Here is a 71,142-nt window from a genome sequence, read left to right as displayed (position 1 = left end):
CCACCCTGCTTTCTTTGTAATTTGTGATGTGTGCACTTGTACCTCCTCTCCTCCTCGGGGATCTGGCTTCAGGGAAGGTACGAAACAGACTCTGGAAACTGCCTGGGTCCAAATCCCCATTTCACTACTTCCTGTGTGACCTTGGACAAGTTACTTCACCTCTCTGTGCTAGAGTTTCCTCATTTTTAAAATGGGATCATAATAATATGAACTGAATAGGCCTGTTATGAAGCTTAAACGAGCTAATATCTATAAAGCTCTAGGAGCAGTGCCCGGCACTAGTGAGTACCAGATCAGCGAAGGTTAGATAAATTAGTAAATGCCAAGGCTACTGTCAATGCCATGAGGAAATCCTGAATCCAGCCCTCGCCTAGAGTCTGGAGAAGGATGACGGATGGGTTCATGGAAAGTTGTAGGCGTTGGAATTAGACACATGGATTCAAGTCCCAGCTCTGCCACTTCCTTGCTGTGTGACTGTGCGCAGGTCGCTTGCCCTCACTGGACCTCAGCTTCCACATCTGTAGAATGAGCTAAGTGCTCACTTTGCAGGCCAGTTTAAGGAGTACTTTCTTAGAGAATGCAGCGTAATAAATGGCCTCTAGCTGTTTTAGGAGTGGGTCCCTGAGTCTCTGATTTCTGCCTAAAATCCAGCCTGCTCAGCTGTAAGGAGTAGATGGGAAGGGGCCTCCCCTGGCCTGCCCCTTGCCTAGAACCCCAGACATTTCTAGGCCTTCTCTCCCAGAGAAGGAAATAGGCTTTTTCTTCCTTTCTGGTCTTTCATAAGAACAGTGTAAAACACCCAACAGTGGCTTCATGGATCAGGAATTTGAGATCACTAGCAGCTCTCATTTGGTCTCTGCCAGCCCCTCAGGGGCCACAGAAGTGGAGTGGCTGTTGGCTAACCCAGTATTTCTGTTGTAATTGTCCTCTCAAAATCAGAATGTTTTATAGAATTCTGAATGTGGGTTGGTTTATCTACCTATCAGCTATCTACCTACCTATCTATCTATCTATCTATCTATCTATCTATCTATCTATCTATCATCTATCATCTATCTATCTATATCTATCTATCTATCTATCTATCTATCTATCTATCTATCTATCTATCTATCATCTATCTGTCTATCTATCTAATCTATCATTATCTATCATCTATCATCTATCTATATCATCTTCAACTGAAGTCAGCTGACTGATCATGAAAATATCAGGATTCTGGGAGGAAATGACAAGTTTTCAGTCCCTCATCCACTCATTCAGTGAAATTTATATAACAAAAGGATTCAAGGCTGCCTGAGCCAGCAGAACAACTAAGAATGGTAAGATAGAGTCCAGGATTTGGGAGAGAAAGTCTGGACTTTTTTTGGTACAGTATTGTATTTTGGGAATTTCAACTGTTTATGTTTGAAAAAAAATTTTTTTAAGATTTTTTAAATTGATTTTTAGAGGGAGAGAAAGGGAGAGGGAGAGAAAGAGAGAAACATCAATGTTTGAGCCAAACATTAACCAGCTGACTCCTGCACGCCCCCTACTGGGGATCAAGCCTGAAACTCAGTGCACAGGGCAACGCCCAACCAGCTAGGCCACAGGGGCCAGGGCTTTGAAAATTTTTAAAATCAAAATAAAAAGTATGTGTGTGTTTTTTTTAATTTGTTTTGTTTTTGTTTTGATGAAGGCGAAGCTCTGAAAAGGGGAAGGACAAAGGAAGAAAATGGAGCTAATAGCAGGGTGACTTAGGCCACGGGGAGTGGTCTTAGGCCACCCACCAAATCAAAAGAAGGAAAATCAACTTTGAGAGGGTGAGTAGACTGAGCCTGAGAAAGCTAGTGCGTAGTTTCCTTTCCTAGGCCATCCAGGTTTTCCTTTGCTGAGAGTGAAAAGGGGACTTCTGCATTTGGATCCAAAATAAAGATGAATCTAGGGTGCTGCGTGGCTGGATTTTCCAGCCTTAGAAATCCCACTTTGCTTGAAAAAGGCCGTAAGTAGGTCTAGGGGCCCTAACTTGCTCGACCTGTATAGCCAGTGTTCCTTTTTTAGAGGGTGATCTTACGGAATTAAAATTCAATTAATCTGACTTTAAGGGCAAGAAAAACTATTTGTGAAAAATCATTAAACAGCACATAAAACCCTTTGAGGAACAGCAAATACTGGGAGAAGTGCAGCCTGGCTTTTGTTAAGGTACTTTGAGCCCAACGAGTTAACTTTTTTAAGGAATTTTAACAAGATAGTGGTCAAAGTGGAATTTGTTCATGTAGTTTATTTAAGGTTTTACAAGGCCCTGCAAAGAGTCCCTCCCCTGAGTCTGCACCAGAAGAGAGTTTGGTAACAACATGGTGAGAGGTACAATCTTAGGGGCATTTTGAAACCCGTGAGGAAACAAAACAACTGGCCTGGACGCTTCAAAAATGTCAGGGTCCTGAAAGACAAAGCAGGGCTGGGGACTGTCCGGGATTAAAGGGGACCGCAGAGACATGACCCCTGAAAGCATGGACTGGGTCCTGGGAAGAGAAAAACAAATGTGCTCAGAAAGGACATTATTGGGACAACTGGTGAAATGTGAATACAGTCTGGGGATTAGATAATAGTATTGTATCAATGCTAAATTTCCTGATTCAGATAATTGTGCTTTGGTTATATAAGATAATGTTTGTATTCTTAGGAAATGCACAAGGAAGTGATTAGGAATAGAGGGGTATTGTTATCCTTCCCAAATGGAGCAGAAAAACAATTTTATATATATGTTCACATACATAACACACACACATATACATACACACACATATAATACATATTATGTACATGTAATACAAACATATATATGGAGAGGGGGAGAGGAGTGATAATGGAAATGGGGGAAATGTTAATTTTTAGGAATCTGGGTAAAGGAAATATGGGAGTTTTTTGTATTATTGTAATTTTTGTCTACATTTAAAATTATTTCACCCTGGCCAGGTAGCTCAGTTGGTTAGAGGGTCATCCTGATACACCAAGGTTGCAGGTTCGGTCCCTGGTCAGGGCACATACAAGAATCAAGCAATGAATGCATAAATAAGGAACAGCAAGTCGATGTTTCTCTCTCTCTCTCAAAATCAATAAATAATAAAAGTTTTAAATTATTTCAAAATACAAAGTAAACAAATAAAAGGTAAAATGAAATAAACTTTAAGAAGAGATAAAAGATAAAAAATAATAAAAGGGGCAGGACATAGGGAAAAAAACAAAATATTCACGTTGGATGACGTTTATTATTTTCTCCTGCCAGATAATGCCCTGTGATAGGCCAACAGGCTGCAGGAGAATTAGGACTCCCCCTAAGAGAGGTTTATTCCCTGACAGGGCAGACTAAGGCACTTGCTGCCATCGTTGAAAACCCGCTATCGTCCATGCATCCAGCAGCCAGCCTTCATCGAAGAGTCACCGAGGGCCGCTGGTGCCCAGGCTAGAGCTTGTGCCTCAGCCCCTGCCCCCAAGGAGCTGGCCATTTTATACAGGAGACAGACGCGTGTAAATTGACCGCAGTGCGGTTTACCAGAACCGTGAAGGCAGCCTGAATGGGGGAGTGTGTGTCTTGGTCTGGGGAGGGAGCCTACCAGAAATGACTTACTTTCCAGATGGGACACTTGAAGTAGATTTGAAGGCCGAGAAGAGTGTTCCAGTAAAAGGGAGCTGTGAGCAATAGTAGAGGGGCCAGTCTGCCAACGCACAGAGGCAGACAGTGCAACTACTGAGCAATATTTGAGCAAGTGCAGGTTGAGCGCAGGCTGGAGGCTGGGCAGATGAGTCACTGCTGGAAGGCTTAGAGAAAACCAGGGTTTCTAAGCTGGGATTTGAAGAGGGAGATTGCCACGGACGCAGGAAAACCATGCATTACACACAGATGGAAGGAATGTCTGGTACAAAAGCACAGAGGTCAGCAATAAGCAAATCCCAAGGTGAGGGCTGGTAAACACCCTGGAGCCTGGGAGTCTGCGCGAGGGGGAGTTGTGCAAGGTGTTTGCTTCTCACCTGAGCCTGCATGCTTTCATGTAGGTCCTCAGCCTATGGTCCCATGGTCAGGGTCAGCTCAGAAAAACAGAAACGACTTTACATATTTATACAGAGAGGATTTAATGGAGGGATTTAATTGGACAGGTGATGGAACCCAGAGGTCAGCTAGAGCAGGAAACTGCTGACGCTCCTTGGCTGGAAGGTCAAACCAGAGCCCAGGGGTTGAGGTCACCTGCTGGAAGATGAAGCCACAAAAGGCAGGAGAGATGTGTCCATGGCTGGAGACTGGAGTTGCTACTCAAGCCAGAAAAAGAAGGGGAAAAATACCATGGTTTTTCCCTTCTTCCCACTCTCCAGTCAACTGCCAGCCTCCTGTTGGCCAAACCCAGCCAGAAGCCAAGTGACTCGGGAACCTGGAGAGAACCCTGCAGAAGTCAGCTTCTCTGTGGTACAGGACAGAGCAGGGAGGGCAGGGACCAGATCTGAGGGCACACAGGCTGGAGGCAGCCCAGTTAGGACTTCTCCACAAATCGTTTTCTGTACTATATGTAAATGGCACAGTCCTCTCAGGACCAGTATCAGTATAAACTCATTCAACCCCCCAGGATTCTGTGCAGCTCAGGAAATGGTTCCACCATTTAACCAGCTGCTCAGGCCAAAACTTGGAATCACCCCTTTTGACTTTCTCTTCTTAAACCCATCAGCAAATCTTACTGGTTCCTTCCTTCCTTCCCTCCTTCCTTTCTTCCTTCTTTCCTTTCAAAATATACTGTAGCCCAACAACCTTAGAAAGAACAGAGCTGGAGGCATCACACTCCGTGATTTTAAGCTCTATTACAAAGCTACAGTAATTAAAACAGTATAGTATTGGCATTAAAAACAGACACGTAGATCAATGGAGCAGAATAGAGTCCTGAAAGAAATCCACACATATATATGGTCAGTAAAGTTATGACCAAAGAGCTGAGAATATACAATGGGGAAAGGATAGTCTCTCCAATAAATGGTGCTGAGAAAATTGGACAACCACATGCGAAATAATGAAACTGGATCACTAACTTACACCATAAACCAAAGTTAACTCAAAATGGATTAGACTTAAATATAAGAGTTAAAACCATGAAACTCCTAGAATACAACATAGGCAGTAAGCTCCTTGGCATAGGTCTCAGAGATGACTTTTTAAAATCTGATACCACAAGCACAATTAAGAAACGCAAAAATAAACAAATGGGAGTACATCCAACTAAAAAAGCTTCTGTACAGAGAAGGAAACCATCAAGAAAATGAAAAGGCAACATACTGAATGGGACAAAATATTTGCAAATCATATATCTCATAAGGGGCTAATATCCAAATATATAAAGAGCTCATACAACTCAATAGCAAAAAAAATAATAATCTGATTTTTAAATGGGCAAAAGGTCTGAATAAAAATTTTTCTAAAGACGACAGACATACAGATGGCCAACAGGTACATGAAAAGATGCTCAACATCACTCAACACCACTAACCATGAGGGAAATGCAAAGCAAACAGCAAGGAGGTGTCACCTCACACCTGTCAAAATGCCCGTTACAGAAGAGACAAGAGCCCCTGGTGTGGCTCAGCTGGCTGGGCTTCGTCCTGTGCTGTACACTGAAAGGCGGCTCGTTGGATTCGTCAGGGCACATGCCCAGGTTGCTTGCAGGAGGCAGCCGATGTTTCTCTCGATCTCCCTCTCCCTTCTTCTCTCTAAAAATATATAAAAATATATATTAAAAAAACATTTGCAACAACATGGACAAACCTTAAGGGCTTTATGTTAAGTGAAAAAAGTCAGACAGAGAAAGACAAATACCATATGTTCTCTCTTATAATGTGGAATCTAAAAACAAAACATAAGTTCATAGATACAGAAAGCAGATTGGTGGCTGCAAGAAGCAAGGGGGTAGGGAGAAATGGGCGAACTGGTTTTGTTTGTTTAAATAAATTAAATAAAAATTTTAAAACCCCCAAATAGAGTGTATTTCATCAATTTGAAGAGGCACATTTTTTCACATGATAATGTTATTGAAATTGGAATTAATGGTGCAGAATATTAAACTGGTAGTGTTATTTTAGTGACGGGTAATAATGGTATACACTCCAGTTATCCATTGCTGCTTAACAAACCACTCCAAAATTTAGTTGCATAAAACACCCACCATTTTACTATGCTCACAGATTATGTATGTCTGGAATTCAGACAAGGCACAGCAGGGGTGGCTTGTGTCAGCTTCACAATGCCCGAAACTCAGCTGGGAAGACTTGAATGGCTAAGGGTTTGAGACTAGAATCATTTGGAGACAATTTCACTCACAAGTCTGGCTCCTTGGTTGGGATGATAGGAATAACTGGGGCTCTCTATCTGTCATCTATCTATCATCTATCTGTCTATCTATCTATCTATCTATCTATCTATCTATCTATCTATCTATCTATCTATCTATCTATCATCTATCTATTTATCTATCATCTATCTATAATCTATATCTATCATCTATCTGTCATCTATCTATCTATCTATCTATCTATCTATCTATCTATCTATCTATCTATCATCTATCATCTATTTATCTATCATCTATCTATAATCTATATCTATCATCTATCTGTCATCTATCTGTCGTCTATCTATATCTATCTATCATCTATCTATCATCTATCTATCTATCATCATCTATCATCTATCTATCTATAATCTATCTATCTATCATCTATCTAATCTTCATATATTCTCAGGACTTCTCCATGTGGACTCTCCACATAGCCTCTCTATTATGGTAGCTCAAGGTTCCCAGAGCAAGTGTCCCAGTGAGTAAGACAGAAGTTACATGGTCTTTTATGACTAAGCCTCTGAAGTCAGCCACATCACTTCCACTGTACACAAATCTGTCCAGCTTCTCAGGGAAGACACATAGACCACCAACCTGTTCATAAGAAGAGTGTCAAAGAATTTGGGGCTCTGTTTTAGAACTGCCATAGTATATCTTACAATCAATGGGGTCTTAGAATTCATAAAATACAGTATCTTGAGCCCTAGCCAGTTTAGGTCAGTGGTTAGAGCTTCAGTTCACAGACTAAAGGGTCCCAGGTTTGACTCCTGCCAAGGGCATGTACTTCAGTTGCAGGTTCAATCCCTCGCCTGGGTCGAGGCCTATGCAGGGGGCCACCAATCAGTGTGTCTCTCTCACATCGATGTTTCTCTCTCTCACTTCCACTCTTTCTGAAAAGCAATGGAAAAAATATCCTTGAGTGAGGATGAATAAATAAATAATAAATGAAACATTATGAAAAAAACAACAACACAGTATATTGAACTTGACCACCCCTTATTGCCTCCACAGCTACCACCCTGGTCCAAGTCATATCAGCACCCATCTGCCTCTGTGATTCCACTCTTTCCCCTCAGCCAACCCTTAGCAACTATTCTCTACACAGTAGCCAAGGAGATCCTTCTAAAACATAATTCAGATCGTGTGACTCCCTTGATCTTAGCCCTCTATTGGCTTCTCATCACTCAGAATGAAATCCCAAGTTCTAACTTTGATTTTGAGGATCTACATAATCAGGTTCCTGCCTTCATTTCTGCCCTGTTTTCCAGCCAGTTTCCTCCTTGCTCGTTGCAATCTGCCTTCACTGACCTCATCGCTGTTTCTCAAACAAGGCTGTCATAGCCCCATCCAGGGTCTTTTCATTCGCACTTCCCTCTGTCCCTTGCTCTCCTCCCCTGGATATCTACATGGCTAGTTCCCTCTCCTCACTCTGGTCTCTGCTCAGATGTCACCTCCTCCATCTAAAACAGCACCCCAGCTCCATCACGCTTGGCCCCCTGACCCAGCTTTGCTTTACGATACTGATCGCAAGAAGCCAGTACATCCCATATTCATTTCTGTGTGCATTGTCTGTGTCCCGCTTCAAGGCAGGGCCTCTTTGGTTCACTGCTACATTCCCAAAGCCTGGCACATAGTAAATAGGTGCTTAACAAATATTTGTTCATTGAGTGAATTAACCTATTGCCTCATTCCCTTACTGTATTACCTTGGGTAAACCACTCCTCTGCTCATTTGGCAGGTAAGCTGGAGGCTGGCCTCACTCACGTGTTCATTAGTTGGCCATCTGTCAGTGGGGTAAAGGGGTTAACTGGGCTGCATGTCTCTCACTCTCCAGCACGTTGGCCCCGGTTGTCACAGGGGTTCAAGGGTAGCAAGAGGGCAGACTCCACAAGCTCCAATGCTTTCAGGTTGCTGCTTATGTCACATTTGCTCCTGTCTTTAAAAATATATATATATATATTTAAATATGTCTTTATTGATTTCAAAGAGAGGAAGGGAGAGGGAGAGACAGAAACATCAATGATGAGAGAGTCATGGATCGGCTGCCTCCTGCACGCCCCCGACTGGGGATCGAGCCTGCAACCCGGGCATGTGCCCTGACCGGGAATCGAACCTTGATCTCCTGGATCATAGGTTGATGCTCAACCGCTGAGCTACACTGGCTGGGCAAAAAATGATTTATAGTGGAGATCTATCTGTGGAGAGAGCTGTAATTTACATGAAGGTGCTTTGAAGGAGCTAGAAAAATTCGTTTTAATAATACAGGTGCACATAACTGTGTAAATATCCTGGAAGATGTTTTAGCTCCAACTTTTCCTGCAAGTTGCTGTGAAATGGGTAAAATTTCTTTGTCATGAAATTAAAGATGCTGCTTATCTTTGTCAATTATTTCCTGGTGGATGGCCAAGCCATATTTGATGCCGCAAAATAATTTGGGCAGTTCCTCATTGCTGATTGATAGGATTTGATGAATTAAGATTTGTCATCAGAATATTTGAATGTCTGTTTGCTGCCAAGAATTGTGCTCTAGCCCAGCCGGTGTGGCTCAGTGGTTGAGCATCAACCTATGATCCAGGAGATCGAGGTTCGATTCCCAGTCAGCTCACATGCCCGCATTGCGGGCTCGATCCCCCATAGGGTGCAGGAGGCAGCCAATCAATGACTCTCTCATCATTGGTGTTTCTCTCTCTTTCCCTCTCCCTTCCATGCTCTAAAATCAATAAAGACATATTAAAAAAATAAAGAATTGTGCTCTATGCTACAGACGTATAAGGGCAGCCTGTGACCTGTCCCCCACCCTGAGCTTGTGGTCTGTTTGGGGGAGACAGAACTGAGAGGGAGAACATGAATGGAGAGGGGGGTTCTCACCACTTTTGAGTCTGCATGTGCAGGGTTCCATCTCCGGTCAGGGCACATAGAAGAAGCAATCGATGAATGCATAAGTAAGTGGAACAACAAATCAATGTTTTTTCCTCTCTCTCTCTCTCAAAATCAATCAAGAAAAAATATTTTAAAAATACCCCAGAAAGCTAATATTTAGATGTGAGCTTGACATGTGATTGGTACTATACTAAGGCTGTACAGTTAGTAGCTCATTTAACCCTGATGGGGTAGGTACTCGTATCAGTCCTGTTATATGTATGAAAAATCTGAGGCACAGAGAAGTTAAGTAACTTGCCCAAGGTCACACAGTTAAGAGTGATGAAACTGGAATGTAAGCCTAGCTGAGCTCTGAACTACTTTTAACTACTAAAGCTGGATATTGACTTCTGGCTTTCATATGTGCAATTCAAATTTCCCTACTGTCGTTTCTAAAGATCTAGGTGACTAGAGCTTATACTGTATCACCTGACTTGCTGCTATTCTGAACTCTGGGATGTGGAAAGCACCTGACACACTTCTGTTAATGATTCCAAGGCCAGAGACAGAGTAGAGTCAAAAGTTGGCCCAGAGTGTAGAACTTTCTCTCCCCTCAACTGGCAGGTTGCAAGCAATGATTCAAGGGTTGTCTATTAGGCTGGTACCCACCTATCCTCTTGGTTCAAAATAGTAATTGTGATGTAATATTTGTTAAATTAAAAAAAATACTCTGGTAAGTTATGTCTTAAGAAATTTATTAATACATTCTGAGGATGATGGGGAAGGTTCAATTTTGACATCAAAACAAGTGTGTGGATCAGATATTTAATTAAAAGATCAGGTGAGAAAAGATGCAAAGTCACTCTGATGGAAATGTGGTCTAATCCCTGACCCCAGGTCTGAGAGGAGCAGGGCCTAGTGTCATCTTTGGAAACAAAGTATGGTTACAGATGAATTTGAGAGAGAATTCAAATTTACAGCCTACATAACTTCAGGGCTGTTTCTTTTAAAAGCTGGTTATTACTAAAATATAAAACGATGTATTTTCAGGGTTTGGGGAGCTATAAGGACTCCCTTTGTAATGTTAAGAGAAAACTGGAAGGCTATGTGCTCCTCCCTTGCTAAGAAAGGGTGTTTATTAGCTAGGATGCAATGAAAATTTTAATACTAGTTTATAGCAAGGGACTCTCTTTGGCCTTTCATCTGGCTATATGGCTTTTGTTCTTCTCATGGATAAGCCTAATTAGAATCTAATGCTAATGTGTTCTTTATCACTATACCATATTTTTAAAAATCATAACTGTATTTCTGTACAATTAGGATTAAATTAGTTGCTTTAAAGAGTTCACTCTTTCCTACCTATGGTAAATTAAGTCAATGGAAATTAGGAATGTGCTAATTTAACAATTTACACCACAGCCCGGTTTCCTGGCAGTGTTCTATCCATCAAGAAAGGAAAGCTATTTCATGAAGAGAAATCAAAACCTTTCTCCCCACAAGCCTCTTCTTCTTTTTTCTTTTTTGGCTTATTCTGAGCAATTGTCCCCAGGAAACTAACCCACCAACCGCTGTCAAGTCTGATTCCTCTTTCTGAAGTTACAGCCTTCCTGCTCCTCTACGATGTCTCAGCTGTCTTCTCATCTCATCTCTGCTACCCACTTGCAAGGTTTGTTAGAGTCAGGATCAGGAGGACAGTTCAACCCCACCCCCGCCCACCCCAGCTCCACCCATCTCTGAATTTTTTAAATAAACCTTTTAGATGCCGGTGGGTGGGGCCAACTAAGAGGGAGACAGCAGGCCTGGCCCATCCCCTTTCTGACCCTCTGGGGCCATCTTCCTTCTGGCAATCCTCTTCTCCCATCTGTTTTCCTCTCTTTTTTTTCCTTTTAAGGGGGGATTAAAAACAATCCAAGAAAGGAAAAGAAACCAACCGCCTAAATACGTACAACACCTTTGAAGCTAGGCGAGTGTGGTAGAAAATTCTATAGCCGTGTGTAAAGTCATGTGTGAACATGTGTATGTTTACACACAGGCCTCAAACTATGGAAGAAACTGAAAAACTCATGAAGGCAATAGATGGAAGCATGAGAAGCTTACTTATATTTCATTGGCAAATAAGGAGCTCTGTTTTGGTCTTCCAGTTTTATTGAGATATAATTGACGTTTTGCTTTTATTTGATAATAATTGTAGCACTCCCTACATATTTCAGTCAATGTTCACTGAGCTTGGATTGACTCCAGGTGTTGAGAGTGCTCCTGAGGGCAGCTGAGGACTTGGGCCTTCCTAGTGGGGCTGCCAGGCTCAGGACAGCACTTGGGCCCCACAAGGGCTTTGTCCCTTTAGGGAGATGTTTCTGCAACCTGGGACTTTCAGCGCATTTGTCCAGCTGGGTTGATTTAAGGGCTCTTTCCAGGTTGATCTTTTCCCTGGAAAACTCCCTGAATTCTGGTGAGCAAATTCAGAGGAGAAGCTGGGGATCTTTATATGGTTGTGTGTTTTTTTCATCTTTTATAATCCAGGCATGGTTGTTCAGGTTGGACACTAAATTATTTTTTTCTTTCACTTTATTGAAATATAATTTACAGACAGTGAAATTCTGCACCGATCTTAAATGCCAGATTTACAAGTTTTGACAAATGTAGACACCAATGTATTTCTATATGATTACCCTAGAAGGTTCCCTCATCCCCTCCCTCCCAGTCAATACACCCACACCCCCCAGGGTAATTTTCTTATCTCCATAGCTTCATTGTGCCTGTTCTAGCATTTCCTGTAAACGGAATCACACAGCTTGGCTTCTTTTTCCTAAGACGTTTTTGAGATTCATCCAGGTGGTTGTCGCCTGTACAAGTAGGCCCCAACATGTCACTAACCGCTTGACAGTGTTTACATGGGGACAATTGTTCAGCCCATTGCCTCCAGACCAGATACCCTCAAATCCTGGTATGTGGTCCTGTCTGCCCTTCCAAGGCAGTCTCTTTCCAGGGCCAAGCAAGTTCCTCTCCAGAACCGCCCAGGCCGCCTGGAGCACCACCCAGATGGCCGAAGGGCCATCACCCGGGTAGCCTCCCCTGAACAGCTGCCCTCTGCCCCCCCCCTCATTAAAACTCAAAGGAAACTGGCCTCTCCGGAGATCAGAATTCAGATCCGTTTCATTCCACCCATCCAACTGCACACAACGGCGTGGTTTTCGTGTTGATCACAGATATGCCGAGTCCTTAAGAAAACGTTAAAAAAATAAAAGAATACATCAATAAAAGGTGTGTGGGGGAGAAACCCATCTCTCGCGGGCGGTGGGTATCAGCTTCTGCTGAACCAGGAATCAGAATTAAATCTTTTCCTCTCCATTCTTTTTTAAATAAACGGAAGAGTCCCTCCACGCTCCGCGCTCGGGAGGTTTCAAAGGTCGTCGCACCGAGGCCTGGGGGCGTTCATCTCCCCGGCGGCCGCGGGGAGGGCGGAGGGAGCCGGGAGGGAGCACACAAAAGCGGCCGTGCCGAGAGGGCTAATGTTTCCTGTTTGCCTGGAGCCCCCTCCCCTGCGTCCCCTCCCCCAGCCCCCTCCCCGCACTCGGGCGGAAGTGAGTTTGCTCCTTTGGAGATTAAAAGGATTCCGAATTCCGATCAGTCCCAATAACCAGCGAACTAAGAGGAGGAGGAAGGGGCGGCAAGGCAAAGAAAGAGGGGGCTCGCGCGCGCGCGCCCGCGGCCCGAATTGGGGGTGCTGTGCAAAGCCCCAGGCGGTCGGGGCGCACGGCGCGAGCGCAGCCCGGCAGGCGCAGGGCTGCGGGGCCACCCCGCTCTCGCAGCGCGACTCGTTTCAGAAAGAAGATGACGCTGGCCGGCGGCGTGGGCCACGCGGCTCCCGAGCTCAGCGCGCAGGGCCGTTGCCGGTTCCACTGATTCCTGCGCGCCCCGGAGGAGGCTGCGTCCCCGCGGCTCGGGATCGGAGGGGGGACTAAGGCGAGGGCGAAATGGCCCGATGACAAAGGAAATGTGATCCCCCTTCGCTGCCAAGGTTTCAGAGAGGACGGACGTGAGGAGGAGGAGGAGGGGCGCGGGGCGCGCGCGGAGCTCGGATAGCATTGCACGACGGCTCGCGCGGAGCGGGCAGCGGGTACATCTAATATCTTCCTGCCGATGAATAATTCAGGACGGCCCGCGGGGACCTGCGGCCCCGCGCTGCAGCGCGGCTAGACCGGAGGGGAAGGAGCGCGCGGGAGGCGCCCAGGCCGGGCGAGGCGGGGCGCGAGGGCCGGGGCCGCGTGGGGCGCGCGTGCGTGTTAAGCGCCGGCAGCCGCGACCGGGCCAGGCAGGCGCGCGGGAGACTCGAGGCGCGTGGGACGCGCGTGCGTACTGCTCCACGCGTGCGGCCGCGGCCGGGCCCCTACGACCTGCAGCTGCTGCGGGGCCGACCGTCCTGCAGGGGAGCCCGCGCCCGGCCGTGCGCAAGCCCGAGCGCGGCACGCCGGGCCACCCAGGAGTCCCTGGCCGCCGCGTCATGCGGTGGGGCGGCCGGCGTCGCGCGGGGGGACACGGGCTTGGCGTCGCGCCGCTCCCGCCTTTACTAGTTTGGGGAGTCTTTCTCTCCCAAGAAGAGACTACACTCGTTTAAAGGAAAGCAACGCACCAAATACTCGTCGAACCAAATTTTGCTTATCCCTCCGGGACTGGGATTGCACAGCGGACTCTCCTTGAGAGGACTCCCTCCGCGAGCGAGACGCCAAGCTCCAGCTGCTCCCGGGAGTCCTCTGACCTCCCTGCCCCTGCTCTCCCCTCGCGAGTCGGGACTTGCTCCGGCGCTCCCGCTTCGTGAGGCACGCGGCCCCCACGTCCTCCGGGGAGAATCTGTGTCGCCTCTGGAGAGTGGCATTTAATGCCCGCAGCGTCGGGGGTGGCAGCGCGCGGGCCGGGCGCGGCGAGGCCGAGCGAGCCGCCCCGCTCTGGTGCGGGTCCCGGATTGCAGGCCTAATCGATGCCTTTTTCTGACTGAGTCGGCGGCTCCCCACCCACCTCGTCGGCGCTCTCCTCTCCTCCTCTTCCTCTCTGGTCTCCTCCCTCCTCCGGGCCTGGTTGCAAATGGCTTCGTTCCCTGAGACCGACTTCCAGATCTGCCTGCTGTGCAAGGAGATGTGCGGCTCGCCCGCGCCGCTCTCCTCCAACTCGTCTGCGTCATCGTCCTCCTCGCAGACGTCCACGTCGTCGGGGGGCGGCGGCGGGGGCCCCGGGGCCGCGCCGCGCCGCCTGCATGTCCTGCCCTGCCTGCACGCCTTCTGCCGCCCGTGCCTCGAGGCGCACCGGCTGCCGGCGGCCGGCGGCGGCGCGCCAGGAGAGTCGCTCAAACTGCTCTGCCCCGTGTGCGACCAGAAAGTAGTGCTGGCCGAGGCGGCGGGCATGGACGCGCTACCCTCGTCCGCCTTCCTGCTCAGCAACCTGCTCGACGCCGTGGTGGCCACGGCCGACGAGCCGCCGCCCAAGAACGGGCGTGCGGGCACCCCGGCGGGCGCGGGCGGCCACAGCAACCACCGGCACCACGGGCACCACGCGCATCCGCGCGCGCCCGCCTCGGCGCCGGCGCTCCCGCAGGCGCCGCCGCCGCCGCCCGCGCCTTCCCGCTCCGCGCCCGGAGGACCCGCCGCCTCCCCGTCGGCGCTGTTGCTGCGCCGGCCCCACGGCTGCAGCTCCTGCGACGAGGGCAACGCCGCCTCGTCGCGCTGCCTGGACTGCCAGGAGCACCTGTGCGACAACTGCGTCCGCGCGCACCAGCGCGTGCGCCTCACCAAGGACCACTACATCGAGCGCGGCCCGCCGGGTCCCGCCGCCGCCGCCGCCGCGCAGCAGCTCGGGCTCGGGGCGCCCTTCCCCGGCCCGCCCTTCTCCATCCTCTCGGTCTTCCCCGAGCGCCTCGGCTTCTGCCAGCACCACGACGACGAGGTGGGTGTGCGGCGACTTCCCGGGGCGCGGGTGGGGCGCGCGGGTGTCTCCACCCGGGAACCGCGGGAGGGCTCGCGAAGGGCCGGGGGACCCGACCCACAGCGGTGGGTGGGTGGGTGGGTGTCTTCTTTCGGGATTTCTGGTTTTCCCGTTGCCTGCATGGCGCTCGTCGCCACGTAGTAGTAGTAGTAGGGGCGTGTGTGTGTGTGTGTGTGTGTGTGTGTATGGGAAGACCTGTTTTCTGTGTGCTTTGCTGCGAAGGACCCTCGAGGGGGACCCAAAACGTGGGGTTACCCCTTTTCCTCACCTAATTCTGTGAGAAAACGTGGCATCCGTGTTCTCCAATTAGATATGAGCTGGGAAGAGTTAGGGGTGTGTAGACCTGGTTTCCATGTGCGAGGGTTCCCGCCGCCCCCTTTCCCGAGGTTGGAGGACACCCCCTTTTATTTGTGGGCTTGGTTTTCTCATTTCATTTCTGTTTGACAAGGCGTGCACGCTATTGTTTTAAGTAAGACCCGAGATGGGAGAGCATGTGCTGTGTATCTGTGCAGATGTGGTCTTGTGCGGGCACGCTAGAGGCCTCCCGTCGTGCTGAGGGCTCTATTTTAGCTTCTTTTCTCTCTCTCTTTTTATTTATTTTTTTGTAAAACTCGTAGCTGGTTGCTTTTAAGGACGGCATGAGCGAGGAAGAGATGGCTGTGTGGGTGAGTGGTGGGTGAGGAGTGCGTGAGCCTGTGTGGACCTGGTTTCCACGTGCGCACTTCTGAGGGAAGAGTGTATTTTTTGTTGGGACACGGTGGCAGTCGTCTCCTTGTGCGGGGTCTGAGCGCATGTGGATCTCTGAGGGCCGAGGGGCCCTCGGCCCAGAGCGCTTCTCTTCTCCGCGGTTGTTTTCCGCACTGTGGAAAAAAGGTCCCGGCCCCTGAACCTGCCCTTACGCCCTTCGGCCTCGTGGGCCCAGGGCTGCGCCTAGAGAAGCAGAATTGGGGGGGCCCTACCTACCCATTGCCCTCTCCCAGCTGGGAGTCCCTTGCTGCCCCAACTTCGATCTCTACTGGAACCGGGTTCCCTGGTTGGGGGGAATGTCCTCACCCAGCTCAACCAGGAGCGCCACTTCTCTTGAAAAAAACAAACCAAAAAAGCCCACACCGGACCCAGCTGCCCGCGGCTTGAACCCAAGGGTTCACAATGTCCGAGGGCCGCGCTGCAGTCTTTGGGCTTCATTTCTCTGTTTCGGCTGTTGAATTACCCTTACTGCTTATTTTCCACACCGTTCAGCGCCTTCTACTCCCCTGAACCATGAGTGGAAGGAAGGGCCGAACATTTCGAGCAGCAGGCTCTGTGGAGAGGGTCGGTAACTCACACGGTCCGGCTGCAGGCCGGGGGCGGGGTGCGCGCGTTTGCTTAGGGTCTGGTCTCGCAGGCAGAGCGGGAGACCGCGGAGGCTTTACCATCCGGGGGGAGGTGCTGCCTGCGAGTCGGAGTGGGCGTGCTGGCACCGAGCTGGGCAGGGGCTCCGCGGCAGCCGGTCCGCTCCTGACCTGTTATCTGGGGAGGAAGGCGGAGCTATTGCCTGGTGGCCTTAAGCCGGCTTCTCCTATTGGAAAAAAGTTGAAATTGTAATCTATTTATTGGAGGTGTCTCACTTTTAAAAGTTTTCTTCTAGGTATGAAGCTAGGGAGCAGTTATTCTTATACTTGGTTTTTAAGCTTCGAATGGACTCATCTTTAAGGCTTTCCATATGCATGGGTGAATGTTCCCAGTATGTTTTCATGACTTTTAGAAAAATGATTGAGCTAAATATTAACCTGAATCTCTCAGGAAGAGGAATGGAAAGGTGGAGATTAGGGTGAAATGGGCGTGGGGAGTGTAGTGCAGGGAAGGCAGCTTGGATCCACCACAGTTTCCCTCCTGGGAGGGGTGTTGATTGAACCCTCCCTTCCCAGCAGTTGATTTTAAATGTCAGGTTTTATTTATATTCCCAGTTAAAGATCCACATACGTTTTATTTGGGCTAAAACAGTGGATGCTCGGTGTTGCCAGACTTGTAAAAGGTTTATACACTTTTTAAATTATAAAACCATTCAAATGGGATGGGAGAGTGTAAAATGGGAAGTGAAGCTCCCCTCAACCTGGGAGGTACCTGGATGCCCTGAAAACTCCCCTTTTATTAATATGTGCCTACACTAGGTTAAAGTTGTTCGGCAAAAGCACTAAGATATTACATTATTAAACCAAAGGTCCTTTAAAAATGTGAAACTTTTCAGTTTTGAGCAAAATCTGCCTTCCACGTTTCATTTTTTCATTTAAAAAAAACTTGGAAGTTAATTTTAAGACCTCTTTCCTGGATTTAGAAATGCTAAAAAATTTGAGTTTAAAGATGACAAACCCTTGCTGTGAATAAAGGGACACCATGTTCACCTAGGGGTCCCACCCATGGCCTAAAGCCTTCCTTTCCTTCCAAGGAGGCGATGGGTAGCAGTTTTAATATTGTTCCATTGAAAAGCCATGCTTTTGACTGGAAAAGAGCATGCGGGCACTCCTGGAGGATGGCTGTGCTGTTTGATGGTGATGGGACTGAACACCTAAGCCCAGGTGTTTGGCTGTGTGTTCAGTCCACTTCAGTTTCTAAAATGTGCAACTTTGTTGAGTTTTCCGAGTTGCCTTCTGTGACAACAGGCTCCATTAAATAATTCAGGGTGCTCTCTTGCCTTATGGTGACTGATGCCACCTGACCTTGGGAAGGGGGTGTGACGCCTGGCTTTTCTCTAGCTTTAGGGAGGGTACCTCCAAGAGTTGGTCACTCAGGGGTGCGGGAGACTCTCCTTAAGCACCCCCTCCCTCCCCATCGAAACGGCTCCTCAGGATTGGCAAGGTGGTGTTTTGAGCGCTTGATTTAAAAATCACGTTAAAACCTACCAGGGGAGGGAGTTGGGGCTTCCAACGAAATGATAAGAATTGCTCATTTTTTGGCTCATAAAAAATAATAGTTTGGGTGTTTCGCTAGTTGGTTGTCTCGATGGCCCGTCCGCGAGGCGATGGTCAGTCCGAAAGGCGGAAGGCCTGCAGGCACCGCGGCCTGGCGGACCCCGGGCCAGGCCCCGAACCCCCGAACCCCCGAACCCCGAACGCGGGTCCCCAGGGAGCGCCCCGCGGCGGTCGGCTGCGCCCTGCGCCTCCGCCCGGCCCCCCTGGAGCCCCCAGCCCGCTTCAGCTCCGGCGACGCTGCTGGACCCGTGGCCGCCCCTCGCCCCGCGGGCACCCGCGGAAAGGTCTCCAGGGGCCCCGCGCGTTTTGGGGGGTGAGGAGAGAGAGGTGGGGAGTTACGTGGGCCTTGAGCGCCTTGAGCGTGCAGCTCCAGCCACTCCGGAGTGGCCCTTTAATGTGTTATTGGCACATAGGATGTGAGCCCTTCGCTGCCTTGGAGGCGACACTTGGAGCAAAAATCTAGGGGCGCCCGGGGTGTGTGTTAAAGGGCTGGGCGGCAGGACTCTGTAAATGGCGGAAAGCGAATGGGGTCTGAGCATGATCCGGCTTCCAGGAAAGGCCCTGTCACTAGCAGTGTGTGTGGCAGGGGTGACACACTTGCCCTCTTAGCCAAGGGAAACATTGTAGCCCATCTCATCGATTATTGTTTCCAGTTAGGCAGGCCAGGGGCGGGATTTTCCTGAGTCCCCCGGATGGAAAACGGGGTGCAGGTGTTTATACAATTAATATACAGCCCCCTCCTTGGACTTAAGAAAAAACCAACTTCTTTGTAAAAGATAAGTTTTAGAATTCCAACCAGATAAGACCCTGGATATTGATTGAACCATCCTAGGGTTGGGGACTGTCTTTTCCTGGGAAATCACTCCAAAAACCAGCCTCAAACCACTTTGAAGGAGGCAAGTTTGCTGCTTAAAGTAATTGGTTTTTTGTCTTGTGTCTTATTTTGAATAAGTCACCTTAAGTGGGGATTATACCAGTGTTGGCACCAATATGCGGATTTTATTGTACATTCACAGTGTCTAAGCTTTTTTAGGCATGCGTACCCAGTGTGTGCATGTATGTTTTTAAATTATTCATGTACTGTGTCAGTTATAAAACTGACACCGAAAGACTTTCTTTTCTTCAAGGACAAGAGAAGAAAATGAATGTAAGTGTGCATTCCAGTATTTTTGCACCCCATTTTCTACCCGCTGTATAGAAATTAGGTGGATGTGTCTGCTTAAGGCATACATCGCACCTATTCGCCAGAAAACTGAACTTTTCATGACTGGGGAATAATTGGAGGTTGCTGCCTTGAATAGCGTTCAGCAGGTTTGTAGGTGGAAGTCTGTTGAATGAGGAAAATGCTTGATGAAAATATATGGGAGACAAATGTTCGCTATTGATTTCTTATCCTTGAAGGTAGTCTGTTTGTGGGCTTTTAAAAAGTCACATTTGAGCTGAGGAATGTGCCCCGTCTTACTTTTAGGGATGGATTTTATCAACATGGATCCCGGGGAAGTGGGCCTTGGCTAGTTTGGCAAACCTTGGCTGGTGAGGTTGCCTTGCAGGCATAACCCCGAGCCATGAAGTGTGCCAGTAATATCTGAGACTGCTGGTGGCATCTGCACTGCCTTGGGGGGGTGTCTTTTGTGACTTTTCCTTAAAAAGAGTAAACTACACTGGTTTTCAGGGAGCATAGATTTCCTTTGGGTCCACAGGACTCTTGTTTCCAATGCTGGGAATATATATTTTGGAAACAATGAAGATACTTTAGGACTTTAGTTCTTCATTTGATATTACTGAATGTTCTTTATGATTCAGATGCGTTCAAGTTCAGTAGTTGTAGTTGTAACGTGGAATAAAGTCTTGAAAGTGTTTGAAGGTTGAGTAAAGTTTCCTTTTTCCACCAGAGTTCTTCCTCCCATTTTAGTTTACAGATTTCAGAACACTGAAACCAACAGTAAAATGTGTAGCCTCTTAAAGCACTAGTTAAAATGGAAGCAACTTTCTCTTCACGTGTAAAGTTTTGAGCATACCTGTTCCACGTTTTTTTCGTTTTTAAAACTCTGCATATCTAGGAAGGGAGTTGGCTTTGGGGGAAGTTATAAATGAGGTGACTTGGTTAAAATGCTTTTGTTGTTGAAGTAGTAGTCAGGAGGAAAAAGAGTTCGTAAGTTTCCCTGATTCAAGAGACATTTTAACGTAATGGATAATTTTATAGGTCTAAAGTTTATCCCCTCCAATTTTATTTCCTCTGCTGCTAACTTAAATGTCACGTGGTTTGCTAATCTTGCCATTTCTCCATCCAGTTCCTCACACAGGGCAGGGTTTATTTTAGATGTATTTAATCTTAATGAATAAAGGACCACTTTGGTGTCATTCCTCATGACACTTTAAGCAAAAGGTTGAGATGCAGGCAGTTTCAAAGCGTAGTGTTCCTTCCCCACTCGCCCGTAACACTGGCAAAGAGTTAAAGCGTGGCTCACGAAGGGCTGTTTTTGCCATCTCTGTTATTTTGGAAGAGAGCAAGAGAAAGATGTTGATAAAGAATTAACAGCTGCCCAGAGGCCGCAAGGTACCACCCATTGCAGTCCACTCTGTCCCTTAGCCTTTCAAGCAGTGTGACTTGCAAGAGGAAGCTAGGTCCATCTTTCCTCTTCAGTTGGTGTGACCTAATGCTTGTTCAGTACTAAATTATTACCCTGCCTTTGAGGTTTTGTCTATACCGACAAACGGAGTTGACTGAAACCAGATTGACTGTTTTGATTGACAAGACTCTGACTTGTTAACGGAAAAATTGGGAGGGGTGGGGCCTGAGCAATTTATATCGGAAACTGTTTGACATAAACCTTATTCTAGTGTAATTCTTGCCCCCTTCAGATGCCATCTTCAGCTTCCCACGGGTTGTAGTCTGCTTGCACTAGGCTTTGAAGATAGGCTGGAAATGAGATGGGGGAAGACCCCCCCACTCCTCCTGGGTCTCATTTCCCACTCAAACCCAACTGAGGTTTTGGGAGATCCATATTTAATCGGAAGACATCAGGCCAGTATTTTGTTCTGTGCACCTAATGTAGATTTTTTTTTTTTTTTTTTACTAACCTCAGAGAGTTCCTTACCTGAGCACAGTTCCCACCCACCAGTTGAGTTTTTAGTCAATCTGTATAGTGATCCCAGTTTAATGATCAGTAGTCACGACACCCTAAGGAAGTTAAAGTTACTGCTTTCAGCAAATTGAAGTTGTCAGTTTGGGGAAGGGGAGGCCTGGCTATGAATATGGGGATAATTCTCAATTGTGATTATTTACCTGGACAGGCTCCTGCAGAATAGTGCATTCTGTCAACATAAATGGCATTCAAGTGAAGCAGAGCAGTGTGCAGAAAAGAGAATGAAATGGGTCAAGGTTAGCTATGTAGACTGAGGGCATCCCCTCATGGCTCGGCTACCCTGTGAATTTTGAGGCCCCTGAGTGGGCTCTGGAGCCTGAGCTGATGAGGAACCCCTGGGAATGAGAGAGGAACCCCTGTGCCTTCCTAAACATGTGTCAACAGCTGTATCCTTTAGTTGTTACTTCTGGAAAGCTTGGCCAGCCATTTCCTTCTAGCCTTAACCATTTGCAGTTAAAAATGTTTTTCTTGAAATGCCAGTGGGCTTTGGGAACATCTTTCATATTCTGACTAATGGGGATAACTATAAAAATGCTATTGTGTAAAAAAAAAAAAATCTGCACTTAGATTTTGCTGCTAAACATGGATCAGAGAATTGTGAATAGGTGGCATCAGTAGTCATAATTATGTGTTCAGACCATGTCTATAAACTTGGGTCTGTGCCCTCTTGTCTCTTGAGATCAGTGTCAGAGAGGTATTTCTCTTCTACTTGGGGTCATCTATATAGCCTTGTTTCAATGTTGTAAGGATTGGAGATGACATAAAATGTCACAGCTCAGTGTCCCACAGTAGAAGGCAGTTATGAACAGTTGTGGTAGCTTTTATTTAATGAGCTGCGTATTAGGGTGTGGGAAGCAGGCCCCTTCCTCCCTCTTCTTCCTTTCCCTTCCCCCCCCAAAAGGGGCAGTTGTAGAAGAAAACTAATTTTCAGTGGTAGAAATTATGGCTGAGCGATGCTTTTATCAGTTCATCATTATCCATCTGGAAAGATGGGCAGTTCTTTCAGGTGACGCAAGGTGTGCGGAGAAAAATGCATAAGCCTTAGAAAAACTGGGACTCAATTGGACCCTTTGGTCCAGACCATTTTAGGGTTATAGGGCTCCCCAAGCTGAGGAGGGAAGATGGATGCAAGTATATTTAGAGGCTGTAGAAATACCTTCAGCTTTTTTTCCTTTATCAGATGGAAGGCCAGTTTACATTTTATATGATGTATTTGAGAACCATTTTAAAGATGTCTTTATTGATTTCAGAGAGAGGAAGGGAGAGGGGAAGAGAGAGAAACATCAACGATGAGAGTCATTGATCAGCTGCTTCCTGCACACCCCCTACTGGGGATGGAGCCTGAAACCCGGGCATGTGCCCTGACCGGGAATCAAACCGCGATCTCCTGGATCCTAGGTCGATGCTCAACTGCTGGGTGAGAACCAGTAACCTGTGAAGCCATGATACACCCCCCCCCCAACTGTGGCATTTCAAGGAAACAGATCAACTTGCTTAAGGGAACAGTCTGAGTCTGGACCCGAAATATTGTATAAGCTTTAATTTCATGGTATTATGGGGGGGGTGGGGGTAGGGGTGGTGGTGGTGGTGGTGGTGGTGGTGGTGGTGGTGGTGGTGGTGGTGGTGGTGGTGGTGGTGGTGGTGGTGGTGTGTGTGTGTGTGTGTGTGTGTGTTTGGGGAGGCATCTGAAGAGGAAACAAATTATTACAGGAAAGACTAAATTGCCATAGAAAAAAACCTGCTACTTTGCAAGATCGGATGGTGGAATGGCTTGGCGATCAGACTCCTCTCGCCCAGTTCTCTTTTCACATGGCTCTTTATTCACATTATTTGTCATTTATGTTTTTGAAACTAGTCCTTAAACATCTGATGTTTAATATTAAATTTATTGCTTGACTATTTAGCTTCTTGTGTTTTACTTTCTTATTCTGATCTTTTCTAAACTGTTAAGTAAAAAGTTAAATATCATCCATAAACGAGCCATGGTCTTTGGCAAAAATGAGTGTTATGTTATTACTGTGTTTCATTCCAAAATTAACTTAATGTGTGAAGTATTATCAGAACAGTAATTTTGCAAGGAAGAGGCTATCCTCTTGAAATTGTAACTAAGTCTCGAGAGAGCTCTGTAGTCAGTGAGAAGGATGCCTCTTCTACCAGCCAATTTATAACAGGAATGTTCTATTCTGGATCTTAGGCAATGCAGGCCACCTCCTGTCCCTGCCCCGATTTCCCTGCACCCGGACTCAGCACTTCACAGCAAGGACTTTGGCATTAGTGGGCAGGGGCACTTAGTAGATCTGGCCTCTGTTGATGTTAGTGGATTTAAAGGCTAGTTCCGGAAAGATTTTGCTGGATTGTCAGTTTTCACTGGGGACTGATAGAAATTAAATTGGGTTTCACCTTCAGAAGATGCTCATGTTGCTCCCATTTTATTCCTTGGCCAGGAACAAAGGAGACTTCTTAGTTTTCAAGTCAAAGGATGAATGCCCTTGAAAATACTAGGTTTTGAAATTTGGACCTTCCTCTCATTCATAGATGGAGGAGGGAATTTGGGGGATAAAAGAGGAACAGTAAGTTGGAAAATGCTTGTAGCTTCTCAGTAAAAAGACAAGAGCGAGAGCTTTAGACTAAAAAGACCCAGATTTTAAGGTCCAGTGTTGCCCTGAAGTAGTTATGTGACCTTGGACAAGTCATTTAACGTCTTCATCTTTGACGTTTTAGATCAGAGCCATAGGAATGGTTACGTTTTATAGTAGAGACCTACTTGGGGGGAGAGCTGTAATTTACATGAAGGTGCTTTGAAGGAGCTAGAAAAACTAATGTTTTAATAATACAGGTGCACATAACTGTAAATATCGGAAAAAGTTTTGGCTTCAACTTTTCCTGCAACTTGCTGCCAAACGGGTAAAATTTCTTTGTCATGAAATTAAATATGCTGCTTATCTTTGTTAATTATTTCCTGGTGGATGGCCAAGCCATATTGGATGCCGCAAAGTAATTTGGGCAGTTCCTCATCGCTGATAGGACTCGACATGTTAAGATTTGTCGTTAGAATATTGAATGTCTGTTTGCTCCCAAGAATTGTGCTCCATACTAAAAATGTGTAAGGGCAGTCTGTGACCTGTCCCCATCCGAGCTCGTGGCCTGTTTGGGAAGACAGAACAGAGGGGGCGGTGAATGGAGAGGGGGATTCTCAACCACCTTCGTGGGGCTGCTTGCTTGATGTGTCTGTTTTTCAATTACTAGATGAAATCAGTGTTAAAACTCGGGGCATCGAAACAGAATTTCCAAGGGAAAGATGAGTTTGGGCTGAAAGAAGAGGGGTTTCGTGGAGAATTGTGGCATTTAGGTCAAAGATGTGTTGATAGGCAGAGTGGTTTCTGGGAACATGGAGTGGATGGACTCCAGAGGAGGGTGTGTAATTGAAATTTTATTTTACCTTATTTTTCCTAATCCTTTCAACATCCCTCAGGAGGGTGTTAGGATCTCCTCCTTTTACCCCCTCTCCAGGGGGATGGGTTATTGATATGTAGAGGAAACAACTGGAGTGTCCGGCAGGAGCCAGAGCCACATTTATTTAACAGGTAATTTAAAGAATCGCTGACTGTTACTAAGTTGTTAACTGGGAAGCTGATAGGCAAGATGAGAACACTGGGGTGTCTGGGAAGTAGCAACTGTGGGAAGCAGCTGCCATCCTAGGGTTGGGGGATCAAAAGGGGAGAGGTTGGAGTTATTAATACTTAGGAGGGTCCCTGTGGGTCTGGCCCCTTGGGGTGGAGGTGGGGAGACCGATGATGAAGCTGGTTCCTCCACTGAAATGACCAGTGCTGCTGGGGTGTAAAGAAGTCTCTCGATGGTTTGACCCAGGAAGCAGTCGAGATAGACCAAAACCCTTTCTTCCTTCAGCACCCACTATTGGCAGAGTAACTGTGACCCAGAGATGTGCTTTACTTGGTCTCAGTCCCCCACCCCCCAGTCATAGGGAAGGGGGACAGGAGGAGGGTGGGTTTGAGGCTGAGAGACTAACTCCGGGAGCCGCATAGCTGGGAAGATTCATCCCATTTGGGCCATGGCTCCTCCTGGCAGCAGCACCTGGCTTAATTCCATTGAAACTTTTCATGAAAATATGGGGGAGACCTCAGGCTAAGGAGAACCAGAACGTGTCCCCGGTAGGCAGTGCTGCTTCTACTAGTGGTTACCAGCCGCTCCCTGCATCCATCCCTCACCAGTACAGTTGTGTGCTTACCGAGGGAGGCTGCTGTTTCTGTGCTTTCTACTTGCTCACATAATTACACAGTTTCAGGACAGATGAAGTGAATGCAGGAAATTGTAATTTCTATGAAAACAGGCCCGAGTTCTATGGGAACCATTTGGTGTGGAGTGGGAGGCAGTGTAGCCCCAGTAGCAGTCAGAATAGCCCCAAATCCCTTTCCTCATACCCGATCTGGGGTTGGGTGATTCCCCGCCTTCCCTAATGGCTAGATTAGGCTCTGGCCCCGGAGTGGGGGCTGCTGCTGGTCCACAGAGGGGACATCTGCGCGTGGCTGCCTGCAGAAGACCCTGGGCATCGCCCAGTGCCAGCCCACTGTGGCTGTAACCTTGGGGGGAGTGCGTTGGGGAGGCTCAGTATGGGCCTAGGAAGGAGCTTCCCCTCCCTCCTCAGCCTTCAAGGTGGCCGGCAGCCCTGCCCCCATTCCCTCCGAGCTTTGTCCTGCATTTGAGACCGAGGGCCTCACTTCTGCTCTGGCAGCTTTCTGATTTGTTTTTGTTTATTGAGGTATACGTTTTCATATTGTAAAATTCACCCTTTTTTAGTGTACAGTTCTGTACATGTTAACAAGAGTATACTATGTATAATTATCCCAGTTAAAATACAGTTACCCCACCCCCAGAACCCCCACCCCACCCCCACCCCAGCCTCAGGCAACCACCTCTGTTACTACAGTTTTGTCCTTTCTAGAATGTCACACAGTGACCCACACAGTGCTCAAAGTCTTTCCAGTCGGGTTTTTCAGTTGCCACAATGCATTCAAGAGTCATCCCTGTTGGAGTATCAGTAGTTTCCTCATTTTATTGCTGAGAAGTTTCTCATTGTGTGAATGAATGTACCATGGTGAACACATTCACCAGTTGAGGGGCGCTCGCGTTTCTGGTTTTTGGCAGTTGTGAACATTTATTTTTTAATGCCTGGAATGCGTGCAGTGCTGTGTTGAGCGGTGGTCGTCTCTGTTGCATGCTGGAGTCCCTGTTTTGATCCAGCACAAACTCATGTGACTTTGAGCCTCAGTTTCCTCATCAGTCTAGACGCATTGGTAACATTCTCACTCGTCAGCCTAGGGCTGACTTTTTTGTTTGAAAATCAAATGAAGTGTTTCCTGATGAAAAGTTGCCATGTGCCCTGTGTATAAATACAAGGGGAGAAATTTAAAATGAAGGAACTGATTTGGGGACAGTGTTGCGGGGGTGGGGGGCAGTGGAAGCTCCTGCTAGCTAGTCCCCCTCTTGACTTTAATAATCTTTCAGAGAAATTCCCCTTGGTTTATCTCCTTTGGCTTTTGTTGTTAACGTTATCCGAGCTTTCAGAGATTTAGAGGGATATTCTAAGAGGAAATTTTATTTCACCAATTTAATTGGATTTTTAAAATGCCACATGGGTGCAAATAAAAACTAAAAACCATAGCTCTCTGGTCAGCTATGGACCAACGCAGTTATCTGGAGCTTTGAGGGAATCTTGGGGAAAAGATCTCCCCACTCCTTGCAGTGTTGATGGAGGGAGGTTTGAGTTCTCTACTTTTAAACTGAAGGTTAGTTAGGAGAGAAAAGGTGTTTCTCCCTGTGTTAGGGTTTATTTATGGTGATAAATGGAAAACAATCAATGAAGAGGTAGCAGAATCCTTTCCTAGCAAGAAGTAATGGTTAATTCTGGACAACCTTTGGGACTTGCTAATAGTTTTTTAATCTTTTATCCTTACGTTTATTGTGCAATAGATAGATGTGCCTTGATGTCGAAGAAATGTTATTACCTATCTTCATCTGTAGCATTTTTTTCTTTACTGTTGGTCGTTTGCTAACCAAATTTGTGTTGTTAATTATATACACAATTGTTAATAACATGCAAATACATGCAAAGACAGGCACTACCTATATTTGGGCATCTCAGAAAGTTGTGCCTCTAGCACAGAATAACTGAGAACAAACATTTCCCTCTCTAAAAAGGAGAGGTGGTATTCACATTTGATGTTTTCAGCATTCATACTAGAGTGTTCTTTCCTGTCTTGATTGTCTAGGGTCTGCTGCACAACTGAGCACAGAATTTGTCTGAATTTTATGACAATCTGCCTAGTTCACCAGTGCCTATTTTTTTCAGCCCCATAAAATTTATTTTCAAGTTTCTTTCGTTTGCTTCCAAGGACACAAAACCAATTTTCCTCTTCACCAAAAAGGGGTGGGGGGAGACAGGTAAATAAATGGGAATAAAATGAGAAAGCCACGTGTAAGATCAAATTATGCAGATGAGGAAGGAAGAAGTTGAGGCTTGGCCCCGGTTAGGGCTTTCGGGCAATTGGGTTTCAGGCTCTGTTGGGTCCAGTCGCTGGCTTGTAACACGATGGAGAACAGGGGGGTGTTTCATGGGGGAGCCCAGAAGGTCCAAGTTGTAACTTCCTGTGATTTCAGCAGGTTAAGAAACAAAAGTCTAAAAACTGACTTGGAGGTAGGTCCCTGCGCTGCCTGCCAGGGCCTGCCGGTTCCTCCACAGGCAGGCAGTGCTTCCAAATGTTGTCATTGTGTGCGGGTCCTCACCCCCGCTTGATGCTAAAGGTAGACAGGTTTGCCCACAGTGAACAAAAAAGAGGAACCAAGTGAATGAGTGCTTAATAAAAACTAGAGAAGATTTGCAAACACTTGACAGGGGTTAAAAGGGGGGACGAGGTAACAATTTTGTTTTAAATTTGTGTTCTTTTAACACGTTTTAACAACATTTAAGGTTTTTTTAAACTGACATTTTGTTTGACTTCACAGCCCTTGTCATTTTGGGGTGTAATTTTTTGAATATGTGCTTGTGACTATATTTATTTGACCTTTCATCTCTCCCTCCACCATCCTCAGCTTATATAGTTGCTGAGAGAATGGAAAAATTGAGATTTTTCTCAGGGCTATCTTATATTCCCAGCAAGTAACTTGAACCAGTTAACTCTAATCCTGGTATAATTATACAAGTAATACATAAATGTATGTTTGGATTATCTGTAAAAAAAAAAAAATCTTAAAGTGTACCCCCAGTCCTACTTTCCAAAATCTATGATCTGCGTTTATGCATTTTCTTTTAAACTTGAACCATTCACACACATACACAGAAATATGGTTATTTTAAAAAATCCTCTCAGTGATTTCTCTATTTAAAAATTCTTTCAATAATCTCTTTAAAAATTAGGTTTATTGGGGTGACATTGGTCAGTAAGAAATATAGTCTTTAAAAAAATGGACGTTTTCCTGTACCGACTTGCGGGTCATTACTGCTCCGAACTTGGTGTTCATGGTGTGGAATTTATTTAGCTGTTCCCTTATTTGGATTTTCTCAACATTTGGCCTTCGCCATCATTGTGCAGGTCTACTTGTCGCTGTTACTTCTAGAGGGAAGATCCCTCTCCACCCCCAGCCAGGGAATTGCTGGGAAGCTGGAGAGACGCATTTGAAATGTTAATTTGCCTCCTACCAGCCACATTTCCTCCCACCCCACCGTCCTTTCTGCCATCAATTTACCGGAGAAAGATGGCTCGTCCTGTTGTTTTACTTTGCATTTCCATGATTGTGGCGAGGTGGGCGTCCTTTCATATGTTTATTGGCCATTTGGGTTTCCTCCCCGGATTGCCTTGGTTCCTGGGCCTGTCTCTCCTGGGTTTTTAAAAAATCAATTTGTAGGATAAATACTGAGGACTAGCTGTCTGTTGCAAAGGGTTTCTGTGAGTCAGTGGCTTGCCTCCAGTTAGTTTAACTCAGTAGACATTTTAAATTTGAGTGTGGTCGATGATTATCATTTTTCAAAAAAATTTATTCTCTTTTTTCCATCACCTTTTATCCCTTCTATGGCTCTTCCACCGATACCCATCCCCCTCGACCCCTGCAATCACCACACTGTTGTCCATGTCCGTGAGTTCTCTCTCTCTTTTTTTTTTTTTTTTTTTTTTGCTCAGTTTCTCCTGATCATCATTTACCTTCTCTGTATTTGAGTCTTTAAACCCATTTTAGAATATATTCTTGGTGTATCATATGAAGTGGGATCTAATTTTATTTAAAACAAATGGTGAACCCGACGTCCTGTTAGTGAAGAGCCTCATTTCCCCTTTTGCTTTGAACCTCACATTTCTGGGAAACAGTTCTGAATATAGCTGTTGGCTGGGGGTGGTGAGGAGTGGGTGTAGTTAGGCCATTACCCTGTGTGTGCCAACGGGGTTACAGTTTTTAATGCATATTGCTTTATGAACGTATACCGGTGGCATCTTTAAAAAAAAAATCTAGATATTTGGTAGCTGTTAAGGAAACGGATTCTCTGCAGATGTCCAGTTATTCACAACAGATCAGCCGCAATGCTTATATTGATTGGTCTAGGCCTGTTACACAGCAGTCCGTCCTTCAGTACGTGTTGCACTGTCCCCTGCTGTATACTAATTATTGGGCATGGCCATACAGACCTGCCTTCCTTACATATCTAGCTGCCTTTTCTCCCCTCAATTTTTGGATTTTTAAATTTCAAGAGAATTCATTGTACCACAGGCAAACGCTAAGTAGCTAAAAAAATATAACTTGCTAATTTCATTCCCTGGATGTGACGGCTCTAACAATTTGGATTGTATTATTGGTTATATTTCCCATGCCACATTATTTTTGTGACTGCTGATCATTTAGTCATGTACACAGTGGTGATAATAAAGTTGTTTTGAAATATATTTGTATACTGCAGCTGTATTTCTGTATTTTGCTTTGTTTTTAAAATAGTAATACATCTGGCACAGCCTTTCTTTTGCCTTTCTAGGGTGTAAAACCAGTTTTCCTCTTCTCTTCCAAGAGAAGGTGGGGCAGGTAAATAAATGGGAATAAAATTGGAAAGCCCTCTGTAAGATCAGATTATGCAGATGAGGGAGGGGGAAGTGATGCTTGGTCCTTGTTTTAAATAATAATGAATCCAACACATCCTTGCATGACAGACAATACACACCTCATTTACTCATCTGTATTGTGGTGTCGTTTAGGCACAATCAGACTCACTCACTGTTAGCACACGTTTTGTCAAGTTCTGACTGTTTTATATATATCTATGCTACTGCCACCATAATCGGGACAGAACATTTCTAGCATCCCAGAAAGCTCCTGTGCTGTACTACCTTTTAGTGCTGATCTCTGAAGAGCCTGGCCTCCTATGCTGATGTCATGGGTTTTGGAAGAATATATGGAAACTAAAGTCAGCCATGGGCTTTGGATGTGATCGAGTCTCCAATGATGGAAAGTTGCAATGTCTGATGTCATGGTTTTAAAAGTCCCAAAAATCTTTAGCCTCTACTACGAAGGCCCAGATTCTCTTTCTCTCTCTCTCTTTTTTTTTTCTTCGTTTTAAACATTTGCTGTCTCAGGGCCACAATGCAAGTGGCCAGGGCACTTTGTTTTCTAGTGAGCAGATGCCTGCTGGGAGGCAAATTCCTCAAGGATTGCTTGGAAAATGTGGAAGTGAATTCCGTTCAATCAACATACTTCCCATTGAGCATCTGCCATGTGCCTGGCTCGCTCCGGGTGTTTGAGGACACAAAAGGACTAGAGCAGAGGTTGCCTCTGGGGACCCTTACATCACTATAAAGGGAAATAGAAGCAGAATGAAGTATACATGTGAAAGTACTAAACTAGTTTTGATTCAGTATTACATGCTTTTGAAAAAAATAAATTCAGTAACTCAAAAATGGTATGCAGTACAGACCTGAAGTCCTAGGGACAGAGTGCCGGCTTCCTGTGTTCTTCTGGGGATTGGGTATAGAGGAGCTAAAGCTGTCTTGTCCTTGGGGTCTAGGCCCATGGTGGTGAGCACTTCTGAGAAAATTCATAGCTTCCCAGGCCTACCCAGTCAGTTGGAGTTGACAGCTTGGTGGCTTCCATTCCGAAGAATCTTCTTTCAGAAACATTTTGGTTTTGAGTTTCTTAGAAAATGTAACTTTACGGGGGAAATGTAACTTTGGGGTGGGGGCAGTTCCTTGCATTGGACCTACTATTGTATATGTCATGAAGAACTGCCTTTTGCCGATTGACATGTGACCCCCAAGCCTGAGAACTTCACCCCAGGTTTTAGGCAGTTTCCTGTATGTAGAATTGTTGAGACCTCAGTTTAGAAAGTTGATTTTTGAGCTTTGTTGTGGGGGAGGGTCCCTAACTGTGGGAGACACTCTCAGGATTCAGAGTTGGTTTCTCTACTTTCCCCCATGTCTGCTTTCCTGGTCCCTGGCCCCCTGTGAGAACTGGGTCTCCTGAAAGAAATAGCAGGTTGCTGAGCTGGAACGGAGTAAGGGTTGGATACTGTGAGAACTGGTTGCGAGGCATGAAAGCAAACTTTGTGTGGGGGGGGGGGGTATGGGGTGAGAGGATCTCTAGTGGTGCTTCAGGAAGAAAGACCTGGGAACCTCTGAGGAGCTTGAAACGCTGGGAAGCACTTTGTTGAGGACTTCATTGGCAGATTAGAACTTTATCTGCAAAGCAAATGTTCAACCAGTGTTTACGGAGTTAACTCAAACAGGCTCTAGGGAGCTGTTTGGGCCCCATTTAAAATCTTTGGCTGGGGATGGTGAAGGGGGACTTTTCATGGGAACAGTCACCCTTGGAAGCCCCTCGACCCTCAGAGCAAGAGACAACCTTGAATTGTGCAAGTTTGTCCCCAAACTTTACTGAGGCATTTGAAAGCCCAAGTCTCTCATCTCCCTTTCAAGCTGTGTGACGATCCCATCCACTGTGTTGTCAACCCAGTGGGTGCACCAGCCTGTGGGAGGGGAAAGAGGTTGCTTTCATCAGTGTCTATTCCCCACCTCCTCTCCCCTTCCAGCGGCCCCTTTTGCTGGGGACCCCTGATTGGAACCTCCCTGGAATCATCTCCTGTGGCGATGTAGAAGCTGCAGCTGAAAGAAACAAGCCAACGAAACCCACCTTGGGTGATTGGAAGGACAGTAAAATGTTTGCGTTGGTTTTACAGAAAGAGCCAGTATGTAGCATGAATACAAAGAAGACCCTCAAGATAAAGTTAATGATTAAATCCAGAGGTTTTGGCCTGTTTCCTCTAGAGATTTTTTTTCTGTCTTGAACTTTACTCCATTGCAGTTTGAGACTCAGCCCAGCCCCCAAATTGCATACCACCTTTATAAGGCCCAATTTTAATATCTGTGCTGGAGATGGTCCTTGGCCACCTCTTTCCTCTTACTTGGAGGGAGGCATGGGCTTCCGAGGGCCCCCGCCTGGGGTGGGGTGGGGGTGGGGGTGGGGGCACTTTTTCTGCCTAGTTTTGTTTGGATACCACTCCACCCCCCAGGCTTGGGGCAGCAGGAATTCCTCCCGGGGCTCTTTGTTCCTCCTGAAGGGCGGGAATGGCTGCCTCCTGGAATGTTGATCGCCTAGGCTTGAGTGGCGAGCACCATCGAAGCCTCCTGTAGCCTGTTCTGGGGAGTTCTCAGGGCTCAGAACGGAAGATGGGATGGGGGTCAGCCTGGCCATGACTGGCGGCTTCCTATCTCAATCACCCCTGGCTCGATTAAGAGAGCCAGATTTTGTCCTAGCCACGATCAGATTAACCTTCCCTATTAAAAATGGTTACTAAGAAGTTTGGTACTTACTCCTAGTCATAGACTTAATATGTTTATCAAAGTTCAGGGTTTTCTTTCTTGAGGTTTGTCGGGTCTCAGCTGGGACCCCCAGGACCTACCAGGAAGCCTCCTGACCAGTATTGCCAGCTTTAGCCCTCCCCTTCTGCCTAGTTCATAAACAGTAATTTTTTTTTAGTATGATTATGCCCCATGAATATTTGGTACAGACTTATACTAAAAATTGTCTGAAATTTTAACCAAGCAGCTGTTTGTTTGTTTTTAATGGTAATTCTCGTTCTGACACCTTTAAAAGCTATTGAGACTGACATTCCCAACCTGCAAGTCTTCTCCCCGCAGGATTCCCCCCCATCTCTGCCCAGGACTCTGCATTTGGGTCCCACAGACCCTTGTAGTTTTCTTCATAGGTGACAGCAATTTGTCACAGGACACTCTACCTGGAATATAGGTCCCACATGACTCCCCCATTCCACCAAGTTCTGGTAAAGAAGGGAGGGAGGGTGTCCTGGCTAAGAATGGGGTGGGGAGATGGATGCTAAGGTTCACCTTGGAAACTGAATGCTAGCCAGGAAAGGGAGCCAGCTGTCCCCTGTCCCCATTCCCCATCCATTGCTGCCAGACACTCTGGTGTATTAGTGCCCCCATAGGCCAATGTGTTTATGGGGGTGGTATGTCTCATTAAAACATGCCCCTCTGCCCCATTCTAGTCTTATTCCCTGGGATTCTGGAGGAGGATTTTTAGGATGCAGTTCTTGAGAATTTGCTTAACATGCCATAAGGGGACCTTATTTGGTTCTGGGCACCTACATATACCTGGGTTTTTTTCCAGCTCAAGAAAGATTGTCCCTGTAGGATTTTAGCAGGGATTTCCACAGTTCAGAGAGCGGGTTATATCTGTGTGTTTCTAGCTGTGTATTTCTGGGCTTCCCAGGAGTGGTATTTACAGGTTACACTACTGTGTCTGGATTTGCTGCCAGGAAAACTACTGGCCCTCTGAAAGTGGTGGTTTGACAATGACAGAATTGTATAGTGTTGCTCATTTTGACATGACTGCCAGGAAGCTCAGGGCCAACTCATGGTCCCAATCTGAGAAGTCTCATTTGACATGCTTCTCCTTTCTTGACTCATGTTTGTTTCTTCATGTTATTTGGCTGTCTTTGTAAGTTGCTCCTCTTTGATTAGATTTGGGTAAGAAAGTTGCTGAAATAAATTTCAGTGTAAAAAACTGAGTGAAAGATAAACTGCCCAGAATAGTGAGTTTTCGATCCAATCAATCTGGCTGATGAGTATGTGAAAGAATCAGGCCATTGTGCCAGCACAGCACTTGTCAAACAAACACGTAATTCTCATGGACACTGCGTTCCTCCCTGGACAGAGTCCAGACCTGTGCCGAGGGGCAGCGAGGAGGCTTTGCTAGAATGTGCCTCGCAGAGCTGCTGGGTCAGCAGGACTACAAAGCCCCATCTGTAAAAATCAAAGAAATTTGAGAAACCCCAGGGTTAGTCCCATCCCCTGGTAGAGGTGTAGGATCTTCTGACCCGACTCCCCACCCCCTCCCGGGAACCTTCTATTCTGCAATTTGGTAGAGCTTGAAACCCCTTCTTGAGGGGTGGGAGGAAGTGGTTAATCCCCACTTCCTTCCCTGGGAGTTTTATGGGCCTCTGGGAGCCTGCCTCACTCTGGTCTTAATGGTCATAAATGACCCTCTCCCAGGGCAGAGGCTAGGCCCCTGCGAATCTTTGCCTAGACTCTAGGCAGTTAGGTGGTTAATAAATGCTTTTCTTGGGTGATGCTCTTGGTCTTATGTAATTGGGAGGTGGGGTGGGAATCTTTGTAGGATTACCTGGGTTGGTGGCTCAATTCCCTACAGCCTGGTTTGGGCTTAGAGACATTGTGAACTGGGCAAGGTTGGACGGAATGTGTATGGCAGGGGAATCCTGGAGGGGCAGGACCCTGTCCTCCTGGGGAACCCTTTGCTTCCTGCTGCTTTCAGTCCCCCGGACCTGGCCTGCCTGAGAGCATGGAAAGAAATGCGAAGGGACCCCTAATTAACAGCTTGAGTGATTATTGCACTTCAGAGGAAACTCTGCCCACCCAGTTTCCTTTGTTTCATTCACCAGAGTTTTAAGCTTTATTTTTGATGAAAAAAGCATTTGGGGTTGTGCAGTTCTTGGGACAGGTTTACAGAGTGGCCCTTCGGTAAGGGGTACAGGGACCTGTCCAAACGGAGTGGATGGCCCCGAGTGATTAGTGCAAAGCTCTGGGAAGGAAATCTTGGGGCAGGCATTACCTCTGCTAGCAGCTCCCTCCTTTTCCCCTGCCCACTAATCCCTCTGCCTCCCATTCTGAAGGGTTTTAATTAACTGTGTTTAATCTTTCCCGGGAAGCCGGCTGCCCCGCTGGGTTTTCTGTTCCAGCCCAGCCAAGGACAAGTAACATTCTGGGAAGGGCCATTAGAACCTCCCTGAAAACTCGTCTTCTCCTTTCTGGGAAGGTGGGAGGGTGCAGAGCAGGCCTAGAAAGCAAGGGTTGATCTGGGCCCTGCCCATGAAACACCCCAGCCCTCCTTTGTGGAGGAGCTCCATAAATCCTCCTGGATTTAATGTTATGCAAATAACTCCAGATAATGCATTTAAGAAAAAGGTGCCTGGAGGTGAAATAAAAAAACAAGTGTCCTAAACTATTTGAGCAGAAGTATTTTGTGGAAAAAGCACTCTTAGTGACTGCCCACTATGAGCTTACTTGTTTTCTTTCATTCATTCTTCATCAGCCTTTCCCAGTTTAACAATGATGGGGGAGTAGTTGATAACCCTGAGGTGCTCTACCCGGTTGCCATTCTGATTCTTTAAAATCTGGGTAGGGCTCAAATTTGCATTTTTAAGTAGCACCTAATGCTGGTGGCCTCCGAGAAATAGATTTAAATGATACCCTGGAGAGGGGATTTAAGGTCACTGCAGAGTACCGAGCAGTTTTGTTTTTTATATTGGCATTTAACCCCCGATTGTCAATCATAAATTACCTCTATTTCATTTATCCTACTTAAGTGATTGCACCGGAGTTGTTACACCTGTTTATCATCAGATACCCTATTTTATTTTAAGTAGCCTTTGATAATACACGACTTATTACTTGGTGTATTTTCAACTTTAAGCCAAAACCTTATCGACTTGTAGCCAGCCCCCTCCTCTGAGCCACCTTTGAAAAGAGGGGTCGTGGGGAGACATTATGTTTCTAAGATACTACTCCATATTCCCAAAGTTCTCCAGTCTTAATGACGCTGGGACAAAAATCCGATTTAGACAGGTTAAAGAGGGCAGTACATTTTTTGGCCTGCATTGGAGTGCGACTCCCCGCAGTCGTTGCATGCAGAACTGCTCGACACACACAAAAGCAGCTGGAACTAGGTTAGCTGCTCTGGGACTGGACACTGGTGCCAAATTCTCTGTGTCCACACAGCTACCCAGGGCGAGGCTGTGTTCTGTGCCAGGTCTTCAGCTGCTGATCTTCCTCTCACTTGGCATCAGCTCTGTTAGCTGCAGGGTAGCTACCTGGAGGCCTTCCAGGGTGTAGGGCATGGACCCCTCCAGGCCTCTGGGAGGTTGCAGGAGGATCTGAGGGCAGCTCCTGGGAGAGAGGATAGTCATCCCTCTGATGATTAGGGAATGATTTGTAACCCTCCCAAAAAATACCACCAAAAAAAAAACAACAAACCCTAGACCTTACTCGCCCACCTAGATAGTGTAGATTTCATTTTGGTTAAATAATATTTTTAGAGCCACACTGTTTTATTCTTCCTTGGAAATTTATGTTAATACTGCGTGCTACGTCCCAGTATTATTTTTACCATCGCCATGTTTCCATGATAGAGTAAAATCAGCAAATAAGCTTTTTTTCTTCCCTGTAAGTCTTCTGATATTGTTTCATTCAAACTCCAGTGGCAAATGCCACCTTGAATTAATCTACTTCCCCTCCTCCCCTAGCAGCCTTTGACAAGTGATGTTCAAATGTGACACCTCTCCCCCAAGTGTCCCTTTCACTTGATGATTGTGTTAAAACAGGCGCTTACTGTGCTATGGAGAAAGGAGTATAATAATTTTAAACCAGGGCTGCCATTCACTGTCCAGGGTGACAGGTGGGAGATACGTAGCTCATACCGTGCTCCCGACACAGAACTAACCCACACAAGCCTCACAAAGATGTAGGAATCCATAGGAGCCCAAGCCAACAGGATGGAAGGAGAATGCAGCTGCTGACTGCTCGCATCGCTGGTGTTCCAGGATGTCCCCAGGCCTTCATCCAGCTCAGCAGCTCCTGCTACCACCTCAGGCAGCAGCCTCCCTCCTTCCCTTCCCTTGCCCCTCCCTCCCTCCTTTCTTCTTTCATTCTCTTTTCAGCCCTGCCTATAAAGCAGGTAGCTCTTGTATAAATCAATTTTTGTGCCTCTTGCACACTTTAGCACATCTGTAGGGGGAGTTGTTCACAGTTACTCACAGATACAGACCTTGCTTAAAAGCTTGTGGGCACTATATAACTAAGCATAATATGAGATTATAAACCAGCCGTGAGTATTATGGGTTAATAATACCAATTTGCCCAGCCCTGTGAGAGAATAAAGTACCTTGGGGTCTTTCATGAGGTTTTGGGTTAAACTGCATTCCATCCGTGTGACCTGGGCAAGACTTCAGTTTCCACCATCTGTAAAATGGTAATGCAACTTAGGTTGTGCTTTTTAAATATGGTAATAGAGGGACGTGTTCAGCTTAGACCTAACTTACTACAGTCTATGCATTTGGCAAGTTGTGTGAGGAGTATTTGTTGTGGGCCCAGCAGTGTGCTCAGTTGAATGCTGCCCCTTCCTCCTGTGACAAATCAAGTGGGCTGACAGCCAAAGAGGTCGGCCCCTCACACACTGGTCTCTGAGTCTTGGCTCAGGTTGCTCTCTATGGGACTCTGTTCTTTTTAGTTGTGATAGCTCACATTTTAGAAGTACAGTTGACTCTTAATCAACTCTGGGGTTAGGGGTGCTGACTCCCCATGCAGTCAAATCCATGCGTAACTTTTGAGAACCTCAAAACCGATAATCTGCTGTTGACCAGAAGCCTTACTGATAACATAAGACAGGCAATTGTAGTTGATTAACGCCCATTTTGTATGTTATATGTACTATATACTGTATTCTTACAATAAAGCCAGAGAAAAGAGTATTACTAAGAAAATCATAAGAGAAAATAAACTTATAGTAGTGTACATGTTTGTTGGGGAAAAAAAATCCATGTATAAGTGGACCTGTACAGTTTAAAACCTGTGTTGTTCAAGGTTCAACTGTAAGGTGTTTGGGTGTACTTTCTACTAGAGTGACAGAGCAAAGCACCACTTAATGCTACGTGACCTTGTGCAAGTTAAAGTTAGTTAATCTCTAGTTAATCTCCTTTTGCCTTGGTTTCCTTATTTGTTAATGGTAGGTGCATTCCTCTCTGCACAGAGCTGAGATGTGAGTTTGGGCAGGTATACACCCCAGGGTAGGGCGCATTTCTCTTTGCCTTCTTGGTTCCTCAGGACAGAGGAATTCTGACAAGGGCGTATCCGGCCCATAAACTGTTACTGCCTTTCCAGAAGTCAGCTGGTCTACTATCCCTGATTCCCTGGAGGGATGGGGGCCTGAGTCATCAGGTCATGGGGTTGTTGGAAGGGCCCCTCCAAAGAAACAAGGAGATGGTTTTTGCTAATTCTTTGCTGCCTCGTCACATTTCACATTTCTGAAGATTGCTTTTTTTCCTGCTCCTTTTGGGAAATGAGGCTCAAAAGCATATGTTACGTCATTCATGAACAGACTTCTGGGGTTACTTTCCTCTTGCCAGGCATTTTTAAATGCCCATGTCCTCTTCTGTTTTTGACTCCCCCAGTCGTGGCTGGATGAAACCTGGGGTAGTAGCCAGGCTGAAGTGAACCCAGTGGAGATGTAGCTGGAACTCAAGGTTTCCAAGAAAACCCAGAAAGCCAGGCAAGCCTTCTGTGGCTCCATCACCCTGCAGTGGACGGGTCAAAGCCCAACACGGGATCCCTCTTCTCAATCCCAACCCCAACCCCAATCAGTGAGCTCCCTGCAGCCGCGGCTCCTAGGGGTCAGTAAGGGTTAAGATGCTACTTAAAATTTTTTCAAGGACTTTTGTTTTAGGAAATGGATCTTGGGTTGGGGTTCTTGGCCGTGGGGGGGGGGGGGGGGGCTTAAGTATAGAGTTCAGGGGATGGGCATGATAACTGCAGTTTAAACTTGAAAGCCATCCATTAGAAAATGGGCCTCAGTTTGGGTGGATGGACAAGGTCAGAAGGAACCGAATCTTGTGTGTGGGGCTGCCATGAAGCCTTGGTTAAATATCTTTTCATGGGAAAGGCAGAGCCACATCCTCTTACCTGCCTTAGATTTACAAACCTGGCATTGTCATCCCCTAACCCCAACTCTCTGCTAATAATTTGTAAACAGCGTATTCAGAGGAAGGAGCCTGGATGAGGTCGTTCTAAACCTTATTCCTCTATGAACTAGTGCCGGTTTTACCAGATAAGTCGTCGTCCCCCCCCCCCCCCCCCCCTTCCCCATCACCTTTTTTGGCTGGTAGAAGTGGCAGAGTTGAGTGCATTGACTGGGGATTTTAACTTTTTAAAAAAAATAATCAGGAATCAGAAAAGTGTGCACACTCACAATTGCACACACAAATTGGGTCACTCTCATCTAGCTTATTAAAAGATTTTGTGGCTCAGAACATCCTTGGGGAATGTCTTCAGTTCCTTCAAAGCAAGATAGTCATTGTGTTACCATAAATTTTAAAAAATGGAATTCCCTCACCCCCCCAAGTCTGGATGGTTTCCAAATTGCGCCCCTGTGGCTGAGACCCACAGTGGGTGAAGCCTTCCAGTCTATGGTATCTGCTCCTGGGGGGCACGAGGTAGGTAATGGGGCAGAAAGGTGTTGAGGCAGTTCTAAGCTTGTTTAAATGCCAGCCCCATGGCAAATCTGAGATTTGTATTGGGGAATGTAATGTGGTGATTAGAGGGGGAAATAAGCATCAGTAATTAGGAGTATGAATTTTTGCATGTGATTCCCTGAGGGGCATTGAGGAGGGAGAAAAGCTAAGGGGAAAATTATTTCCCAAAGTATTTTTGTAAGGCATTCCCCTTCCCCCATCTCTTGTGTTTGACCCATTTATGTACTTTCAGAGTGTTGATGTCATATCGTTTCAAAGGGATATTGTATGTCTTAACTGGTAACTTCTTTTAAGTGGGCCTAAAATATCCCCTTCTGCATTAAGGATCAGCGGGTTCTCTCTAGTAATGGAAATTGTCATAGAATGTCGGAGTCATCCAGATGACTGGAGTCATTCTCCCTCCTGCTTAATTCTGGACCCCCTTCGGCAACAACTGGAATGTAATTGGCAAATAAAAATAACCTCTAAGGAAAATGGGCTGGTGTAGATTAAAGTTCTTTGGATTTAAAAAAATGTGTTTGAAGATGAAATCCTGAGAATGGGTTGGGGAGAAAACCTTGCCAACCAGAGAGTATCTTCTGACCTATTAGTGGGGGTTTCGTAAGGGAAGCCATTCCCTGCCCCATCCGCCTGTTTCTCTTGTGGGATTAATCATTTCCTTTTGACCTTGCGCTCTGCCCCTAACATGTTGCATTGATCAAATCCCGAAATCTCAAGTCATTTCTCCTCCCCCACCCCCCAACCCCATTCAAATTAGAAGTCCTGAGGTGCGAGTTGGGGAGAGGTTTCAATAGAAAAAGTGTTTATCAAACTACACAAAATGAAAAAAATAAATAACAATCCTCTCCACCTTTCTGTTTTGTTTTTTTTAAAAAAGCACTTTTGTTAACAGGACATTATAAAAGCTTCCTTTAAAAGCTTCCTTTCCAACGTGAGTGGAAATGTCACTAGATCATCGCCTGCATTTTAAAACCTTGTTTGACAGTGTTTCTTGGGGGAAATGGGGAAAAGTTTGTTTATTTTTGGTACGTGTTAGGTTTCAGTTCCCTCCCCACCCCCACTCACACTTTAAAAAATTCCCAAGTAGATCCTGAAATTTAAATTTCTGCTTATAATTAGCAGGAGGATTACAATTGGTAATAAGATGACTACAGTTAGTAATAGTGCTTGAATGCAATTAACAAAAGAGCTGAGTCAACAATAAGCGAATGCAGAATTGACTTCGATTGTACGCCTTCCTCCTTAAGGGAATTCTTGCTCCACAGAATATAAAGTTATTTGAAGTCTCTTCGTTGGTGTTTTCCTCGCCCTTTATTCCAATTAGTATAATGATACTAGAGCTGGCACCTTTGAGAAGGATGGGGAAATTCTGGTTTAAATTAATTAACTCTGTGTGACAATCAGGAAATTTAATTTTAGGAATGTAATGACTTCAGGGTGACAAAATGGGGGGTCTGAAGAGTGTATCAAAATTGCCAAAATGGGAAAGCGGGGAAAGCTGATTGTACCATTCAGGCTCCGGGAAGGAATTTTGTGCCCACTTCCTGCTTGCAAGAAGCTATTCAGTGGGGAAGAGAATGCCTGGGACCCCCTTGCTGGAGCCTGCTGGACGGAACCTGTAAGAACAAAGGTTCTGTATTGGACCAGCTGCCGTCTTGGACCCATCTATTATACGGTTGGCCCTCAGCCTTGGACTAAATTGATCACAGATTCCCCTGGGAGGGGGGTGGGTAGGTAGCCTTTTGGATTGTGGGGCCGTGAGTGAAATTAGGGACAGGGACAGTGTTGTGTCCTAAATTGGAACCCCTGGGGGCACATCCTGGAGAAAGACATTGAGAGCTGTGTTCCTTCCCTCTGATCAGAGGGGGAGGGGTGGGGGTCAGGAGGCAGATAAATAGGTTTTTCCAGCTTCACCACGTGCCCACTGCTGAGTTATGCCTGAGGGGGTTGTATAGAAATTTGAGGTATTAGGAGCCAAGATGAATGGTTGGAATAAATGCAGTGTAGGGGGTAAGAGGCTCCTTATTAAGAGCTTGGAGGGGAGGGTGTGGGGTCCTCAGAGGTGAGCACTTACTTAGGAGCAGAGGCCCAAGGGAAGACGAGAACATTTGGCCAGAGGTTTTATCAGACTGAGTTCATCTTTCAGTGCCCTGGGAATGTGCTATTAAAGTCAGGCATGTTAAACTCAATAAGTTTATTTTCAACCTGTAGGCTGGCAGTGGGGAGCCATCGAGGGTTGTTTGGGAGTCAAGGGAAAAAAAATCAGTCGGACGATGTTTGCAGTAATTGTTGACACACAGATAAAAATGCCTATCCTGCAGATTACAAAATCCAGGCTGGGTAGATGGAAGTTTGTAGAGGTGAGTATTTCAAGGTGGTGGGGGCAGGGGCGGGGGTGTTGTTACTGGCTGAGTCACTAAAGCCTGGTGGTTTCTTCATTGACTCTGGAGCCAGATTCTGCCACTTTATACTTGTGTTCTTGGCAAGTTACTGCCTATGCCTCAGTTGGATGATAGTAGCTACTGCACGTGGCTGTGAGGAGGGTTAAACCAGTTAATGTGCAAAGCACGTGCCATAGGGCCTGATCCTAGTCGAGACTTAGGTGTTTGCCACTGAATTCCTTCTGGGTCTGCCTGAGCTTGGGTAATGAGCCTCGGGAGAGCCCTGTGCTACCCTTAAGCCCCCTGTGTAGGCCTCTGTGGAAACTTACAAAATCTATAGACAGTTAAATTGCTGGTCATCCTAACTAAGAGATAATAACGTTTTTTTATATATCGTTAAGTTCCGTGTTACTACATAAACACATCCCAGTTGCTAAGCCACATGCAGGTACCCCTCTCTATAGATTTGGTTAGCAAGGAATACTTGTACCGGTTTCTTCCTTTACAGAAATAGTAGCAGTCCACGCACATTACTCCTTATTTTTTTCCATAATAATGCTTTTGTAGGTCATTCCATGGATCCAGAGCATCTCATTCTTTTGCTTGATCGCCCAGTAATCAATCTATAGAATTGTCATTTAGTCGGTCTCCTATTGATGGACATTTAGTTTGCTTCCCATCTTAAACACGGTGCCATAAATCATCGGTCTTTTCAAGGAAGTGCCTCATTCCTCGCTGTGTTGCTTGAACATAGAAAGATATATCCTGCCTGCCACTTGTAAAGTTTCTTGTTTACTGGAGAAAGGGACACCCTTTTTCCTGAGAAGAAATGGAGGTTATAGCTTTTCCTGAGATCACATTGGGCCAGTGGTGAGAGGAAAAAATTAGAGCTCTGGACTCACTGACGTGTCCAATCTGGAGTTTGGTTTTGTCCAAAGTGTGTGGGAGAGACAGTGGCTTAGGGAAAGCCGTGGAAAGATGTCTTAGGGTTGGCCCCTTTGGAAGTTTACTGGGAATTTACACTCTCCCCTTCCCATTGAATGGTTTTGTTTTCCACTGCATTCCATGGGTAGTTATTTCTGGAGAACCATCTGGTTGATAGATAATAGTCTCAGACCCTGAAAGATGCTTCCAGACATGCTTGGTGAGTTGTTGAGGCTCCTGTTGAGGCTTTGTGAGGTTGATACCAGCTCCTGGGGTTTGGGAATCTGGATTTCCCTCTGGCTCTCCCTCTGTGGCTGCTGCCTGACCAAGGGCTCTGGAATGGAATCCACGAATCAAGTTTTGATGGAATCAGCCATGGGCAGAGCTAGGAAGGAACCTTGAAATATCCTAGACCTTACTCAAGAGGGAAGGGTTGCTCAGCACTATCTGGCCAAGGACAACCTAGCCCTCAGCTCCAACTCTGTGAAAGCAGTTTTATCTTTTTCATTATTTATTTTTAAATATATCTTTATTGATTTCAGAGAGAGGAAGGGAGAGAGAGAGAAACATCAGTGAGGGGAGAGTCATTGATTGATTGGCTGCCTCCTGCAAGCTCCCCACTGGGGATTGAGCCCGTAACCGGGCAGGTGCCCTGACTGGGAATCGACTCATGATCTGGATCCTAGCTCAATGCTCAACCGCTAAGCCACGCCTGGCCGGGCTGTTTTATCTTTTTTTAAATAGATAAAATAAAAATTATGCTTTTCTCATGATTCTGTAGGTAGACTGGACTCAGCCCAGAGTGTTTTGTCCTGTTTGTTATTGGAAGTAATAGGTCAGCTGAGCTGGAAGGTCCAAAGTGGCTCATCCACCTGGCTGGCGGTCTGGCTGGGTTGTCCACTAGAGTGCCTAGGTTTTCCTCCCTGTGGCCTGGTTTCCAAGAGTAAGTGTTTAAGCACAGAACAGCATTGATCGCCCTGCTGGAAGTTTGATAGCATGACTTTCACCACATTTGACAGGGGAAGGCAAGTTGCAAAACCAGCCGGGATTCAAGGCAAGGGGAACAGACTGCACGTTTTGATGAGTGGAATAGCAAAAATGTGCAACGCCTTCTTCAGTTGACTGCAAGTGGCTTTTCTAAGAAAAGTTCATAATCTCACCCAGATACTACCTCTCGGTGATGGGAATTGGATTTCCCTGATGTAACCTAATTTCTGTTCACAATTTTAGAACTGCAAACCGTGGAACGTGATTTTCCATCATACTTCCCACCCTGTCTTCCACTTTCCTTGTTGCTGTGGTTTTTGTTTTGTTTTTTAATTTTTTTTGAGCGGTGGGTGTTTTTCATCAGCCTTTGGTGAGATTGCTAAACAAGATCAAACGAGGCCAGAACTTCTCAATCCATCACTCCTGGAGATTAGCAGTAGATCTAGCAGAGGTTCGTTGTCACTTTTCTAGCCATAATTTTTACTGTGCTGGGATACAGTGCTAACTACCACCTAAATAGTTATTCGCGTTTATTGAGCCTCCATGTGCCAGATGCTTTCAGGGGCTGGGAATGAAGCAGTGAACAAAACAGATTCCCAGCCTTTGCAGCACTTAGATTCTAGTGAGGAGACTGGCTTAAATTCTAGTGAGGAGACTGACACAAGCGAGCCAATAGTAAAGGCAAGGGATGGGATGGAGCCAGGACTGTGCCACCAGTTGAGCCGCCAAGGGAAGTGTCCTGAAGCGAGGGAGGGTTCCTTTGTGCTGCGAGGAGGAGAGAATGCGGTTACAGAAAGGATCGGCGGTTACAGAAAGGATCGGCGGGAAGAGCGGCCTCCTGATGGGGAGCCACTGGAGGGCTGTAATCTGTCTCTGACTTTTTAAAAGGTGCTCTCTGCATGGGGAAGAGGCATGTAGGGCAGCAATAGTAGAAGCAGGGAGGCACTGGGAAATAAGACCCAAGCCTGCTGGTGGTCTGGAAAGTGGTGGCATGCTCAGGAACGTCTTGTCCCAGAATAAAAAGGTTCAGGGATGGTGGCTGGGGGAACATAGATAGGCAGCAGTTCTGACTAAGGGGGCAGTGAGCTCAGCAGGGCACATGATTTTTAACAGGGGAGGGAAGGGAAGGGAAGCCGAGCCCAGCATCAGGGGGCTGTCCCATCCGAGCACGGTGCATCTGGAACTTGCATCCCACCCATTCCTATTTACACTTTTTTGCTGTACCCAAGCTTCTCTTCCTCCAGGAAGTCTGTTGAGATTAACATCTCAGACCCAATGCTTTCTGTTTTTCTTCCCCCTGTCCTGAAATTGCTGGCCTTCGTCACCTCTCCTACTGGACTGTATCCTCTGTGAGGGCAAGGGCATAGGGCCAAGCATGGTGCAATGAGGAAATGTGTGTATTGGGAAATCGTGTTAAAAATACGATATTTGTTGGTGGAGGCTAAAAGAGGCTGATCTCACTTGGTCATGAGTTGGAGGGGCAGAGGCACTGTGGCCACACAGGAAGTTGGAGACATACATGTATGGGTCAGAGGTGGTCATCTGCTCGCGCTTTTTCCACTTTTTCCACTTGCATTTATGGAATCTCTCGACATTCTTTTCAGTGGGCAAATAAAATAACAGCCCTGGAGAACGCTGGTCCAGAAGCCACTGGAGTGGCTTTACAGCCTCACATCCAGCCTGCAAACATGTCCTGGAGTTTGATTTAACTTGTCCCCCACTTACCACCCTGGAAGCCTTGGGCAGGCCACTTTCCCTCTACTTTCTGTTAAAACTGGCCAGCCTTTGGATTTCCTGCACCCGCTGTGAAATGAAGTGCATTGTCCTCATTTTGTCCTCTGGGTGGAAACAGAGCTGTTAGCCAACTTACCCAAACGAGCTGGGGAAGGGGCCACATCGATTCTTTGAACCAAGACTGGAAGCTTCTCGAGTTGTTTTTTAATTTCCCAAGGTCCTTAGCTCACAGCCTTAAATCCAGTGTAAATAGTTTTAAAAAAGGGGAGGGGGGGCAGTAAACACAGCACACTTGATAAGGATATTGTAGCCTTGGAGACTCAGCGCAGGCTGAGTATAAGAGCTGACTTTAAAACATGAAGCTGACCACCCAGGAGGGAACTGTTGGGAGAGCCAGGTGGCTCCCCACAGCCGGCCAAAAAGTGGCCAGGCCAGCCTGAGACTCCCAGACCAGGGCCTCTTGGGGGAAGGCTCTTTGAGTTTTAGGTGCAGTGGTTCCAATGTTGCAGAAGGACTAAGGGACAGCCACATGGGGCGAGAATTTCAGAACACATCAGTTTGAGGATTCGTTACTGCCAAATATTTAGATTTTGCCTGCCTTGTATCTTCTCTTTTCCTGGTTTGGTGCTAGCCACAGTAAGGGTGACCTTTTTTTATTTTAAATCAACACAGGGCTGGATGAAGCAAGTTAGGGATTTTAGGACCAAGCAGAGACCTGATTTCCTTTATTTTCCCCCTGAAACCTTAGATGACGTGACTGATACTACCTGGTTTTTTCCTACCCTATTAGGTCTGGCTTTTCTCATCTTTTTGAGTTTATCTTTGAGTATCTGCTTGGGTGGTGATGAAGTTCTGTAGAAGATGGAAGGGGGCCCGGTTCTTGAGTCAGGCTCAGCAGGCTGCCCGTTAAGTTCTGATGACCCGCACATAGGTACCATTTGAAGAAATGCTTCACTCTCACAAGCTTCATTTGTTGGAATTAAGTGGAATGTCTGAGAGAGCTCCATACCTGAGAATTGAAATTATTATTTCTCTTTACCGTCATTTTTAAAAAGTTTTTATTAGAGGGGATAAGTAAAGAATGTGATGAATGGTCCGGGGAATTCAGGCTTCTTAGAGGCGTTCGACTCCAATGGTTTTGGCTACAGTGTCCCCAAACATCGACACCACCCCCCCCCTTTTTTTGGATTGTATCTTATTACTCGTTAGTTGGCATTTTTCTGCCTGAAATCCCGCCGGCTGGGTGTAGGGGTTCCCTGACTCCTTGCCAGATCCGCTGTAATTAGTGCTTCTTTAAAACGGCAGCTGTCAAGAGCTGTGCACACTTGTGGGAAGAGGGATGGGCGAACTCCCAGGGACTGGGGCTTCGTTTCTGGCTTGAGCTGGGCCCCACGGCAGTTCCTGATTGTCTGGTTTGGCAGCTGAATTGATCCTTTGCAGTTGGTGGGTTTATCCCGGTTTGTCCCTTGTGATTCCAGCACAGGTTGGGCCCTTTCTCCCCAGGTCACATCGCTTAAGATTGGAATGCGGCTTTTCTACCACCCAGTTCTTTTCTCTGCTGGACCAGTTTCTACTGGTTTGCCTAGGCTCCCTGTCGCACCCTTTGCTGAGTTTGGTTTCTGTTTCCCACACCCTTCTTTAAAAAGGCCTTTAAATGCTAATTGTGCTTAGTCTGAGATGTCTTGCTTAATATTACTGTCTTGTTGCCATCTTATCCCCACCCTACCTAGGACTCCCTAGGTCACTTGCTCTCTCCAGTTTGCATTTTTTCTCGGGTGGGGCGAGGAGGGGTAAGATCCATCCTTAACTGTCTGGACGGTGGAACAGCCACGAGGCTCCTATTTCTCTGGTGACTTTCAGTGAGGGTGACAGGTGACTCTTTAAAGCTGACCTCCAAGTCTGACGCGGTGACTCTGGCCAGTGGTGTCCCTTTGGCATTTGTGGGGGTATCTGTGGAATTAAGTTTCCTATTGTTGGGGTGTGTGTGTGTGTGTGTGTGTGTGTGTGTGTGTAATTCAAATTAATTGCCTAACAAGCCGCTAACTTGAAAAGGGCTTATAACAGAAATCCATTTCTTGACCAGACCAGGGCCTTTCTTTTTGCCCCTAGCTGTTGCACTAGAGATTTTGTTTGAGCCCCCTCTGGGTCATTTTACCTTTTACTCACGGAAGGAAGCTGGTGAGAAAGGCTCTGGTGATCCCTGGGGAAAGAGGAGGTGCTGTAAGGAGAGTGTCTGTTCTCTATATTTAATGCTGTCCTTGATGGGGCAGTTTGGAGGAGTGCTGCAAAAGAGCCTAGGCCTGGGGCTTGGTGACAAATCCCCAGGCTTCACAAACACTGTCCTTGCCCCCGCCCCCCGCTGAGGAGCGGGCGCTTGGTGGCATTGAGAATTCACAGAGGCCATCTACTGCTTCCTTGATTAGCCCCCTCCCCTGTTTAAATAAGTCCTGCCTGTGAACAAGATTTCTATAGCAATAAATACTTGGTTAACCTCTTGATTTGCAGGCAGTGCGTGGTAAGGGAACCAGCTCTTAAAATTGTCAACGGATGTGACGGTGTATGTAAACTAGGGCCACCGGGAAGGCCAGAGTGAACCCTTCTTGCCCAAGGCAGAGGGCAAATGTCACATAGAAGTTAGCTACTTGATAGTAGAACTTGCTGGAATGGGGAGAGAAAAAATTTCACTGTGTTATATTGGAGGGAGAAACTATGGCTAGAAATGTTTTAAACCTTTCCTGCTATTAATTTTGTTCTTACCTGTCTTTTATTTCTGCTTTCGTCGCAAGACAGTTTCCCCAGGTGTGAGTGCCTTCCCTTGCTTAAATCCACCTGTCCACACGATCGCCGCTGCACAGGCAATTGAAACCCCTTTTGCTACTTTAGGGAGTGAAAAGGTTTCAGGTGCACAATGTTGCCCACTGTTTAAGAGGTGAGTGAGGACTGAGTTACACGGCCACCTACAGAGTCTTGCCATTTTTTTTTAAAAAGGCAGCCTCCCAGCACCGCCGACTCTTGTCCAGAACACAACAGATGAAAACTGTGCCTTGGTTTCGTGACCTTGGAGGCAACAGGAAAACTGTGTATCTGTGTCAAAAATCTATCTTTTCCAGTGGTGTTTAAAAATCTATAATTTACGTGGGCAGTGAGCTCAGTGTTGGAACAAATCTCAATTTTATTTGCTGCTGGAAGCTGCATGGGCCTCTCATTAGTACATCAGAGGTCAGATGCATGCAGGGGCGGCAGCTGGGACACTAATGATTTCATACGGCTTTGTATGACCGCCGGCCGCCCGTGGTGCTGTAAATCGGACCCAGGGCTCTAATTTTTGCAAAACCTCCAGGGAGTTAGTCCAATAGTCCGAGGCTTGCCTCTTGTGAGATAGAACTTAAGATAATATGTATAGTGGAGGGCAAAAGAGAAATACTACCTAATGGGAACATTGTGGGGAGAATGGCCACAACCTATTGGAAGCAAATTATGTGGGACCATTGAAGTAACTCATTTATGGGCTCAACGAGCATTTATTAGGTCCTTGGCTAGGAAGAGTGTCGTGCGAAGGCTAGGCTCCAAGCTTCACCCACCACTAGGTTATTGTTGTGAGGGTTCCCCCTCACTTTTTTAAAATCTTCATCTGGGTATATTTTTTGTTGTTATAAGTTTTTTAAAATTGGTTTTTGAGAGAGAGGGGAGAGAGAGACATTGATGTGATAGTGAAACATCAGTCTGACTCCTGCACACACCCCCACCGGGGATAGAGCCCACAATCTTTTGGTTCACAGGAGGACTCCCAACCAACTGAGCCACACTGACCAGGGCTGGGGATATTTTTTTTTTTTTTTTTAGAGAGAGAGAGAAAGACATCAATGTCCTCCCGTGTATGTACCTGACTGGGGATCAAACCTGAAACCTGTTGACCTTTTGGCGGAGGGGACAATGCTCCACCCATCTGAGCTACCGGGCAAGGGCCCCCCTCACCATTTCTCGGGGCAGGGGGCTGGATATAATTTACGTAAACAGATGGTAAATATGCATTTTGAGTTTTGACAATTATATATACACCTGTCTATCCATCAAGATATTAGGATATTTCCATCACTCCTGAACAGTTCCCTTAAGTGCCCGCCACTCACTCCTGCTCTTACTTGCAACTTCTGATTTTTCCCCCCCATCTTCAATTAGTTTTGCCTTCATATAAATGGAATTATGCAGTATGTTATATTTTAAACACCCAAGTTTTATTTAAGTAAATAAGTTTGTTTGTTATAATAAGTATGTTTGGTAGGCAGTAACCCAAAACACAATTTTGGCGTGTTCCAGGTGTCACTCAATGTCATAACCGGGATCTGTTGCAGGAAACCCCGAGTGCATGTGCGTCACTTGCCTCCGTGGGCCCTTGTTAGAGCCTTCAGGAAATGTGAGCAAGACTCCAGGCTGTGGGCAGCAAACCCTGCTGGCCTTGGTGGGCATGGCCGGCCATGCATGTGCCTCAGGCTGCACGGTGGGACAAAGATAACAGGCTCCGGCCTGAAGATCCAATCGACCAGAGGGAGCGAGCCCCTGCTGCTGCAAGTTGGCTTCCCCAGAGGCAGACACTGAGGGCCTGGGTGGTGAACTTGTTTGTCAGCAGTTGTGAAAGGCAGGGGAAGGAAGCAGATGCAGGCCCAACAAGGCACTCTCAGTGCCAGCAAAATGGAATGAACCGGACGCATAGCTCTCTTCAGCTCTGTTCCCCCCTCCCTGTCATTGGAGTTGCCATATATGTTGTCCCACACTGGATATTTGATGACATTGGGTCTATACTTTTAAAAATTAGATGTTTCTTCTTGTGACTTCACAAAGGCTCTGAGAAATGCTAACTGTAGCTCATTGTGGAAAGTGCTATCTTCTGCCCACCGGTTTTCCTGCCCAAATCCCCATGCTCCCACTGCACCTCTACCGCTAACTATAACTGCATCTTCTCGAGTAGGGTCAGGATCCCAGGAAAACACAGGCCTGGGTTATATTGTCCCTTTTTGCCTCCTAAAGGCTGCTTCTTGAGTCAGATCGACTGCTGTGCCCTTCGCTTTAGGGAGGGGGCTGTGGTAGGAAATGTGAAGCTATTTTGTCCGTGACTCTGGCCGAACAGGTGGAAGGTGTGTGGCTGTGCTGCTCAGGGTGACCTTGTTTTCTGGGATTTCATCTTCGAGTCATCAGTGCTAGAGGGGAAATGCTTTTCTTCCAGGGTGAACTTGTTTTTATACTTTTTAATAATTCTGACAGTTCTGGGAGCTAAAAATTGGGTTATTTCTCATTTTACCAAATGTGCAGCTAAGCTCAGCGAAATTCAGTCATTCATCTATGGAAACAGAACTTATCTAATTACCTGTTCCTTTTTATTTAGTTTTAGCTTTAAAAAAGTAATGGTTCAGTTTTTGCATATGTTAATATTAAAAGCTGTGTGCTGAGGCAAACACAGCTGTGATGTTCTAGGGGGAAGATTCTTCCAGAGGGAGGAACATCTGGATGGGGCAGGATTGCTAGACTATAAAGTGGGTACCCCTGCATGCCCAACTCTGGGTCTTTGGGACCTGGTTCCACAGGCAGGGGACAGGTGCTGGGAAGGAGAAAGCTTGCAGGGTTTCAGGAAGCTTGTGGGTTCGGGCACCAGAGGAGTGAGCAGGCTTTGCCAAGCCTTGGTTGGCTGGTGATGGGAAGGGGGAGGTCAGTAGGAATGAGAAGATTTTCTCCAAAAACATAGGGAGAAGGGGTCATGATGAGGCTTTTCAGGTGGCACCAAAGCCACAAGTGAACAACACATGACATTTCATGGTCACCACACTGTACTTCTCCCTCGGCACCAGCAACCACATTGAGTCTCAAGTTGTTAGAGCTAATGGCATCCCTCTCTGTTTCCAATCCTTTTTCAGATTTGTTCATGGAGCCTAAAAATGTGGTCTAGAGTTGAGCCAGCTGTACTTTGGGCAGCCCTCACCTCCATCTCACTCCACCAGGTACTCTTGACTCTTTCTGTTGCTTGGTGAGGCCTGGTAATGGATTTTATTCAGCTAGCTGGCCAGACAGGTAGTACTAGGTGTCCACATCTTTTCCCCTAACCCTTGGGATCAGATGTGCCTCAAAATTTATTTTAGAAAGTTAATACTGTGTGTGCACATCTGTTAGTAACAACACCGCAAAATAATGAGATTTATGAAAACTCACACAATGGTAAAAATCATTTTCATGCCAGTTCAGGTTTTGCTGCCAAATAACTTTACGGAAAAACTTGGTTTCCAGAGCCTGTTGGGCTTTGGAATTGCAGAAAGGGGACTGTGGGTTTGTATGGGGCCCTTTGTTTGTTTCACTGGGTGTTTGAACACCCCTCTTCCTGTACATTGCCTGAGACCCCTTCCACTGTCAGCTCTAGATGTCCCTAACTAGCAGCCCCACTCTCCCCCACCCTTGTGTTTGGGCCAGTCTTCCGGTTTGGGACAGTAGTCTCCTTAGCAGCCACTACTGAGGATGCAAAACACGGCCGGTTTTCAATCCACAGAAGCCTTCCCTCCCAGGCTCAACATTGGCCATCCCTCCTGGTGTCCCCCTGCTGGCTTTTTGTGTACATTTGGTCTTGTTGGGAACAGAAACAGGCACTTGCCAATCTTTGTTCCTATGGATGGAGGTTGAGCTGACTTAAAGTTATTAAATTCACGAATCCTTACAAGCCACACTTAACATCGAGTGACATAACAAGTGAAAATAGTACCAAGTTGAAAATTTGGAGTTGCATAAAGAACAAGGAGATAGTCACTGCAGCATTGCTTGTGATTTTTCAAAAATCAGCACTTTCTTCTATCCATAGGTACCAATTAGGAATTAAATAAGTTATGGTACATCCACAGGTTCGTTAGGCAGGCAGCTTGACCCAGAACATTCTCCAAGTTAACATGGTTAAATGAAAAAAGTCGAGTATGATGTACTCGTATTTGTTTTTTAAAAATTCACGTGCGTATAATACAGCATATTTTTGGAGGATTATTTAAGTTGGGAGAGATTTAAAACTGCATTTATGTATCTTTTTGCATCAAACACATGTATGTTCCCTATCTAAATAAGTTTTCCGGACAGTCCCCTTCCCCACATAAAAAATAACTTGTCCTCAGCCTGGCTCTGCTGTTTTGAGCTGGTGGTGATTGTGCTGGAGAAAAGGGTCCGGATTTTCTTTCTTTCACCCCTTCCTGGGCCCCCCAGGCCACAGCTCTGTGTAGCAGCAACCGAGGCCAGGGATGCAGGAGGTGAGTCCCTGCCTTGGGTTTGGACTTGGTGTTCAGTGTATTTTCCATAAATGAAGTAAAGCTTGGTTTTGATGTGATCGAATGGACTTAGCTTTGTGACTGGGCTTCGCTCCTTGAACTTGGCTTGCCCACTTTTAAATAGGAGAGTCTGCCTGGTGGCACCCACTGATAAGGCTTCTGGTTGTCACCAGTCATTCTTCATTTCTATAGTGGGAAACTTAAGAAGCCCTTTTTGGTGGGTGGAGACCTCCTTCTGTTTAAGCCTGAGTTTGTGGGAGGCCAGATGTCCCTAGTCATTTTAAGAGATGTAGGGGGCAAAAAGTCTCAAAAATAAGTTTACAGTGGTTGATATATTTCATTTGGGGCATTTCGATAGTGAGAGGCCTCTCCCTCTACCCTTTGGGCTTACACCTTCACTGATGTGGGCAGTTGTATTTAAAACTAGAAGCTCATTCTTACAGACGTGTGGTGTGTATGAATTCCTCGTCAGATCGCAGGTAGTAGAAAAAGTAGGTTTCCAGAAAGTGCGTACACACACGGTCTTGTTCATTAACAAAGCACTTTATTTAAGCTCTGGCTAAGGTAAACCTGCCCGCTTGGTATTTTTATTTATTTTTTCTTTAACCTCCCCCCTTCCTCTCCTGCTGGGCCCACATTCCTAGGTCTTTGTCTCTTGCCTGGTATTTTAGAAATTTTGGGAGAGGAAGGCAGTGGGTGGGGCCTCCTGGAAGCTGGGGGCAGGGAAGAGGGTGGTCACTTTGCAAGGTCAGAGGTCGAGCCTGCTCCATTCAGCTGGGGCAGCCAGATTGTCGCCAAGCAGGGGCGGGGGAGGTGGGGGTGGGGGCGTGTCTGTGCATCTGCCCGGGAAGCCCCTAACAGGCAGCCCCAGGCCCTGGAATTCCTCCCACCAGAGGCCTGCGCCTTCCCCCCACCTACCCCTTCCTGGAGCCATAGTTCATGGCCTCTGCTACATTTCTGGCCTTGGACCCTCCACACAGCCCTTTCTTTGGAAGACTTGGGTTCCAGTTTATTCTGTCAAAATATCTTGCAGCTGGTTCAGAGAATTGCACCCATGCACATTGCTACCTATTGACCGTTGTTTCACAAGCTCCGAAATGGTGGGCTTTTGACCTTAGAAATTTCAAGTAGAGGAGATGCAGAGCTTCTAAACGGAGGGCAAAGTCTCGCCAAAGTTCTACGCCAACTTTTTGTTAGAAAGTTTATAAAATGGGTCACATTTTCAGTATTTGGACAGTATATTCTTAAAAAAAAAAAAAAAAATTTGTTAATTACAAGCACCACGAGGCCATGCTTTTGCTCACCCACAGCTTTTTATGGTCAACTGGCTGGATGCTCCCCACATCCAACCCCAGGGCCACCGGGAACTGCACTTCTAAAGTCACAGTGTGATCTAGTACACCTAGAGCTGCATCGGTCCCATGTGAAATGCCAGGTGGGATTGTATCCAGGGACCCCCTTTGCCCATTTTGGAGCTGCCCAGACTCTCCAGGCTGCACTTGTGAGGAGCCTGGTGCCAGGAGCTTCAGGCACCCGCTACCACCCTCTGACCAGGATTTCTTTTCTGGCCACTTCATCTGCAGAATTCCTTAACACCTTCCACTTGTAGGATCCTCATATGCACAGCATTATCCAGGTTCCGGATTTCACAAACCTAAAACCCAGAAAAGTCACCTTAATTCCTGGCAGTTGCACAATTGGCACCTAAAGCCTGGCTTCCTGGCTTGGCCCAGAGTTATTTCCAAGCCCCTTTGGTTTTGAGGTTGAGATTCCAGAGGCAGGGTTCTTGGGATTTCAGGGGTAAGAGGGGGCCTCCTGAGGCACCTAGTCCAACTAGCTAGGTGGTCCCATGACAAGGTAGTGCCGGGCTCGGGTGCATAGCCTAAGGTTCTTTGCCATTAGCTGCCTGTACAGATGGATTAGCTGTTGCCCAAAGACAGGACAGCAGGGTGTCTCTATCTAGTCAGTCCACACAGCTGTCCCAACAACAGGTTAGTCCTGAGAAGAGGTAGAGAAGTTTGCTTAACTGTGTAGCAGGAGGGGGCAGGAGACAGAAGGTTCAGCCTGCCTGCTTCATTCTCATTTAAAAGGAACATTCTGATGGGAGGTTTTTCACACTTGCCATTAGCATAGGAGCTATCCCTTTATTCCCATGACAAATGGAGAGAGCAAAGGGAAGGAATGTGGTTGAAACTGGTGGGTGAATTGCTTTAGCATCACATCATTAAAAAAAAAAAAGTCTCCAGGAATTTCCCCCAAATGTATCCAGCTTTGCATCTTTTGGTTAGCATTTAAGGATAGATTGAGAATTTTAGGTTTATCAGATTAGAAAGATGAGCTCCATCTCTACACTGTTGATCTGCTTTTAAAAGTGATTGGTGGGGCAGATGCGGGGTGGAGGGGTTGGGGGGGTGGGCATCTGTAGTACTTTCAACAATATTGATAAATTTTTTTTAAAAAGGTGATTGGTCTTGAGAAGGCAAATTGCTGACCCTTGGTTTCAGTCTACCCTGGCCCCTGGACCTCAGTGCACTCATTGGGTGGCAAAAATGGTAGTAAACTACGAACCTGATCACCTCTTCCCTCTTGTAGAGTCCATAAAATAAAACTTGCTGTGTCAGAGCTATTTCTTTAAAAGTAGGAATGTAATATCCTAAATTTTTTCCTATTTTGGAATCTGAGAGTTCTTAGGAAAGCAGAGTACGTAGCCCATGCCAGGTGCACACACTTCGTTAGCCCGACGTGGAGCAGGCTTGTTCACTGGACTGCGCCGTTTGGGAGATCATTTCCTAGTGGATGTGCTCCATGCCAAGACTTTGATGGGTTAAGAGAAACAGCATTCTCACTGCCTCAGAGCTGTTTCTGTGTGGGACTCCAGCCTAGTAGGAATTTTCTGGCCCTCGGGGCTACCACCAACCCTTTCTCCTTCCTATCTCTGTCAGCCTGGTCTGGACAAGCTCTAGAACCCCTTGGACCTCCAGGGTACCTAGCAAGGTGCTGTGTGCTCTGCATGAGGTGGCCAGTTCCAGGCATGTGTTGGAAGCAATTCTTTAGAAATCTCAGGTCACACACAATAGTGTACAGATGATGTGTTGTAGAGTTGTGCACTTGAAACCTGTGTGATTTTGGTTACCAGTGTCACTGCAGTAAATTGAAGTTTTTTTAAAAAAAAAGCCTGAGGTTGGCCCCACTGCTCTGTCCTTGCTAGCTGTGTGGCCTTAAGCACCTCACGACCTCTTATCTTCATCTGGGGACTCAGTTTATTGTGCATTGTGTCTGTGAGACAGCCCCCTTGGCCACCACTTCCCTGCCTCCTGTTGTGTGTTGGCTGGCTTTCCCTCACACCCAAGTGCACCAGAGGCAAATTTAAGCTCTACTCTTGAAAGCAATCCAGCAAACATTTACAGACAGTGGTGCTAAGTACCCTGCTCTGTGGAGGGATACGAGACTGGCCCAGTTTCTGTGCCAAGGAGCTGTCGCTCCTGAGAGCTCCTCATTTATCAGCAGGTGGAGGTGGTGCCAACCCTTCCCCTCTTTCCCTCCCAGCATGCTGGGCCCCAGGGAAATAGAGAACATCAGTTCTCTCAGCAGGGACTGCCTCCCAGGGTCAACTCCTTGGAACAACTTGGCAGGAAGAAGAAAGACAAGAAGCTGGCTGACCTTACCACTAGCTTTTTGCCTTCATTCCAGAAGCTTAAGCCCTTAGCCTGTCTGAGTGCCTGGAAAACCATGCTCTGCATGTTGTGCTAATCTCCTAGCTGGGGAGGGTGGTGACAACCTGTGGTGGGGCGGTGATTAATACTGGCCCCTAAACGTGTTTTCACACCCAGAGGCTGGGATTGGCAAGAGAAAATTTCTGGTATATCCTTTCATTTGGACTACCAATCTCAGATGAGGAAAACATAATCTTAGAACATTTCTGGGTAATTAATCTAAGGGACAGGGAAACATTATGCCTTTGAAGCGTCTCCGTTGAATTTCTGAATGAAACTGGAGTGGAAGGGGGGCAGAGAGCAATTTGTGCTCACAGTTGACTACACCGCTCCCTGTCCTTGTGGGGGGGTGCTTTGTTTTGGGGAAGGGAGTGTTTGGAAGTCAGATCCAGAGCCCCTGTTGCTGTCCTTCCTGTCTCCAGTCCTGCATCTCTCATTAATGCCTACCCCCTCTCTGGTCCCCAGGTGCTGCACCTGTACTGTGATACTTGCTCAGTGCCCATCTGTCGTGAGTGTACAATGGGCCGGCATGGGGGCCACAGCTTCATCTACCTCCAGGAGGCACTGCAGGACTCCCGGGCCCTCACCATCCAGCTGCTGGCTGACGCCCAGCAGGGCCGCCAGGCAATCCAGGTCAGTCCTTCCCCACCCTTCACCCCCTTCCCTTGTTCTTCCCTGCACATAAAACCTTCCCCACTCCCTTTCAGATGGTGTGTGTAGATTACTGAGCAGATGCCAGTGTTTGGGGTCCCTGGAACAATGACCCAAGTGAGCTCATGCGATATGCATGCAGCAGTAACCCCTGGGGCCTGGGGTGGGGGCCTAGGGAGACCTCCTTGAAGTCTGGTACAGATTTGGAAGTGGCCAAAGTTACTGGCCAGTGTAGGCTTGATCCACACACCTAGCCTGGGCCCCCATCACATCATCTGTCTGTTTCCCATCCAGCCCTTCCCAAAACCAGGTGGGCTGCAGAAGGACTAGGAGCTTATAGCTTTTCAGACAGAGACCTTTGCCTATTCAGATTTATTTATAGGTGAGAAATAAGTGAGCATGGGGAATTTCACATAAGGTTCAGAGTCTCAGACTCTTTCCTGGGTGGTAAATTCACATCCTGGTAATTTAGACCCTTGTTTCTGTTGAATCTCCATCCCTGTGGGGTTAGGAAGGACGCTTGTAGCTTTAGGGCACAGCAAAGTTCTCTCCCATAGTCAGGTGAGATCGTGTGCCTACATCTTTTAGGAAAATAGTTAAAGAACTGACCATGTGCTCTAAAGAAGGGGCGGAGGGATGGTTTAGATTTTAGTAACATTCGTCCACAGCTATCACATGCCTATGCATGATACTGAAGTAGTCTTTCTGATGAGTCAGATTATCTGATATTCAAGTCCTAAAGTTGGAGGTGTGAGAGTCTGTATATCTGGCATGACTTATTCTGTCGTATTCTTATGCCTTTGGAGTGTCTCTTGGTTGCTGTTAAATCTCATTTGTCAGCATCCCCACTGGTGCATAGTTCTATTTTATTTCTGTTCTATCTTAGTGACCCTGTGTCCAGTGAATGAAGTGGTTTGTGATTTCCATTCTTATGCCACTACAGTTAGGACCTTCTCAAGTGCCTACCCTGTAGGCTTCTCTCTAAGACACCATCACCTTGGGGGTTTTAAAGAACTGCTGATGTCACCCTGGCCATAGTGGCTTAGTTGGTTGGGCATCATCTGTGCACCAAAAGGTTGCTGATTTGATTCCCAGTCAAAGCACATGCCCGGGGTTTTGGGCTTGATCCCCCAGTGGGGGACATGCAGGAGGCAGCCGATCAATGACCCTCTCATCATTGATGGTTTTCTCTCTCTTTCTCTCTCTCCTTCTCCCTTCCTCTCTCTGAAATCAATAAAGACATTTTTTTTTATCTTAAAATAAATAAAACAACATATTTCAGTACACAACTTCTGTACAATCAAAAAATAAAACAGTAAAACAAAATACATGGTGTTTCGTTTGCAGTGCATGACAGATGATTAACATCTTTAGTCATAAATGAGTTAGTAGTGTTTTCTTTTAAGGTGAGACTGAGGCAAAACTTTCAGATTTATTGAGGAAAACATGGACGATAAATTGCACCAGTGTAAAGTGCACACCGTACATTTGATATGTATTTCACCCATGAAAACACCACCATCAAGATATGAACATATCTATCACCTCCAAAAGTTTTCTTGTAATCCTTAGGGTAATCCCCTCCTCCCTGCTCCGATTTCCCCATGCAACCACTCATCTGCTTTTTGTCATCGATTAAGATTTTGTTTCGTTTTCATGAGTTAGGAAATGAATTTAGTGATCAGTAACAGGCCTTCACTCTGCTCCCAGAAATTAGTGCTTTCAATAAATACTCAAGGTTTTAATCTCTCCTATTAAAAAAAAAAAAAAGATACAGCTAGTGATTGGAGAACTCTTTAACTCTACCCCATCATTCTTAGGTGTTGACATTTACCCCTAAGGCTCAAAATGGCTGCTGGAGCGCAAGACATTGCAAATCTATGTTGCGGCCAGTTGAGAGGATGCAGGCATGCTATGCTCCCGCCTTTTATAGCGCTGTCCCTTAAGCTTTGCACAGCACTTTAACACTTATATTCATTGGCCAGAAACCCAATGTTATGACATCAGTTTCCAAGAGAGTTTTATACAAACTCACTACAGTCTTAAATAAGAGAGTTTCTGTTACTTTTCATCTGACAGTGGTAGTAAGTTGGTCGTAGTACTAAAGTGAAATGGATGTTGCAGACAGCCAGCTATCCTCTCCCTACCCTTTTCCTTCTGTTTTCCTTCCATTATGTCTTTTATCATCCTAACGACTCACCTGCAGACACTCTTGTTTGCCATGGCGGAAAGTTACCAAGATGAATGCTGAATGCTTACTACCTCTTGTGAACTAATATAAGCTATCCCAAAAAGGAGATGAAGGGGACTTTTTTTTTTTTTCTATTACAAATATGGAAATGGAAGAACAAAATTAATTGCTTGGCCCGAGAAACCAGACCTCTTTAACCATAGGCCTTCCCTTTTCGTCAGTAAGCACTAACAGACCTGTTTACTGAGCTCCTGCTTTGTTCCAGGCACTGAAATAGGTACTTTCTGCATACATAGTAGTGCTTTTATGGTGTGGGCGTCATTCTTTCCATTTTGCAAAGAGAATGTTTTGCTCCAGAGAGATTAACCTCAAATAACCTGCCAGAGGTACACTGCAGTTTGAATCCAAAACTAATAAGCAGGTGTTCTCTCTCTAGCTCCCCACCCCCCTCTTGTGTATGTGCGCCCCTCCCCCCCAAACACCCCAAATATGAGGAAAAACTATGGTCGAAGAACTTTAATATACCTTGACCTAATTAAAAAATTTCCCATGCTGTCTTAATTAGGACTCTTGGTGGCAGCTGACTAAAAGGGAATGAATGGTCTCAGGTGACCAGGTAGAAGAATATGGATGGATCAGGCTTCAGGTATCCAGGGACGCAGACCTTGGTGCCAGCACTCAGTCACTTAGCTCTGTCCCTCTCTCCGTGGTAACCTCGATCTTGCTAATGGACCTGGGCTTATCCGTGCGGTGCGGAGAGAAGGGTGGGCTCAAGTGGAGATCTCTTCAGCTCTGCACTGTTCCAGCAAGCCGTCCTCAGGGCAGGAGTGGGTTTCCTTTCCCCCTACCCTACCCTTTTTGGGTGGGGGAAGGAGGCTGGAACACCCATATGTAAAATCCTGGGGAAGGGCCCCCGACTGGCCTGGCTTCCTTCGTTCCTCCTTGGGCACAGTGGTTGGAGGCACTGTTGGTAGGGAGCTTCCTTTGGACCAAATGAACGAGCATTTAACACATCCCCAAAGTAAAGGATACCAGGCAGCCAAATCTGCAGGTAGGCTTAAATCCTTATCAGCTTTACACCACTTTTAAATGAGTATCAGTATCCCAGAATTATATCTTACAATGTGTCTGGGCTCAGTAAAATTTGGGGATTGGGTGTTTTAATTTCCATTTAAGAGCTTTTGTTTAGAAAAACTTTTTCAGAAGTTCCATTCCCTTTCTTCAGCCAGGGACTTCTGTCTTACTAGTTCCCCTTCTGTAATTGGAGATAATATGCACTCACTCGAGGCTCAGCAGAGATGTTTGTGCCTTTTCCCCCCGTCATTTCTGGACCCCAAATAATACCACTGATCCTTGTTTATGTGTTTGTGTTGGTGCCAGAAGGCTTGAGATTTATATTGGCTCCTTTCCTGTAATAAATAAGGAGCCCCGTATTGTGTGCAGTTTGTGTATTAACCTCCCTGGTGAGGTCATCTTGTCTTGGACACCTTTCTCCCTCCCATCCTGATGTCCGCATCAACTTCTGTTCAAGGTTAGCTTTTGTGTAAGCTTCTGATAAATTCCTGGATGGGAAGAGAGTATATTAAAAAGGCACATCTCTCCCACTGACTCTCCAATGTTAAATTACAAGTATTGTATGTACAGTTGACTGTGAACCACAGTTCGTAAGTTATGATTCTGAGAGAATCACAACTTGGTTATATTTAGCTCAAGAGTCTTAGTTCTAGAAAAACCACTGAGAATTAAATCCTTCAGTTAATTCTAGATAGTCCGGTAAAGGGAACTTACCTTGATGAGAGTCTAGAGTCACCCACAACAATGAAAGCATGGTAAATGTCTGCCATGTACCTTATCATTTTTATTGCTTTTTAGAACATTCTATTATTTTGACTCTTCCTGAAAGAAAACATTCTGGTCACCTGTGTAAGTAGAGGATTTTATAAGGTGCACTGATTACCTGGGGATATTCCTAAGCAGGATCAAGGATATAGTTGCTCTCCGCCTGAGAGAGCCTTGATTCTTTAATTGCTGTATTTCTTTATCACATTTAAGATGCCATTGAGTGTAAGATGCACATTTATTTTATACAAGATGCGATTTTATTTTATATATAACTAATAAAGAGGAAAAAACCCTGATAATTTTAAATCATAGTTTCAAAGATAGTAAATGTGATTAAAATTATATTTAACGTGCACTACAATATTTTCTATGTCTAGTATGCTCGCCTGTGAGTTTATGGGTGATACACTCTTTGCACTATTATTATCTTCTGACTATCAGTGCACTATAAATACCAGCCATTTGGCCACTAGCGGTCGTTCTCCGTATCAGACGTCTCTGTACTAGGAAACACACTCACACGGCCTCAGCGTCCTCAGTACTAAGTGGCCATCACTTGAGTCAGCTCACATGCACTGACTGATTCACTTGCCCAGATTGAGACCCTCAAATTTCAAATGTTTGATTGGATCTATTAACATATAATAACATTTTTTTTTCTCAAGTCCCATGTTTGTTGATTTTTTGTTGTTTAACTGCAAAGTGTGTTTGTGTTTTCAAAGTTTACCCAGTCCCTTCCCCACTGGCATTTTCCCCAAACCACCTGCCTCTTGTCTCCTTCAAAGGCCCTGCCGTCGTAATGGGAACTAGTTCGGCAGGTCCTCGTCTGCACATCTTGGAATGCGCAGTGCTCAACTGGATTGAGTACTGTTTGGAGAGCAAAGATCCATTTTGTCTGCGACATAAGGCTTTATGACTCCTAGCCCTAGGATTGATATTATCTTGGATGTTTGGGGATGACTGAGATTATAGTGATACATTTCACTCCTTCCACCTGCTTGAAAAATGGAAGAAACAGGAGTTCCACACCCAAGGGCTTGCAGGGGTCTGGCAGGATATGAGGGAGCAAGCCTAGCTAGGAGATAGTAGGGGGAGAGGTGAGTAGACAGCCGCATGTTAACTCCCGTGGGTCCCCCAAGCAAAGGGGGGGTCATTGCTCTCCCAGGCAGTTCTTGCCCTGCAGGAATGTTAGCCTGTTGTTTCCATACCTTGCGATCTTTATGGAAAATCAGTTTGGTAAATAATAGGACATTGGTATAAAGAGAAAGCAGTTTGCCACCTCTGCTGACCATTGAGGAAACATTAAGCACTATTACGGGCATAGGCTTGGTTGAGAATCTTTCCTTGCCTTTTCCTAGTTTCTGGTGGTTCCCAGCAATCTTCAGTGTTCCTTGGCACTCCCATTTCTGCCTGTCTTCACACAGCCTTCCTTTTGTGTGTCTGTCTCTGTCTTCACTTGGCCTCGTGGATACAAGTCACTGGATTTAATACTCATCTTAATATCTGCAAAGACCTTATTTCTAACTAAGATCACATTCTGAGGTTTTAGATGCACCTGAATTTGATGGGAAAGGGACCAGTATCTAACCCAGTACAGTTACCCAGTGCTTTGATTAACATGGTTATGTCCATAAACATGAGCAAATTAAAAACGTATAGATGATTGTTCCTGTTACAACATGAACTGTGGTACTTCTCCCCCACTTAGTTTGATATATGTGTTCCATATTCTGGAAATTTCTCAGTCCAGGCACACGGATGGTTGGTCACCTACAACCAATTGCTGAGCCCAGGTCAGGCTCCTAACTCTTTAGTTTCCCCAGGCCCCTCCTGGTTCAGGACACCTGCTCTGAAACTACTGCACCATCAGCAGTTAGCTTGGAATCCCTGATTTAATACCTCAGTATCTCAAAGAAATCCTTGTGGCTTTTGAAGACGTGTCATGCAATATTAATGAAGACACGAGGCCTTCTGTCTGGATTAATTTTTTATGAACAATAATACGTCTGATTAAACTGGCTGATTTACTCGAGCTGGTGGTACAGGGTGGGGTATGTGGGGTGTGTCGATAGTCTCTGACCACAGGGCACGGTTTCTTAGGTGACCAGTATTCCCAGTATGCACTTGGCGTTGGTTCTGGCTGGAAATGACATGACGGGAAGGTGATGAATAACCGCTGGCCCGCAGCCTACTGCATACGCTCACGTGAGGGATGTGCCCCGCCTTTGGGGCTTCCCCCAGGCAGGCAGTAAGGCCAGAAAGTCTGTGGGAAGTTGCTCGTGTGCCCAGGGTAGTACATTTCACATCTGATCCTTATTTCCAGTTTTCGGCTGCGACCCAGCTACACTGGTTTCACTGTGTTAGAGTATCTCTTAATAGTCCTGACATTCACTGTGTAGGTGCCATTTCTCATACAAAGAAATCTGGCGCTTGCCAGCAACTCCTTCAGTTACATGTCAGACAGGTGCCATTCTCTCCCTAAAGTGTCTGCTTTCTTTCCAAGGCAGTGGATCAAGCGGTCTAGGGGCCCAGGGTGTTAGCTTTTCAGATCTGGGTGGGGAGGGGGGGACCAGACTTTAGTGTTTTGTCTGAAGTGTATGAAGGTCCTAATGCCATAGGATTGGATTGTTTTTTGTTTTCCAGCTGAGCATCGAGCAGGCCCAGACGGTGGCAGAACAGGTGGAGATGAAGGCCAAGGTGGTACAGTCGGAGGTCAAAGCCGTGACGGCAAGGCATAAGAAGGCCCTGGAGGAGCGGGAGTGCGAGCTGCTGTGGAAGGTAATGGACAGAGCATGGCCACCCCCAGTGTGGGCCGCCCCAGCCGGCCAGCATTTCTTCCGTGAACCACATGTCAGATCCTGGACCCCAGCTCTAAATTTAGAGTACTTGGTCATTTTCCAGTGGTCGTTGGCAGAAAAATTTAGGGATCCCTGGAACCTTATGGGTGCTCTCGGGGCAGTAAAACAACAAGAAGCCTTTTCAGAACTAGTCGGGTACCAAGACTGGAAGGCGTCCCAAGTTCTCTATGGCACACACGCTCAGAAGGAGTCAGTAAGAGGGAACAATCGAAACCGTTGTTATGAAAGCAGGCTGGTAGGAAACACCCTTATTTTTGGTGTCCTGGCTGGTTGCACTTCCTGAACCCTGCCTCTGGAAAGCCAGTTTTCCACTTGTGAGGGCAGTGAGCGTGTGCCCTTTCTTCCTGTTGGAGCAGGAAGGAGTGCTGAGCACACTGGTGTGCTGTTTAGATAAAAAATCAGCTGGAAAGGTGGTCTAATCTCTTATCCCCACTCAGAGGGAAGAGGGCAATATGCCTGTGCCACATGCTGGTTCCACTATAATTACATTCTCTGAACACACAAGTAAGCCCACGTACATAGCTGATTAATTAAAGAGGGTGCACTTAGGTGTGTGCATGCTTGTTTTGATCATCCAAATTATACAATGGTAGAGATGGCATCTGAACTTCTGAAAGTGACCCTCACCAAGCACTATTCCCTAAAATGTTCTCTGGAAGGCTACCTTGGATCTTGCATTTTCCATTTTGTTAGCTCCTAACTAGCTGCTTGCTTCTGACCTCTTGAGGAATATGGCTCAGTTGCTCTTTGACGAGAAGAGAAAGACTCCATGGGTGGAAAAAAGTCCAAGATTTAATTCAGCACATATTTTATTTAGGCACCTATGTGGCCCTGACATGGTTTTCAGACACTCAGATGTCCCCATGGTCTGTCAAGTCTCATGCCACCCACGAATGTTAATTATAACTGCAAGGGGCCCACTTCTTGCAACCTGAGAGCTGCGTGGTGAACTCTGCCACAAACTTGCTCTTCTGGATTTGCCGATGAAAAGGCCTTTGTGCATTTCTGCAGATCTCACCTAAGTTACCCTCCCTCCTGCAAGGCTGACTCACAGCCCCTTCTGAAGGCAGTTCTCTTTCAGGAGGAATGGGAAGCAAGTTTTTAGTCTAGGAGAAGCAAATTTGGAAAATACGTCCATTTCATCGTGCAATAAACTTTGTCTCTACTTGCCTAAAAACTCATTCTCAGATTTCTCCCAGCATAGGCTTGCTCGTTCGGGACACACTCAGTCCCATTTATCTTTGCTTTTTGCTATGGTACCTCACCCCAAATCATATGGGAACCCCTTCTGTTTTATTAATAGTTTTTCTGCTCCCGCCCAGCACATCTCCTGCCTATCTCTGCCCTTGGCACCTTTTTGTTATAATGTTTTGGTGTTTTTACATCTCGGTTATTGAACATTGAGATACTTGAGTTCCCAGTGAATCAGTTTTATGGATGCACCTTTCATTCTGTAGCTTATAATTTTCCAGTGGACATGGCTTACTAGCTGAGGGACCAGAGCCAAAGCCTGGAGGTTTGGTTCAGTACAAGACTGAAGGACAAAGCCTCTCTTTGATCTGTCCCCACAAGGGCCTCTCTGCACTTATGTGTCCTGCTTCTAGAGTGGACAGATGACAAAGCATGTGAATGGGTCAGAAATCATATCATCCCAAAGGAAAAATTCGATTAAGATCCAGGCTTCCCGGCAGTGGACCCTTATTCTGAAATAGGCTTTCTGTAGTTTTCAGATCAGTAGAGCACTCCGTAGGCCCTTTGCAAAGCACTGTGAACCAACTGGGTGACCTTTGTATCTGGAACAGTTCCTCAGCCCTTTTTTACCTTTGGATTTTGCTGTGTTTGAAGAGTACAGACCAGCTGTTTCTGTGGATTGTCGCTCAGCATGGGTTTGTCTGAGGCTCCCTCCTGACTAGGGTCAGGTTTTGTGTTTTCTGCGCTTGGTTCTAAGCCTCTGTGTCCTCTTGCTCTTCTCACCTTTCCCTCCAGGTAGAGAAGATCCGCCAGGTGAAGGCCAAGTCTCTGTACCTGCAGGTGGAGAAGCTGCGGCAGAACCTCAACAAGCTCGAGAGCACCATCAGTGCCGTCCAGCAGGTCCTGGAGGAGGGGAGGGCGCTGGACATCCTGCTGGCCCGAGACCGCATGCTGGCCCAGGTGCAGGAGCTGAAGACGGTGCGCAGCTTCCTGCAGCCCCAGGAAGACGACCGGGTCATGTTCACGCCCCCAGACCAGGCACTGTACCTCGCCATCAAGTCCTTCGGCTTTGTCAGCAGCGGGGCCTTCGCACCACTCACCAAGGCCACCGGCGATGGCCTCAAGCGGGCTCTTCAGGGTAAGGTGGCCACCTTCACTGTCATTGGCTACGACCACGACGGGGAGCCTCGTCTCTCAGGAGGCGACCTAATGTCAGCTGTGGTCCTGGGCCCTGATGGCAACCTGTTTGGGGCAGAGGTGAGCGATCAGCAGAACGGGACTTACCTGGTGAGCTACCGGCCCCAGCTGGAGGGCGAGCACCTGGTGTCGGTCACCTTGTGCAACCAGCACATCGAGAACAGCCCCTTCAAGGTGGTGGTCAAGTCGGGCCGCAGCTACGTAGGCATCGGGCTCCCGGGCCTCACCTTCGGCAGCGAGGGCGACAGCGATGGGAAACTCTGCCGCCCTTGGGGTGTGAGTGTGGACAAGGAGGGCTACATCGTGGTCGCCGACCGCAGCAACAACCGCATCCAGGTGTTCAAGCCCTGCGGCACCTTCCACCACAAATTTGGCACCCTGGGCTCTCGGCCCGGGCAGTTCGACCGGCCAGCCGGGGTGGCCTGTGACGCCTCCCGCAGGATCGTGGTGGCCGACAAGGACAATCATCGAATCCAGGTCTTCACCTTTGAGGGCCAGTTCCTCCTCAAGTTTGGTGAGAAAGGAACCAAGAATGGGCAGTTCAACTACCCTTGGGATGTGGCGGTGAATTCCGAGGGCAAGATCCTCGTCTCTGATACTCGGAACCACCGGATCCAGCTGTTCGGGCCCGATGGAGTCTTCCTGAATAAGTATGGCTTCGAGGGGGCTCTCTGGAAGCACTTTGACTCCCCTCGGGGTGTGGCCTTCAACCATGAGGGCCACTTGGTGGTCACCGACTTCAACAACCACCGGCTCCTGGTCATTCATCCCGATTGCCAGTCCGCACGCTTCCTGGGCTCAGAGGGCACCGGCAATGGGCAGTTCCTGCGCCCGCAGGGCGTGGCCGTGGACCAGGAGGGGCGCATCATTGTGGCCGATTCCAGGAACCACCGGGTACAGATGTTCGAGTCCAACGGCAGCTTCCTGTGCAAGTTTGGCGCTCAGGGCAGTGGCTTTGGGCAGATGGACCGCCCCTCCGGCATCGCCGTCACGCCCGATGGGATGATCGTCGTGGTCGACTTTGGCAACAATCGAATTCTCATCTTCTAATCACATTTTCTAGGCTTCTGTGTTTGGGGTGTGCATGTCTCTCTCTTTCTCTTTCTCTCTTTCTCCCCCCCCTTTGAATTTCAAAGAAGAAACAGTCTCAGGGAAATTTCTTTTTTTCTTTTGTTTAAAGAGAACAAGAAAAGTACAACATTGCCTAAGTCCTACCTCATCTTTATTTTTTTACAGATGAATGTACTTGTCTTCTCTGCAGGGATTGAGCCTGTGAAGTGATGATTTCTATCTACCTCATAAATCTTTGCATTTACTCCTCCAGCAGGCCCTCTGCCCGCCTCCCACCCTCAACTCCGTGGGGCTCACGTTTCCCTCTCCCCCTCCCCGGGGCGTGACACGCACAAGCCTAGCGTCTCGATGGCCGGGAGGGCACTGGATGTGCGCGGTGGGCTAGTATTCTGTAGATTGAGCCAAGGAAAACACGAAAAAAACTACTAAGTAAAAACACAAAAAAGTATAAAACATGGGAAAATAGGATTTTAAATGCTTAATTATAGAGTATTTGTGTTCTTGAGAATACTGTGTTTATGGGGTTAGATTGTCTTGTGTGATCTGGATCTTTTTTGGGAAAACCTTTTTTTTCTTCTTTTTTTAAAATGCTGCAATGGAGAACTTTCCTAATGTTCTCCTGTTATACCTTAGTGCGCCTCTCATCCTGTTCAGCAACTTTTCTTGTTCCTAGAAGATGTGGCTGGGGCTTGCTAGCCAAGAAAAGCGGACTCGCGTTCCTTCTGTAGGGTATGGATGGGGTCCCCGCTCTTTCCAAGATCGGGACCCACCAGGTTAGTAGAGCTGAAGGCGATGCACCACCTCCCGGAGAACCTCTCTCTTCCTACTTGTGTTTCTAGAGATAATACATGTAGCTCAGGATTTTTGGTTAAAAGTATTCTCAGAAGTTAAGTACTTTCAGTTTGCTGTAGGTTATAAAGAGCTAAGTGGAAGGAAGAAGAAAGTGAACCTCGTCCTCAGGAGGGTTTCGGACGCGGCCTGGTGGGAGGATGAGCCTGTGCCGAGGCAGGCAGTTGGGAACATAAGAAAGAAGCAGGTCACCCCAGACTCTTCCGGACTCTGCAAGGCGGTGGGGGCGCGGGGGCCGATCCCCGACCCTGATGGAATGTTCTGTTAATGGAGGCATTTCTTTTCCTAAGGAGAGTAGGCAAAGGAATGAACTTTTCTTTTTAAAAGCACAATTTTTTTCCTGCTTTGGAAGTTCAGGGAAATAGAATATTTGAAAGTCCAATGAATAGGAACAGCCCATCCCTACACCCTCTGCTCGGGTCTCTTTTACAGAGTGGTCTGCTCCCGGGCCATGCCGTAGGACCTCATGGTTAATGCGCTCCCCCCCCCCCCCCCCCCAGGCCTTTGAATGTAAAGGATTTGTAAACTAAATTGCTCCAACTTGAAATGTAGGACTTACTATCTTTTCTTAAGCCTCTGTCTCGGTACCAAAGAATGAAAATTGAAGCCAGGCTCCACTGCAGAACCGTGGGATGGCGTCAGTCACTTTACAGGGTTGGTTCGTAGTAACCTGGACTTGGGTACAAAACCTTGTGCTTCTGGGCATTGTCTTTTAAGTGAAAAATCGGTGGAGCTGATACCCTGCTTGTCAGAACCCACATGGGTCTTCCTGCATTTCCTGCAAATACTGGAATAAAAACCAAATTAGAGAATTGCACAGCTCAGGAGAAAGGCAGGCCCTCAGAAGCCAGGGGCTTTTACAGGAAGAGCTCTTGTTGAAGCAGAAAGACTAACCGATCACTTTCTGTTCCGGTATTTAGAAGAAATTCCTTCTGCAATATGGATGTATTTCGAAGTAAGCAGAATAAACTGTGACACGTGAAGCAATTTGTTCTTGCCATCCCCAAAGGAAAGGAGATGTTGGGGACCGTGCAGCCAGTCGATCAAATTGCTTTTCTCATCAGCTGTTTTGGACTTTTAATTGACCACTTCCCAGTCCCCATTGGTTTAGTTCTAGGGTGTCTGAATGACCCAGATGGGGAGAACCTCATTTCTTAGAGAAGTCCTCCAGTAAAGTATCCAGAAGCAGCAAAGTACCTTGAATCTGCTGCCTCAGCTGCCGTGTTATGGGGCGGGGAAGTGGCAGGAAATCTCATTTTGTAAAAGCTCCTTTTCTTTTCTTGAAGAACTTAATAGGGAATCCTTCCTCAGTTTCCTTTCAGTTGCCTCTTATTTTGTCCCCAACGTCTAAGTTCTTTGATTTAGCTCATGTAATTAAGACCCACATGGGTCTTTCTGCATTTCCTGCAAATAAGCATTTTTATTGTTTAAGTATTTTTAAGCATGTAATTAAGCATTTTTATTGTTTTTTATTTTGGAATAACTTGGTGCTGATCATTTTCTCACCCCCAGCCCCCACCCCTGCCACTACCCAACAAATCACCCTTTAAACACCAAAGACAATGGGTTTTAAATGGTTTAAAAAAATTTTTTTTTATTGAAGAAATGGGTCTTGAAAGGTCTTTAATGTTCTCAGAAACCTAGGTCATGATTATGACTGGGATGACTAATCAAGTGTGGTTACTACCTTTGGGTATTCCAGCTTCAGTTTCATCTCTTCTTCCCGGTCTCCCACGTGTGGGGAAATCTTGGGACCTGAGTGGGGAATTTTCTTGGTGAATGGTGGTAACTAAAATTGCTTGCTTGATACTTTTCTATGGCTTTGGAGGTAAAGCCTGAGTTTCCACACATGGCTGAAATGACCAGGCCTTCCAGTGACTAGGCTGACCGGTTTGCAGGCTTAAAGCTAGTAGGTTGTCCCTGAAATGAGTGTGTAGGTGGGAGGCACTGCCTCCTCTTGCCCTCGGTGCTGGTGTACATCTCCTTACCTCTCTGCACCCAGAATTGTGCATCACTGCCATTTGCAAAATGTGGTCACACTTGGGAAGATTTTGTTTTTAAAACATTGGCCACCTGTGGCCGCCCACGATTGACTCCTGACCCACAGGGATTGGTGCGAAGCACGTTGGAGCATGTTTATTGGACAGTGCGGCATGCTCCAAATCAAAGAG

At 46.5% G+C, this 71,142-nt stretch overlaps 1 protein-coding gene across 1 annotated transcript; it reads left to right on the top strand.

The window, feature by feature from the left end:
* Positions 1 to 13,700: 13,700 nt before the first annotated feature.
* Positions 13,701 to 69,463, top strand: TRIM71 (tripartite motif containing 71). Its single transcript, XM_016198834.2, has 4 exons — positions 13,701 to 15,140; positions 57,587 to 57,754; positions 64,449 to 64,583; positions 66,650 to 69,463. Exons 1-4 carry the CDS (start codon positions 14,286 to 14,288, stop codon positions 68,099 to 68,101), a joined length of 2,610 nt encoding a protein of 869 aa, XP_016054320.2. The 5' UTR covers positions 13,701 to 14,285; the 3' UTR covers positions 68,102 to 69,463.
* Positions 69,464 to 71,142: the final 1,679 nt, after the last annotated feature.

The sequence above is a fragment of the Miniopterus natalensis genome, chromosome 15 (genome assembly GCF_054644295.1).
Source record: "Miniopterus natalensis isolate mMinNat1 chromosome 15, mMinNat1.hap1, whole genome shotgun sequence".
Lineage (NCBI taxonomy): Eukaryota > Metazoa > Chordata > Mammalia > Chiroptera > Miniopteridae > Miniopterus > Miniopterus natalensis.
Note: the sequence above shows the minus strand (reverse complement) of the source record. Positions and strands in the feature narration are given on the sequence as shown.

Bases quoted from the DNA above. Each gene is read 5' to 3' on its own strand.
- TRIM71 (XM_016198834.2), top strand. From the start codon at position 14,286: ATGGCTTCGTTCCCTGAGACCGACTTCCAGATCTGCCTGCTGTGCAAG. The intron at 57,755-64,448 runs GTCAGTCCTTCC...TTTGTTTTCCAG, and splicing joins AGGGCCGCCAGGCAATCCAG to CTGAGCATCGAGCAGGCCCA. The intron at 64,584-66,649 runs GTAATGGACAGA...CTTTCCCTCCAG, and splicing joins AGTGCGAGCTGCTGTGGAAG to GTAGAGAAGATCCGCCAGGT.